Source organism: Oncorhynchus masou, chromosome 21 (assembly GCF_036934945.1).
Source record: "Oncorhynchus masou masou isolate Uvic2021 chromosome 21, UVic_Omas_1.1, whole genome shotgun sequence".
In the NCBI taxonomy this organism is placed as follows: Eukaryota; Metazoa; Chordata; class Actinopteri; order Salmoniformes; family Salmonidae; genus Oncorhynchus; species Oncorhynchus masou.
The window spans coordinates 44529348-44601436 of NC_088232.1; the positions used below are offsets into that span (position 1 = coordinate 44529348).

The following is a 72089-nucleotide window of genomic DNA, read 5'->3' on the forward strand; positions in this document are numbered from 1 at the left end:
TCAATTTATAAGACTTGTTCACAAATTATAAAAGATTCTGCCAAAGTCTCCAGTCATGTAAAATGACGTAGAATTGCATGAAATGCATTTATAAAAGGCTAAATTCTCACACTCCTCTTTTATCGCGGCACCTCCTGGTTTACAAATGAAGCACTGCCCTCACTGTGTTGTGTATGGACACATATGGGTCTATGTGATAGGCTGAGATTCCTGGGAATATGGGTCAGGCGGAGGGCCAAGTAAGCCTCAGAGGTTCAGACACAGCCTCAAGAAGCAGAGTGTCAGCGGCCACATCATCATGATGACGCAACATGAATCACATGATAATGTGGCCGGTGAGACTTTGCTTCTTGTAAGTCCCAAAACTTTAAAACGGAACTGCAAAACATTTTGGAACTGTATCAACAATCGACTAATGAAAAATACCAAAATACCCTCAAGGAAACATGCAAACAGTGAGTGGGGAAAGCTGGGGCTTTCCCATGACAAACAGGTTTGGAATGTATCTCAAATGAGGTTCGTTTGACGATTCTGTGTAAGTGTTTTTTTGTGTAGGTCAAATGACCAGCAGCAAAATAATCATTATACATATGTGGGAAACATTTCATGGTACTCAAGGGGAGGGTGAGTTGGCCTCATAAGTGGGGTGAGGTACTCACTCATGCAATCTATCAAGACCATGCTGAATCATAAGGACTTGTTGAAATGCGGGGGGCTGATCTATATCTCGAAGTATGGGTACAGTCAGTGGTGAAGGTGGGGCAGAGTTTTCAAACAATGTACAAAAAAAGGTATATTATTCCCCTCTTAATTTAGCCTATTGTTCTGACTTGGTGGTGTACATGGGGCCTGTATTAGAGAAATGTAATCATCGAATATTGTAAGAGCTTTCATTGTCTGCTTATATGCCCCCTGCATTTATCCTACGGTTCTGACTTGAGGTACAGGGAGAACATTGTAAGAATGGCCCATGTTCTGAATTCTGTCGCTGCACATTTCAAAAGTGCTGAACAAATAGTTATATTGACTACGTCCGTCCTAGCTCGCTCATTAATTTCTTAATAGAAATTACGGATGGCCTCTTATCCGCTTGTCGTTCCCTTATGCCATAGTTATTACATCTCAATTGTCAGTAGAAACCACATTTGTTTAAGAAAGTCAGCCATATCAGAAAATGTTTTTTAGAGGCAGCAAATGAGGCTGAATGAACTGTTTCGCTGCCAGACAAGGTTCTGCTGATAGCCAGGTGTAACAGTGGTAAGGTGTTGGGATTCTGCTGTTGGGACTCTACTGTTGGGACAGCTTTATGTAGGTCCTAACAGTTTGTGGGCACCTTCTGTCACCGTTATAGTGCAATTAATGTATTGTTTCGTGTTGTGTTCTGTGGTGGCTTTGCTGGCAAGCATAAAACTTTTTATTTTTGCCACAGCAAGATTTACATGTATTTGTACTGCTCTAATTACATTGCTAACCAGTTTATAATAGCAATAAGGCTCCTCCGGGGTTTATGGAAGATATACCACGGCTAAGGGCTGTATCCAGGCTTTCCGTGTTGCGTCGTGCGTAAGAACAGCCCTTAGCCGTGGTATATTGCCCACATACCTCATCCCCTCGGATCTTATTGCTTAATTGTATACTGTATAGACTCGGGAGAAATAAAGAGAGCACCTTGCGTCTCTAGCAATAATACCATTCTTTCCAGATTACTTTATTAGTGACCCAGAAGTATTTCAACGAGTGTTGTTAATCAATGACTTGTGATCGGGAATGTTTTTCTACTATGATGCTATTTTGAGAGCTCTGAACAAACGCCTAAGAACCACCCAATCATGAATGAAGACCTGTCACAGAGTCAATAGTCCTCAATATGAGTCAACACATTAGGATAGACTGAACAGCAATATATAACTGATACGGGATGTTTACTTCAATGGACTCCCTATAAATATCCCCATCAATTTTGCACAAACACGCAGACTAAAACAGAACCATCACTGATGAAAATAGAGGTGTTGACCTGCATTTGAGGTCTCACTGTCTTGACCAAACAAAGAAACATCAGACAGTCATGCTTTCACTTGGTATTCCCACAGTAGAGCGGTCCAGGGTTACAAACCCCTGGTAGCAAAACAAACACATGTTCTTGAAAAGACATTGCTCAACTTCATTGGCTCTTTGAGATATGTTCCAAAGAGCTGAAATTAAAACACAAACTTGAGATATTAATAAAATGACTGACAGGGTTACACAGGATGTAATCATTAATAACTCAAATACTGTACATACGGTATTGTTCAAACTGAACCTGAATGTGTTTTTTTTTTAGCAAATAATGACTTGCCATGGAAATAGTGGCTCAAAACAAACGTGTGAGCAACAGGTGAGACAAAGAGACTGGGGTAAAATGCAGGACATTCAGAGAAAAATGCAACCGCGTTGCTGAGCAACCATGTCTTCCCCACCCCACCAGTCTACAGCAGCAGGCCCAGTCAGTCTCTGGCACTACTTCCCTCAAGCTATTCAAGTCTGTTTTTCACTCTCTAAGGGCAGTCTATGGACCCCAGCCAAGAAAGACTTTACGTTGCCTCTCTTATCGGGCGTTCCTCCTCTACCCAGTCCTGTGCCAGACAAGAAAAAGGGAGGATGAGTGGAAGAGAGCAGATGGCCTAGTGCTCATGGGTAGCACTCTAGGCTCCGCTGGGTGTATAAAGTTTAACTAAATCTGTCCGCCTCGCCTTACGCCTCTTATCTTCATACCCAGAAATCTCAGTTAGTAGCTCCGCCCTGTCCACCCACCCACCCACTCAGCCCCAGATTTAGATTTATTTCACAGTATCCTGCTTTGGTTACAGCAGGCCAGGCCCATTCACATCCACAGCCATATAAGTCTCTCTGTCAGTCTGTCTTGTTGTCTAGGATATAATGATCCACTTCATAGGGCCAGGTGCTGTTTGTGATTATGCAATAGGTGACATGGAAGTACAGTATCCAGTCTGCTAAAGTCTGTGAGGATTCTACATTGCGTTGAGCTGGAAAAAGCCCCTCTCTTTACTTCTAATACACACATCAGTTTAGGAGCATTACACCTGTTACATTTTCACCTTTATTTAACCAGGTAGGCAAGTTGAGAACAAGTTCTCATTTACAATTGCGACCTGGCCAAGATAAAGCAAAGCAGTTCGACACATACAACAACACAGAGTTACACATGGAATAAACAAACATACAGTCAATAATACAGTAGAAAACTAAATCTATATACGATGGGAGCAAATGAGGTGAGATAAGGGAGGTAAAGGCAAAGAAAAAAAAAGGCCATGGTTGCCGAAGTAAATACAATATAGCAAGTAAAACACTGGAATGGTAGATTTGCAGTTGAAGAATGTGCAAGGAAGAGATAGAAATAATGGGGTGCAAAGGAGCTGAATAAATAAATACAGTAGGGGGAGAGGTAGTTTTTTGGGCTAAATTATAGATGGGCTATGTACAGGTGTAGTAATCTGTGAGCTGCTCTGACAGCTGGTGCTTAAAGCTAGTGAGGGAGATAAGTGTTTCCAGTTTCAGAGATTTTTGTAGTTTGTTCCAGTCATTGGCAGCAGAGAACTGGAAGGAGAGGCGGCCAAAGGAGAATTGGTTTTGGGGGTGACCAGAGAGATATACCTGCTGGAGCGAGTGCTACAGGTGGGTGCTGCTATGGTGACCGGCGAGCTGAGATAAGGGGGGACTTTACCTAGCAGGGTCTTGTAGATGACCTAGAGCCAGTGGGTTTGGCGACGAGTATGAAGCGAGGGCCAGCCAACGAGAGCGTACAGGTCACAGTGGTGGGTAGTATATGGGGCTTTGGTGACAAAACGGATGGCACTGTGATAGACTGCATCCAATTTATTTAGTAGGGTATTGGAGGCTATTTTGTAAATGACATTGCCAAAGTCGAGGATAGGTAAGATGGTCAGTTTTACAAGGGTATGTTTTTGGCAGCATGAGTGAAGGATGCTTTGTAGCGACATAGGAAGCAAATTCTAGATTTAACTTTGGATTGGAGATGTTTGATGTGAGTCTGGAAGGAGAGTTTACAGTCTAACCAGACACCTAGGTATTTGTAGTTGTCCACATATTCTAAGTCAGAACCATCCAGAGTGGTGATGTTGGACAGGCGGGCAGGTGCAGGCAGCGATCGGTTGAAGAGCATGCATTTAGTTTTACTTGTGTTTAAGAGCAGTTGGAGGCCACGGAAGGAGAGTTGTATGGCATTGAAGCTCGTCTGGAGGGTTGTTAACACTGTGTCCAAAGCAGGGCCTGAAGTATACAGAATGGTGTCATCAGCGTAGAGGTGGATCAGAGACTCACCAGCAGCAAGAGCGACATTGATGTATACAGAGAAGAGAGTTGGTCCAAGAATTGAACCCTGTGGCATCCTCATAGAGACTGCCAGGGGCTCGGACAACAGGCCCCCCCCCGATTTGATACACTGAACTCTATCAGAGAAGTAGTTGGTGAACCAGGCGAGGCAATCATTTGAGAAACAAAGGCTATCGAGTCTGCTGATGAGGATGTGGTGATTGACACACTCGAAAGCCTTGGCCAGGTCAATGATTACGGCTGCACAGTATTACCAGGGAGCCAGAACCCTCGATAGATAAACTAAATGTATTTTTTTCTTTTGAGGGTTTATCTTTGAGGGTTCTGGCTCCCTGGTAATTAGAGGACGCGCAGTCAACAATACCAACCGACATTGGCCCGCTCATTTAAGGGGAACTCCTGTACTGAATAATATCTACAGTAATGCTAATGTGACAGTGATAGTTGCCTTTGTGTGCCTATTTCTCTGCTGCACTTTCTCTAGCATAACATGTCTGAAAATAGTACCAAATATAAACCAGTCTGGTTGGTCTGGATGCACTATATCAAAGAATACCTTCCCACTATATATTTTGTGTGGACAGGCAGAGAGAGAGGCTAGGATGGCGAGTCCATTTGAGGGCATCAGTGTGTTTTCGGGGTTTGGCCGGGCGGCCACCTCTAGGAAGAGTCTTGGTGGTTCCAAACTTCTTCCATTTAAGAATGATGGAGGCCATTGTGGTCTTGGGGACCTTCAATAATGCTGAAATGTTTTGGTACTATTCCCCAGACTTGTGCCTCAACACAATCCTGTCTCGGAGCTCTGCTGACAATTTCTTTGACCTCATGGCTTGGTTTTTGCTCTGACATGCGCTGTCAACTGTGGGACGTTATAAAGACAGATGTGTACCTTTCCAAATCATGTCCAATCAATTTAATTGACCACAGGTGGACTCCAATTCAGTTGTAGAAACATCTCGAGGATGATCATTGGAAACAGGATGCCCCTGAGCTCAATTTCAAGTCTTATAGCAAAGATTCTGAATACTTATGTAAATAAGTTATTTCAGTTTTTTTGCAAGAATTTCTAAAAACCTGTTTTTACGTTGTCATTATGTGGTATTGTGTGTAGATTGATGAAGATGTTTTAAATGTTATATGATCCTTCTAAGAATAGGGCTGTAACATAACAAAAGGTGGACAAAATCAAGGGGTCTTAATACTTTCCGAAGGCACTATATAGGTACACTACGAGTCAAAGGTTTGGACACACCTACTCATTCAAGGGTTTTTCTTTATTTGACTATTTTCTACATTGTAGAATTATAGTGAAGACATCCAAACTACGAAATAACACATATGGAATCATGTAGTAACCAAAAAAGTGTTAAACAAATCAAAACATATTTTATATTTGAGATTCTTCAAAGTAGCCACCGTTTGCCTTGCCGACAGCGTTGCACACGCTTCAGATTCTTTCAACCAGCTTCATGAGATAGTCACCTGGAATTCATTTCAATTAACAGGTGTGCCCTTTAGAAAGTACATTTGTGGAATTTCTTCCCTTCTTAATGCATTTTAGCCAATCAGTTGCATTATGACAAGGTAGGCTTGGTATACAGAAGATATCCCTATTTGGTAAAAGGCCAAGTCCATATTATGGCAAGAACAGCTGAAATAAGCAAGAGAAATGAAAGTCCATCATTACTTTAAGACATGAAGGTCAGTCAATATGGAACATTTCAAGAACTTTGAAAGTTTCTCCATGTGCAGTAGCAAAAACCATCAAGCGTTATGATGAAACTGGCTCTCATGAGGACCGCCACTGGAAAGGAAGACCCAGATTTACCTCTGCTGCAGAGGATAAGTTGATTAGAGTGAACTGCCCCTCAGAGTGCAGCCCAAATAAATGCTTCACAGAGTTTAAGTAATAGACACATCTCAACATCAACTGTTCAGAGTAGACTGCGTAAATCAGGCCTTCATGGTAGAATTGCTGCAAAGAAAGCACTACTGAAGGACACCAATAATATGAAGAGACTTGCTTGGGCCAAGAAACACAAGTAATGGACATTAGACCGGTGGAAATCTGTCCTTTGGTCTTATGATTCCAAATTTGAGATTTTTGGTTCCAACCGCTGTGTCTTTGTGAGAAGCAGAGTAGTTAAAAGTATGATCTCCGCATGTGTGGTTCCCACCGTGAAGCATGGAGAAGGTGTCATAGTGTCACCAGCAAAGCACTCCCACACCATCTGTGATTTATTTTGAATTGAGGGCACACTTAACTAACATGGCTACCTCAACATTCTGCAGTGATACACCATCCCATCTGGTTTGTGCTTAGTGGGGCTATCATTTGTTTTTCAACAGGAAAATGACCCAAAACACACATCCAGGCTTTGTAAGGGCTATTTGACCAAGAAGGAAAGTGATGGAGTGCTGCATCAGATGACCTGGCCTCCACAATCACCCGATTTGGGATGAGTTGGACCACAAAGGGAAGGAAAAGCAGCCAACGATTGGTCAGCATATGTGGGAACTCCTTCAAGACTGTTGGAAAACATTCCAGGTGACTACCACATGAATCTGGTTGAGAGGATGCCAAGAGTGTGCCAAGCTGTCATCAAGGCAAAGGGTGGCTACTTTGAAGAATCTAAAATATTACATATATTTTGACATCTTTAACACTTTTTTGGTTACTACATAATTCCATATGTGTTATTTCATAGTTTTGATGTCTTCACTGTTATTCTACAATGTAGAAAATAGTAAAAAATAAAGAAAAACCCTTGAATGAGTAGGTGTATCCAAACTTTTGACTGGTACTGTATATATATATATATGTACGTACGTACGTACACACACACACACATACATACATACATACATACATGCGCATACATACATACATACATACATACATACATACATACATACATACACACATACATACATATACATACATACATACATACATACATACATACATACATACATACATACATACATACATACATACATACATACATACGTACACACATACATACGTACACACACACACACACACATGCTGAGTGTACAAAATATTAAGAACACCTTCCTGATATTGCGTTATACCCCCCCTCCCTTAGGCATGGACTCTACAAGGTGTCAAAAGCGTTTCTCAGGCATGTTGGCCCATGTTGACTTCAATGCTTCCGACGGTTGTGTGAAGTTGGCTGGATGTCCTTTGGGTGGTGGACCATTCTTGATACACACAGGAAACGGTTGCACTTCTTGGCACAAATCGGTGCGCCTGGCACCTATTACCATACCCCGTTCAAAGGCACTAATCTTTTGCCTTGCCCATTTAACCCTCTGAATGGCACACACACACAACCCATGTCTCAATTGTCTCAAGGCTTAAAAATCCTTCTTTAACCTGTCTATTCCCCTTCATCTACACTGATTAAAGTGGATCATAGCTTTCACCTGGATTCACCTGGTTTGTCTGTCATGGAACGAGCAGGTGTTCATAATGTTTTGTACACTCAATGTATACAGTATATATACTGAACAAAAATATAAATGCAACAGGCAACAATTTAAAAGATTTTACTGAGTTACAGTTCATATAAGGAAATCACTCAATTGGAGAATGCATAACTTCCTAATCTATGTATTTCACATGACTGGGAATACAGATATGCATCTGTTGGTCACAGATACAGGGGTGTGGATCAGAAAACCAGTCAGTATCTGGTGTGACCACCATTTGCCTCATGCAGCGCGACACATCTCCTTCACACAGAGTTGATCAGGCTGTTGATTGAAGCCTGTGGAGTGGCTGGGCTAAGTTGCTGGATATTGGCGGGAATTGGAACATGCTGTCGTACATGACGATCCTGAGCATCCCAAACATGCTCAATGGGTGACATGTCTGGTAAGTATGCAGGTCATGGAATAACTGGGACATTTTCAGTTCCAGGAATTGTGTACTGATCCTTGTGACATGGGGCTGTACATTATCATGCTGAAAAATGATGTCATGACGGCGGATGAATGGTACGACAACGGGCCTCAGGATCTCGGTACAGTATCTCTGTGCATTCAAATTGCCATTGATAAAATGCATATGTGTTTGTTATCCATAGCTTATGCTTGCCCATACCATAACCCGACCATGGGGCACTCTGTTCACAACGTTGACATTAGCAAACCGCTCGCTCACATGAAGCCATACACGTGGTCTGCGGTTGTGAGGCCTGTTTGGTGTCCTGCCAAATTCTCTAGAAATACATTGGAGGCGGCTTATGGTAGAGAAATTAACATTCAATTATCTGGCAACAGCTCTGGTGGACATTCTTGCAGTCAGCATGCCAATTGCATGCTCCCTCAAAACTTGAGACATCTGTGGCATTTTATTGTGTGATAAAACTGCACATTTTAGAGTGGTCTTTAATTGTCCCCAGCACAAGATGCACCTGTGTAATGATCATGCTGTTTAATCAGCTCCTTGATATTTCACACCTGTCAGGTGGATGGATTATCTTGGCAAAAGAGAAATGCTCACTCACAGGGATGTAAACAAATTTGTGCAAAAACATTTTTAGAGGAATAAGCTTTTTGTGCATATGGAAAATACCTGGGATCTTTTATTTCAGCTCATGAAAACCAACACGTTGCATGTTGCATTTATATTTTTGTTCAGTGTATATGGTAAAAAATACCCTTTTTCCCATTCTCATAATAAATATATAGACATTAAAGATACAATCCGGGATATTAACCACTTAACATATCATATGAATAAAACATTTTAAAGCATTTTGTTATTGTTGCAGGGCGTAACTTATCATGCGAAATGGATAACATAGTCGACAATATCCGGGAACAGGTTTTGGCTGGTGAGCACTACTTTTAAAACTACTGGCTGAAATTATACATAAGCACTGGAGCATCACTTTGTTACTCTGGTGCAAAGAGGAGCTGTGAAGGTACACAAGGAAAACAATGTCCCCCACATTTTTCAAATGGACACAAATGTCATGTTATCACACTATTACTGTGTCTGATATGTGTATGAAAAGAAAATCTGTCCATCTGAATGTGTTTGAGCTTCAATCACTGCCTTATTGCACTTCCTTTGGACTAATAGTCAATCACAGGAGGTTGGTGGCACCCTAACTGGGGAGAACAAGCTCATGGTATTGACTGGAGTGGAATTAGTGGAATGGTATCAAATACATTAAACGTGGTTTCCAGTTATTCGATGTCATTCCATTTGCTCTGTTCTGGCCATTATTATGAGCCGTCCTCCCCTCACCAGCCTCCTGTGGTCTGAATCCTATTCACACCATAGCTGAGTGACAGAAGGGTTGATACATTTTTATCTTATTATAATTTTTTGACATGTAATACTTATGAAGAGGCCATATGCTAAAGCAGTATGAGGGAAAATGTCTGCTCTCCATTCTATCCAGAATCCATATGACACACACATACATTACATGCTTATTCTCAAAACACACATACAGTAGCAACAAACACAGATTATATCATACTAACTGCCAGACTGTGGTAGTGTGTACATTACATACATACTAAATACTGCCAGGATGTGTAGTATCAATACAGTGAGTAAGCCAACCAGGCCAATCCATCCTCTCTATTTACAATACGCGTTTGCACTCACCTTGTGTGCGAAATATCCTAATAGATATCCTAATAGATATCCTAATTTAATAGATTAAGATCTGTCTTTAGTACTATGGCATTCCGAGGTTCGTCACTAGTTACCACAGCCACATAGTCATAGTTATGGCTAAACCCAGGCTATTTCTACAATTTCTCTTCTTTAAAATCTGATTTTAAACCTTACCTGAACCGTAACCTTAACTCTAACCAAACTGCTAACTTTATTCCTAACCCTAACCTTAAATTAAGACCAAAAAGCTGCATTTTAGTTTTCATTAATTTTACAATATAGCCAATTTGGTCTTTGTGGCGGTGGTAACTAGTGACAACCCTTTCCAAGGGGGCAGATAGAATGCAGCCTGAGGCATAAGGATAGTTGTGTTTTCACTGTCTTGTCTTGTTTGGCTTGACAATCCCCACATGAATTGGCAAGACAGACTAAACTGATCGAGGACCAGGCTAAACGATTGCATACATCTCCAGATCACTATGGCGCTAATGCCAAAAGCAATGCACTATTAGACTGATGCTTTCACTTATACCATATACAACACAAAGATACTGAGAGACACACCACACAAATAAACAAAGATTCTCAAATGACCTCAGCATACCTATAAGACATAGCTAAGAGGGCTTCTTGTCAGACTCAATTCTTAAATACAAAAGTATCAAAAAAGTATGAAAAGTCTACATCAAGCCATCAACACAATGTCATCATGGCATAAGAGCAGTGGCTTTGTAACTTGGATTAGTGACATCACAAATAAAGAAGAACATAGACTCTCAGACAGGTGGACAGTTTAAACCTGGTCCCAGATCTGTCTATGCTGTCTCGAAACAATGCAATGATCATTGGCAAGCCTAACAACAGATCTGGGACCAGGCTAGTGGACTGTAGATACGGCTAATGTCTGAGACATTCTGTCCATTTTTGGTGCCTGGGCCAATGCCATGTGTATCTGTAAACTAAGAGTCTTTACATTTACAACAACTTTACAAGCTGCCCTATCGCCACACTCTTTGCGGACTGAGCGGTGATAGTGTCAATCACTCCCAACCCCTCCCTTTGGGCCAATCAGATTTCAGTCAGGGTGAGTTTATAAATGCCCCCTAGCTCCTCCATAGAGATCTGGAAGGTGTCTTCGTTGGAATAGTGTTTGATGATGTTGTCATCCATGTTGACTAGAATCCTAACAGAGGGACAGATAGAAATGTCAGTATCACAGTAATAAAATAAAATCATTACATTTCTATGGTCAGAGTCTTATGTTGTGTAAAATACATAAAAGGCCTGATTCTTCACAAATATAACTTTTACTTGTTGTAGAATTCTTAAATCATGGTAAATAGATTTACCGTTGATGAGAACAACTTACCCTTTCTTGCATTTCTTGTAGACTTTCCCCACTTTCTGGAGCGGCACGTTGTATTTCTCAGATATCTAGAAGAAGCAGAGCAACAAAGGCTTGTAATACAGTAGTCTCTCTTTTGAAAGAAGAGAATGGAAATGAAATATACAATACACCACTCTAACAATTACTCAGGTCGAATGGCAGACATTAAACTCAATCTGAATTCAACCAGGAAAGAAAAGAGAGATGTGCGGTATCTTTGCCCACATTTTCTCCCTAGCTGTTCACACTTCCCTTCCAAAGAAACTAAGAGGCCAGGTCCAGTCCTGTCACGACTCATTTGGCCTGTTGAGAGGCCAGGTCCAGTCCTGTCATGACTCATTTGGCCTGTTGAGAGGCCAGGTCCTGTCACAACTCATTTGGCCTGTTGAGAGGCCAGGTCCAGTCCTGTCATGACTCATTTGGCCTGTTGAGAGGCCAGGTCCAGTCCTGTCACGACTTATTTGGCCTGTTGCGGAGGCGGTTGGAGACCCATGTCTAGTTTCCCCACAGCCCCTGTTGTCCCCTGCTGAGGGATGTCCTATGTCCCCTTTGTCTTAATGCACTAAGCCAGACAGACAAACCCCCTGATCAGAACCATAGCACCCCCACGTGACCCCACAGCCCCTGTTGTCCCCTGCTGAGGGATGTCCTATGTCCCCTTTGTCTTAATGCACTAAGCCAGACAGACAAACCCCCTGATCAGAACCATAGCACCCCCACGTGACGGGAAGGCTGAATGACTATATGGAGAAGCGGAGACCCTACGCATGGTAATGCCTCTGTCCCCCTTGAGCATCCTCCTTTCTCCTTCTCTTTCACTCTCTCAGTCTGTCCCTCTACTTCATTTTGAGGAAAGAGTTGAGGTCATAGCTCTCCCTCTCTCTCATGCTGAGTTGAATTAGCATCAAGCTGAGAGAGAAAGATAGTGGACATGGGTAATTGCAGGATAGAGGAGTCTTGTGTGGCAGAGTGGGCCGTGTCACAAACAGTGCCACCCACCATGTCACTGGAGGGATGCAATGGGACCAGCCTCCCATAACGGACACCATATGTCTGGCAGTGTTAATTTCCTGTTCATATTGAGTAAGAACTTACTGCTTCCACCAGCCCGTTCATTGTTGGGTTCTTCAGCATGACCGCGTCAAACACCTCCTCTGTCTCCCTACGCACGTACAGCAGAACTACACAGGAGAGAGGAGGCGTGCAATGAGACATATTGATCACACACACACACACACACACACACACACACTCACTCACTCACTCACTCACTCACTCACTCACTCACTCACTCACACACACACACACACACACACACACACACACACACACACACACACACACACACACACACACACACACACACACACACACACACACACACACACACACACACACACACACACACACACACACACACACACACACACACACACACATTAACTTGGTCATAGCAGGACACACACCCTGAATCACACAACACATTAACTTGGCAATGTCAGATATCTTTTCTGCTGAAACTAACAGTGGTGAAGCCCTTGATGTGGGTTTGGACATCTGAGCATCTCACTATGTTCCAGTCTCATGTGGCCAACACCTCACACAGCATAGTGACACATACATGCACACTGCTGCAATATAAACGCAAAATTCAACAATTTTAGCAGACGCTCTTATCCAGAGCAACTTACAGGAGCAATTAGGGTTTAGTGCCTTGCTCAAAGGTACATGGTCAGATTTTTCACCTAGTCAGGTCTGGGATTCAAACAAGTAACCTTTCGGTTACTGACCCAACGTTCTTAACTGGTAGGCTACTGAGTTACAGTTCATAAAGAAAATCAGTCAATTGAAATAAATTAATTAGGCCCTAATCTATTGATTTCACATGGGAATACAGACATGCATCTGTTGATCACAGATACCCCAGGGGCTTGGATCAGAACCAGTCTGTATCTGGTGTGACCACCATTTGCTTCATGTAGAGCAACACATCTCCTTCGCATAGAGTTGATCAGGCTGTTAATTGTGGCCTGTGTAATGTTGTCCCACTGCTCTTCAATGGCTGTGCGAAGTTGTTGGTTATCGGCGGGAACTGGAACACTGTCGTACACGTCGTACACGTCGATCCAGAGCATGCCAACAACCAAATTGCCATCTATGAAATGAAATTGTGTTCATTGCTTATGCCTGCCCATACCATAACCCCACTGCCACCATGGGTCACAACGTTGACATCAGCAAACTGCTCGCCCACACGATGCCATACATGTGGTCTGGCATCTGCCGGGTACAGTGGAAACCCGGATTCATCCGTGAAGAGCAAACTTCTACAGCGTGCCAGTGGCCACTGAAGGTGAGCATTTCTTCACTGAAGTCGGTTACGACGCTAAACTGCAGTCAGGTCAAGACCCTGGTGAGGACAACGAGAACGGAGATGAGCTTTCCTGAGACGGTTTCTGACGTCACTACAGACACCCTGGTTCGAGCCAGGCTGTATCACAACCGGCTGTGATTGGGAGTCCCATAGGACGGCGCACAATTGGCCCAGCGTCGTCTGGGTTTGGCCGGTGTAGGCCGTCGTTGTAAATAATAATTTGTTCTGAACTGACTTGCCTAGTTAAATAGGGTTACATAAAACAATAATGTACAGCCAAATTCTCAAAAATGAAGTTGAGGCGGCTTATGGTAGAGAAAACAACATCAAATTCTCTGGCAACAGCTCTGGTGGACAATCTTGAAGTCAGCATGCCAGTTGCTCCCTCAAAACAGAGACATCTGTGGCATTGGGTTGTGTGACAAAACTGCACATTTTAGAATGGCCTTTTATTGTCCCCTGTACAACGTGCACCTGTGTAATGATCATGCTGTTTAATCAGTTTCTTGATATGCCACACATGTCAGATGGATTGATTATCTTGGCAAAGGAGAAATGCTCATTAGCAGAGATGTAAACAAATTTGTGCATATGGAACATTTCTGGGATCTTTTATTTCAGCTCAGAACACATGGGATCAACACTTTACATGTTGCGTTTATATTTTTCTCCAGTATACATCTACATACTACCTCAATTAGCTCAACTACCTGGTGCCCACATTGACCTGGTACCGGTACTCCTTGTATATAGTCTCGTTGTTATTTTATCACTATTTCCTTTTTTATTATTAGCAGCAAAAGGGCTAGTAAGTCAGCATTGCATGGTAAAGCACATGTGACAAATAGAATTTGATTTGATTTGGTTCCTTGGGATAGTATGTTGTTGGTTTAACATTGGTTGTGGGAACGAAGCCATACGTTTCCTGACCAGTAAAACTTAACGTTTTTTAAATGTTCTGAAAACAGAAGTGAAAATGTTGCCTGTTCTAGGAACCTTTATCTTTAGGTTGCAGGAAGGTTCTGAGAGCGTTTTACTCTGGTTCCTTGAAAGTTTTCCTGAGAGGTTTCAATAATGCTTTGAGAACGGAAGTTATAGGTCATTTATTACAAATACTCTGAAACACAACCAAAACAAACAGCAAATGCATCCAACAAAGTTTGTTAAGTTACAAGCTTGATGTAAGCATTGCGTGCTATGAATATGGGACTAAATACTACACTTTTGACTACTTTAATACACATAAGTGAATTTGTCCCAATACTTCTGGTCCTCTAAAATGGGGGGATTATGTACAAAAAGGGATGTAATTTCTAAACGGTTCACCTGATATGGATGAAAATGCCCTCAAATTAAAGATGTCAGTCTGCACTTTAACTTCCTAATCATTGCATGATTTCAAATCCAAAGTGCTGGAGTACTGAGCCAAAACAAAAATAAATTGCTCATTGTCCCAATACTTTTGGAGATCACCCTATGTGCAATTTTCAGGGCCACTTTTTGGCATGAGGGTGCTACTATCAGAACTACTGGCTAAATTGTATAAAGAAATCCAAAAATGTGGCAATTGGCAATTAACCCCCTAAACAACAACATTCTCAGTAAGGGTTACAGAAACGTTTTACTTGCTCTGACTATGTGTTTTCTACTCTAGTTAAATGCACTACTTGTAAGTCACTTAGCATAAGAGCGTCTCTAAATGAACAAAATGTAAATGATCAACTGCAAAGCACACTGGGTTTTTTATTGGCCTAGTTTTGGGGTCGGAGTGCTTTAGAATAATACTCAGCATGCTTTGCAAGTGTTCATTTTGACATTTACCTTTAGGTCATTTAACAGAGGCTCTTATAACACTATAGTGCAATCAGACTTCTGACAACAATACAGGCTAAAAGGGGGCTGCAAAATTGTGAACCACCATAAAAAAATGGTATAGAAAAGTATTTTGAAAACAAAAAAATTACAACTCTCGAAAGTGTCTTGTTACATGGATTGTAACAGGCAAATGAAATACAAATTACAAAACAGTCAAAGGTAGTTGAAATACGTATTTCTAATGAATTGAACAGAAATACTGCCCAGCTCTCTGTGTGTGTGTGTGTGTGTTTTCCATGTGTGTTTGCATGTGTGTTCATATGCTGAAGAAGGATGAAAAACGTGTCCTTGTGTGTGAATTGTGAGAGAGGTGAGAATGAACATTGATATTGTGTTGTTCACGGTGGGAAGGGGGATACTGCTGTTGTGTTTTCAGGGGCTGGGTAAATAAGGAATTACTTGCCTCACATCTATGGGTAAGGTGTGTGTGGAGCAACGAACCGCCCTTGCTGTCTCTGCCTGGCTGGTTCCACTCTTTCCACTGGGATTCTCTGCCTCTAACCTTATTACAGGGGGCTGAGTCACTGGCTTACTGGTGCTCTTTCATGCCGTCCCTAGGAGGGGTGCGTCATTTGAGTGGGTTGAGTCATTGATGTGATCTTCCTGTCTTAGTTGGCGCCCCCCCTTGGGTTGTGCCGTGGCAGAGATCTTTGTGGGCTATACTCTGCCTTGTCTCAGGATGATAAGTTGGAGATATCCTCTAGTGGTGTGTGGGCTGTGCATTGGCAAAGTGGGTGGGGTTATATCCTTCCTGTTTGGGCCTGTCCGGGGGTATTATCGGATGGGGCCACAGTGTCTCCTGACCCCTCCTGTCTCAGCCTCCAGTATTTATGCTGCAGTATTTTATGTGTCGGCGGGCTAGGGTCAGTTTGTTATATCTGGAGTACTTCTCCTGTCTTATCAGGTGTCCTGTGTGAATTTAAGTATGCTCTCTCTAATTCTCTCTTTCTCTCTTTCTTTCTCTCTCTCTCTCGGAGGACCTGAGCCCTAGGACCATGCCTCAGGACTACCTGGCATGATGACTCCTTGCTGTCCCCAGTCCACCTGGCCGTACTGCTACTCCAGTTTCAGCTGTTCTGCCTCGGCTATGGAATCCTGACCTGTTCACCGGACATGCTACCTGTCCCAGACCTATTATTTGACCATGCTGGTCATTTATGAACATTTGAACATCTTGGCCATGTTCTGTTATAATCTCCACCTGGCACAGCCAGAAGAGGACTGGCCACCCCTCATAGCCTGGTTCCTCTCTAGGTCTCTTCCTAGGTTTTGGCCTTTCTAGGGAGTTTTTCCTAGCTTCTACACCTGCACTGCTTGCTGTTTGGGGTTTTAGGCTGGGTTTCTGTACAGCACTTTGAGATATCAGCTGATGTACGAAGGGCTATATAAATACATTTGATTTGATTTGTGTGTGATGGGGTGTTGGTGGCCTTCAAGGCAAGCCATAACACACACACTCCTCCCTCTCCATACCTAGCCCTCTCTCTGGTTTCGTGTTGGACAGTGACCTTATCAGTAGTGTATACACAGCGCATGGGCGGGGGGGGCACACACACACGTCATACCTTTCTTGGGCTTGTCCATTCTGGCCAGCTTATTGGAAGATGAACCAAACTCATCCTCGGCGTAGAGCGATCTCTTCATGCCCGAACTGCAATGAACACACACGACAGGTTGGTTTAGAGCGCTTATGCACTCACACAGACACTCACATATGCACACACACACACACACACACACACACACACACACACACACACACACACACACACACACACACACACACACACACACACACACACACACACACACACACACACACACTCCAGTTAAGCCTGTGAGGCCCTCTCCCAGAGAAATAGCAGGGAGGCCCTTACAACCCTAACAACCAACCTAACAACCACTCTAACAACCACCCTAACAGCCACCCTAACAACCACTCTAACAACCCTAACAACTATGCAATAGACCATGACACAAACAGCTCTCAGGGTCTTTCTTAGAAGTAACTGGTGTAGCTAAAGGTGGAAACTGGAAGAGCTAAATGTTGAAACTGGAAGAGCTAAAGGTGGAAACTGGAAGAGCTAAAGGTGGAAACTGGAAGAGCTAAAGGTGGAAACTGGAAGGGCTAAAGGTGGAAACTGGAAGAGCTAAAGGTGGAAACTGGAAGAGCTAAAGGTGGAAACTGGAAGAGCTAACGGTGGAAACTGGAAGAGCTAAAGGTGGAAACTGGAAGAGCTAAAGGTGGAAACTGGAAGAGCTAAAGGTGGAAACTGGAAGGGCTAAAGGTGGAAACTGGAAGGGCTAAAGGTGGAAACTGGAAGAGCTAAAGGTGGAAACTGGAAGAGCTAAAGGTGGAAACTGGAAGAGCTAAAGGTGGAAACTGGAAGAGCTAAAGGTGGAAACTGGAAGAGCTAAAGGTTGTCTCGGTCGAACAGCTACCATATGAGTGGCCATACTTTATTTACTCCAGCCCTTTTCCATCTACTTGTCCAATAAAACTAATTAGCGTGAAGTCAATGTTTCCAGGAACCCACCTTTCCTCTCCATCTTCTTGTGAGAAGGGCTGCATGGAGAAAGAGAGAGAATGGAGGGAGAAAGAGAGAGAATGGAGGGAGAAAGAGAGAGAAGAGGGAGAAAGAGAGAGAAGAGGGAGAAAGAGAGAGAAGAGGGAGAAAGAGAGAGAAGAGGGAGAAAGAGAGAGAATGGAGGGAGAAAGAGAGAGAAGAGGGAGAAAGAGAGAGAAGAGGGAGAAAGAGAGAGAAGAGGGAGAAAGAGAGAGAAGAGGGAGAAAGAGAGAGAATGGAGGGAGAAAGAGAGAGAAGAGGGAGAAAGAGAGAGAAGAGGGAGAAAGAGAGAGAAGAGGGAGAAAGAGAGAGAATGAGGGAGAAAGAGAGAGAAGAGGGAGAAAGAGAGAGAAGAGGGAGAAAGAGGGTGAAGAGGGAGAAAGAGAACAGAGAATGAGGGGAGGGAATGATATGGGTCAACGGTGAAAAAACACAGTCATACATATGAAAGAGGTCATTTGATCTAATATGGAACAGGTCTATTGAACTTTGTGGGCCGTGTCAACAATCCTAAGGGACCTCTTAAATCCAAACTGATGACAGTGTTTTGAATATGATTTAAATATGTTCCCCTCAACATGAGAGCATGCTTTCATTTATTACTGTAATAAGCAGATCAGATTCTTTTGAGTAACCCTTTCGATTCATAAATCCTAAAGGCCATTCTTGCAGCACAAGATAAGTGCAACCTGGTTAGAAGGATACATTTAATTGGCCCACTCGCCCTCTGACCTGGTTAGAAGGAAACATTTAATTGGCCCACTCGCCCTCTGACCTGGTTAGAAGGATACATTTAATTGGCCCACTTGCCTTCCAACCTGGTTTTCATACCTTCATTGATTGTCTTATCAATACTAAACACATTCACAGGTAACAGAGTGCAGTCGTGTGTTGTAACTAAGCAGTGTCCATATTTTAGGAGGAATTGTGGAATGTATAATCAATATTAGCTCTGGTCCAGGTTGTTAGTGTGTACTACTCCACTATGTAGTTAAGGAGCATGTACTAAACACCTGGACCAGGCCAAATCAATAGTCTATTCTCAGAGGAAAGTCCCCCTGCTAATCACTAACTGATAGGAGGGCTAGAGATTTACTGGGTTGCCATTTTATGCCAGTCGTGTGTCAAAATAAACGTTTTCCTTCCAGGCTTTATCAGAATAGTAAACAGTAAAGGTTTATTTTCAGCCCAGTCCACCCTGCATGTCAGCAACGCCATGTGGCCCAGAAACCAGAGAACTCAGTCAGCTCAGCTGGGTCATGTTCATTATGCACCAAATGGACTGAAACAGGGAGGGACTACCTGGACTTGTCCAATGTGAAACACTCATGTTAGTTTTCAGTAGCAATAATATTTTCAAATACGCAAACCTCATGAACGGAACCTGGTGCCACTGTGGCCAACAGGGGGCAGTCAAAGTTCACTTTCTACAGAGCCACAGGGATGAATTAAAACAACTGTCTGCCCATCTTCCAGGTCGAGGAAAAATGTTTCACTCTAGGCTTCCAGCAACCACCCTGAGGGCCATGTGATATCACACTGCTAAGCCAAGGAGGGTTCAGAGTCCAGGGGTGGCTAGGAGCACTGCTAATGCCAGGAAGAGGTGTGTCGTTGGGGAATGGAGAGAGAGACCTGACATACCACACGTAGACAGACGTGTGCTACACTCCCCTCTGTCTCCTGTCCCCTTCGCATCAAGCCAAGTCACAAGTGCAACAGGTGCAGTCTACTCTAGACATACTGCATTAGGTGCCGTATTAAGAAACCACTGGGCTTCCATAATCAATGATATTGAAATGATGAGATATGCACGCATATGAGAGTGATTCCAAACATGTTTGGATTCGTTGAAGCACTGTGTAAGATCATTTGACTCACACACCTAGAAACCTTTGGATCTATCCCAAGGCCATCTCCACCTATCAGATGGCACTGGAACCTCCCAGGTTATATAACCAACCCCCGATCCCATGATATTACATGATTACAGTATCCTGTCAAATTGGCAGGTCTACACTGTATGTTTTAGTCACCTTGACCTGCACCTTGTCCTGACTAGGAGTTGAGACTGTTTACCAGCCAGGAAACACATAAGGTGTGACCAAGGTAGCCTGGTGGTTAGAGTGTTGGACTAGTAACTGAAAGGTTGAAAGATCAAATCCCAGAGCTGACAAGGTAAAAATCTGTTGTTCTGCCCCTGAACAGGCAGTTAACCCACTGTTCCTAGGCTGTTGTTGAAAAAATGATTTGTTCTTAACTGACTAGCCAAGGTAAAAAAAATAAATAAATGTAGAGTTCCAAAATAAACTATTCTGTCAATTCAACCAGGATTTCTGGAATTTTTGGGAACATTTCTGAAATGTCTTAACACTGATCCCTCATAACGCACTGGACATCAATGGTGTTCAGGGCTTAGACTTCAAACACTAGGGCTTGGTCTCTAATTCATCTATTAACAATAGGCAAAAGCCCCTACACCCTAAAGTAAGATTGCCTTAAGGGATATCCACTATGTAAAGAACTCCTGGTATTTAGTGAAGGACTGCCAGAATGAGTGGCTCTTTAGAAGTCTGAAAGAGACCCGGAGAGGATGGACTGGACTCTTTGGTAGTCAGAGGCTGGTTGAAGTTTCATTTAAATGCCCTTTGATAAGGTTTTTATGATTGAATCAGCACCAAGTATGGTATATTATCTTAATAGATATAACTACTATGTCATCTAAATGTATGGCTGTTGTTAACCACTTGTGCAAATATACACTACTGTTCAAAAGTTTGGGGTCACTTAGAAATGTCCTTGTTTTTTAAATATATATTTTTTTGTCCATTAAAATAGCATCACATTGATTAGAAATACAGTGTAGACATTGTTGATGTTGTAAATGACTATTGTAGCTGGAAACGGCAGATTTTTATTTGTATTTTTTATGGAATATCTACATAGGTGTACAGGGGCCCATTATCAGCAACCATCACTCCTGTGTTCCAATGGAATATTGTGCAAGGGAGTAGTACACAGCGTTGTACGAGATCTTCAGTTTCTTGGCAATTTCTTGCATGGAATAGCCTTCATTCTTCAGAACAAGAATAGACTGACAAGTTTCAGAAGAAAGTTCTTTGTTTCTGGCCATTCTGAGCCTATAATCAAACCCACAAATGCTGATGCTCCAGATACTCAAATAGTCTAAAGAAGGCCCGTTTTATTGCTTCTTTAATCAGAAAACAGTTTTAAGCTGTGCTAACATAATTGCGGAAGGGTTTTCTAATGATCAGTTAGCCTTTTAAAATGATCAACCTAAATTAGCTAACACAACCTGCCATTGGAACACAGGAGTGATGGTTGCTGATAATGGGTCTCTGTACGCCTATGTAGATATTCCATTAAAAATCTGCCATTTCCAGCTACAATAGTCATTGACGGCATAAACAATGTCAACACTGTATTTCTGATCAATTTGATGTTATTTTAATGGACAAACAATGTGCTTTTCTTTCAAAAACAAGGACATTTCTAAGTGACTAAACTTTTGAAAGGTAGTGTACATAGATAAAAACAATGAATTGATTTTATTTTTTTTACATTTTTGCGGAATGCATTCAAAAAAGGGTTGGGGTTTATCATTTTGTTCCAATGAATCTGATAACAGCCTTATCACCACAACTACACTATACTAGGAAAAGCAAACTGTGTTTTTATATCAGTTTGAATGTCACAGGTACCGTTGATTAACATGATTTATGTGGTAGCTATACTCTGCATAACCCTGTCTTCCGTGACCTGGCCCAGAATGCTGACCCTTAGACACAGATCTAGGATCAGCTTACCCTCCCCAAGTCCTAACCTTAACCTTTAGCGGGTCAAATGAAAAACTGACCACTTGTCAGTGTTTAGGGGCTAGGTACTCACATGGCGCTGGAAGATGGAGAAGTGGATGTCAGGGATAAAGAGAACCGGCTGGGTCTCAAAGTCAGACATCATCTTAAAGGTTGTGACATCATTACGCTTCTGAAGGAAAGGAACTTTAACGTCCACATCTATGGAGGGGCAAAAATGACAAATAATGAGATTAGTTGATGTGCATCATTGCAAGATAGACGTGTGTGTGTGTGTGTTCACAAAAAATATAGCACCAAATGTGCGCGTACACACATGCTTTGACTGTGTGTGTGTGTGTGTGTGTGTGTGTGTGTGTGTGTGTGTGTGTGTGTGTGTGGGGGGGGGGAACTCACATGATCCCAGACTGGTGTTGAGGTCGGTGCTCTTGCCCTTCCTACGGGACTGCTTCTTCTCCTCGTCTCTGATCTTCCTCTCAGCTCCCTTGTCACAGAACACCTTGATCTGGCAGAAGGCCCGGTGGATGGGCTTGTTGCTGCGGTTGTTGTAGCTGTAGGTGTCTATCTGCAGGTTCAGGGGCAGGCCTTTCACACCCTTCTGGGAAGAGAAGTCTGTGCTCAGACAGTTGACCGAGATGAAGATCTGAGGAGGAGGAAGAGGAGAAGGAAAATGAGGAAGAGGATGATGAAGGCGGAAGAGGAGGAGCAAGATTTATGACTTTGCTTTTCAAATTTTGTTTGTGGAGTAATTCAGGTACATTAAAACTGTGCATAGCAACACATAACATGCGAATTGTAATTACATAGGAGGTGGTTCCTGACTGGCTCATAGGAGGATGGGGGCGGACAGAAGGGAGGAGGAGGAGGGGGAGTTTGATACATTAACAAAAGAGATGTGTTCCATTGCCTCTATGTTAAACATTAGAGTGATTGTGCACAGTGTATGGTATCTTACACTTCAGGCATATACCGTGTTTATATATTTTGGATACAGAATATAGGCACTGCATCTCAATGTAGGAGGTGTTACTATAGTCCTTGGTTCGTATCCAGGCTGTATCACATCCGGCTGTGATTGGGAGTCCCATAGGGCGGCGCACAATTGGCCCAGCATCGTCCGGGTTTGGCCGGGGTAGGTCGTCGTTGTAAATAATAATTTGTTCTTAACTGACTTGCCTAGTTAAATGAAGGTTAGATTTAAAAAACATAGATTTTTGAAATAAAATAATAATAATAATGCAAATGGGTAAAATGTTAATTCCATTCTTTGTCATTAACTAATGTTCCATACACAGTAAATTATATAATAGTTATTCAAGAGCATTCCCACTGAATGCTCAGGCGCAAATGATTGGTCTGGTTCCTTGTTATGTACATGCTGTCTTCACTGAACTGGTGTGTGTCTCCCTCTTTTGGCAGAGAGTGGTAATTACATGTTGACTCTTAGTTCTACTGCCAACCATTAAAACAAGATTGCGGAAAGCTATTTCAATAGATTGCTTTCTAGAGAAATAACTATTTCAATATGCTTACTTAACATATAACCACTATGCTGAAAAACCTTTACTGCAAGTTGCACAGATTTGATGTCGTTAGACTGAACTGTTAATATTTTGGAATAGCCACCTTGTAACTATTTAGTATCTCGTTTTTGCAGTTCATAAGCAGAATGTAACTAGTTTTCTAAATTAGATCCTTGGTTTAATCAAATAGCCTGCTGGTGTCAAGAAACTATGTTGCTAACTTCATGTAAAGTCATGTATGGTGCAACATAGTTTCACCAGCTACGTATGTAAGTATGTTGCATTTCAACGTTTTTGCAATTGCTCATCTTCCGTAAAGATGATCTCATCATATAATGCTCTATTCTCATGATCATTGCAGAGTGTTTTGTCAAGAAGCCCAAAGCGCGTCAACATTTGAGAAAGGCTGCTCCTACTCTGCCTTGTTTCATTTCCTTGCTTCATTTCCTCCTTCTGAGTAAACTGTGTGTGCCTAAGTTATTAAATCATCAGGGGACACAGCGAGGGAAGGTAAAGCATCTTGCACACACACACACACACACACACACACACACACACACACACACACACACACACACACACACACACACACACACACACACACACACACACACACACACACACACACACACACACACACACACAAAACCATCCTTGTGACACCTTACACCTGACTCATCCGTGGTTCTAACAAACAGACAGTGCATAGACACAGGTGATTATACACAGTACAAACACAAGGATGGAAGTCCTCGGTCCTATGGACACAGGCCTCAGGTCATGAGATGAGAAGATCCACACTCTGGTTATATGTATGCGTATGTGTGTGTGTGTGTGTGTGTGTGTGTGTGTGTGTGTGTGTGTGTGTGTGTGTGTGTGTGTGTGTGTGTGTGTGTGTGTGTGTGTGTGTGTGTCTGTGTGTCTGTGTGTCTGTGTGTGTCCCTCAGTGAAAACCAAAGAGCAAGGAGATGGAAGGGATAGATGAACTGTCTAGCTGTTAGTCTGTTTGTGCATCCCAGGCTAACAGTACAACAGTCAACAGTAGCAGTGTCATCGCACCCCATGAACATAAAGCGCAGGCTAAAGCGTCTGTGAGATTGTCTGTTGACGCCATCCCTCACAACCCAACAAACTGGTCAGGGACGGTGGATTATGTCTGTCACCTCGTACCCGGTCGGACGGGATTCCATCGCGAGCTGTCAAATCCAGTTCTGCCCCCCTGCCGCGTTTCCTCATTCCAACTCCCATTGTTAGGCAGTAGGCAAGTCCTAGATCCTTAGGCCTCCCTTGTACGTGCATCACTTTAGCTCAGCAATTGGTGTGACGTAGAACGAGTTCATAATGGGGCCTCGACGGCAGACAAACACCTACACATGTACCTATTCACTATGGTCTCTAAGCAACCAAAGGACCCAAAACACTGGGAAAACTCCACTTACTCCCCAGGGGCCAATAAATGTCTTTATTTTTCGATCAAAACTCGAAGAACCACTTTCCATAAAAGGCATTTAGAAGAAAACAAAGGACAAAGCGTGTGACGATCGCTTGCTGACAAATTGGTTTGCATCACCTGACACCTTTTCTGTGATGGCCAAAACACATCCTAACCTTCAGAGCAAGGGAAGGCAGTCTATTTTTGGAAGAATCTTCAGTCACATTTACACAGAATGTTGATGAGGAAGTTGTGATCAGATGACCCGAATCCTCCAGAAACACTTGGCATCATCACGTGTTCTAGGGATAAACAACTATCTTTCCATCTCTCTTCACCTTTTCTCTTTGATTCCTCATACCAAAAGGTATGTTTCCTATACCTCACCTTGGCCTCCTCATTGATGTCCCAGGTGAAGGAGATGGCGTTGTAGGAGATCTCCTCAATGTTGCTGATTGTGTTGAAGCTCTCTTTGTAGTCAGCTGGGAACCATGGAACACATAATGGACTGTTAGTACAGTTAGCATTGACATAAGACATTCAATGAAGAGAGGGTGCTAAGATAAGGGCGGCGGTGGCTACGTTATGAAACTAAGTATGGAGAGGTGGAAGGCTATTTTATTAGTATTATTATTATCATTATTAGGACTGGGCTGAATTAAAGGTTTTAGGAGCCTTGCATAAGAATGAAGTGAAGGTCAGTAGCTTGTATCAGATACAACCATTGAGAATGTGCTCCCACCCTGGTGAGGTCTCATCCCACATCTTAGATGTTTGATAAACAAACAAGCTTTTTGTCCTCAAAAGGTGCGGCTTAAAAAGCTTGCTCCGTGGTATTGGTCTCGTAGTCTTGCGTTGCTGTACTATGAGTCTAATCCTTCAGAAAACGTTTTCACTATGCCATTTTTCGGAAATTGAGGCACTTGCCTCCAAACTTTAGGTTCTGACCAATCCCATCAAAGTCCCTTATTAGGCCTATACCCCTATGCCAGAAACCACACTGTTTTAGTAGGGCACCTCTACGTTGCTGACTGACTACTTTAATCGAAAGCAAGCAGGTTGTCTCAATGGTCACCTTTCGCCCACAGTCCTTCCATCAAAGTCAGACTGCAAGTGAGACAATACACTTTTCTCTGTCAAGCAGAACTAAGTTCTCCTTTCACAGTATGTGCGTGCAGAGTAAGATTGATCAGTCTACCTCCAGAGAATTAGGCTGCTGTATTGTCCCGACAGGGAGCCACCATAGAGCTCAGTTGACACAGGTATCATTAGCAAATAGGCAGTGGTGGAAAAAGTACCCAATTGTCATACTTAAGTGAAAGTATAGATACCTTAATAGAAAACGATTCAAGCAAAAGTCACCCAGTAAAATACTACTTGAGTAAAAGTCTAAAAGTATTTGGTTTTAAAAATACTTACGTTTCAAATGTAAATGTAATTGCTACAATATACTTAAGTATCAAAAGTAAAAGTATAAATAATTTCAAATTCTTTATACTAAACAAACCAGACAGCACATTTTACGGAGAGTCAGGGGCACACTCCAACACTCACACATCATTTACAAACTAAGCATTTGTGTTTAGAGAGTCTGCCAGATCAGAGGCAGTAGGGATGACTAGGGATGTTTTCTTGATAAGTTCATGAATTTGACAATTGTTTTGTGTGCTAAGCATTCCAAATGTAACGAGTACTTTTGGGTGTCAGGGAAAATGTATGGAGTAAAAAGTACATTAATTCATTTAGGAATGTGGTGAAGTAAATGTAAATAGGAGGACAACTGGCCTTGTCTCATATCCACTCAAATTATCATCCTCCTTCATCCAATCATGTGTATTGTTCTAAAGAGGTTTGTTAAGGTTCAACCAATCAGATCCAGGATAATTTTTCCCTTTTAGAATAAGAGTATATCGACAAGAGGGACGTGATTATCCTAGATCTCCTACTAAGTTATTTATTTAAGGTGGCATAGAGGTTTTGGCTCATTGGGTGGGTCTGTCTGCCTGGCTCCTTGGCTAGCTGGCTGCTTCTCCTTCTAGGTCATGAGAGTTGAGCTGAGACAGAGACAGCATGTGACACGGGGGAGGAGATGGAGGGTGACTGTTGCACAACAACTCAGGGACTAACAGTGACTTGTGACAGCGCAGGATGGTATGGTAAGAAGAGTGTCAGGTAAATATGATGAAATGTATTCGGAACCATTCAGGCAGAACTTCTGGTGACTTTATGTGACATAAAAACTATGGCCTGATTTAATAAGCGTTTGTAATGTGAAGTTTGCACCTGTTATTTCCCCAGAGGTAATAAAACATTTAAGCTTCATGAGCAATCTTAAAGGGTAAATCAATTCGTGTTTTAGCCAGTTTTTTGTCTTTCCTCGCTTTAGATAATAACAGTTGAAAACTTGTACTAACTTGTGCTTTGCACCATAAACTAGGCTTCATGTCTTGGTGTAGCATCTTCTTCAAGAGTTTGTGAGGACGAGTGTTCCATGTAGGTTTCAGTAGCATAGGCTCTTACCAATATCAAGACACCTCTGTTTGGCTGTGTGCTGTCTGGAGTGCCAGTACTTCCAGTGCTTCAGCTGGTCGTCTCTGCACTTCTCCTCTCCGAACACCACCATCACCACACTCTGAAATGGTGCACACAACCCCAAGGCCATCAATCATGCTAGCTTAACTGACACATTCCACTTAACAAGTTCCTACTTGTTAGTACATTAGCTACTATTAGCATAATAGCTACCAACTAGCCTAAGATTTCTCTGTTTATTCTGTCAAAAAATGTATCTTTAACATGGGAGAGCTAGCCAAATTATATGCACATATTTAGTTACAGACAAGGACAAATCTAAACGTTTTCTGTTATTGACCATGAACTACTGTAGAACAACTAACGAGCTTGGTGGTGTGGTCTTACCCTGACTTTGCTAATGGGGTGCCGCAGCTTGCTGTTGTCCATCTCCCTGAGGCTGATGGGGTAGAACTGGCCCTTGTTCAGGTACGTCATGGTACCGTCACCTGTCTTCTGACGCAGCGACTTGGATGCATCCAGGGTGTACTCAAAATGATTCCTAATCAGGAAATAAATATTAGTGACAAAACCACAGTACATTTGTGGTGACCCACATTTGTATTTTACTTTAGGGAAAGAGTAGCCTGAAATCCAGACCTGCTTTGTGCTGACATTCCACTCCTTGTACTCCGTGTCATATGTTTGGCACAAAACAGGCCTGGATTTCAGGCTAGGGAAAGAGAAGGCCTAGAGATGGAAAAAGTGATGTATCTAGTATTCAGCTGATGTTTATCTGGTATCTATCTTTATTCTAAACAATCTAGATGTGTTTTCAGTATTTATGAAAATACCGTATGCAAATATTGATTATCTATATTTTCCACATCTGAAATACATTGCAAATGTCACCCCTTGAATAAGACCACCCTCATCAGTCCCTTCCCATTGGTTCCTGGTAGTGTCACTGACCCCCTGATAACATTACGTTTGGCATTGTAGCTTTTAAACTGAGGGAATCTGCTGACTGAATGAGGTTATTCTCCTATCAGGGGGTGAATGGCGGGGTGCGAGCGACAGCGGGCAGGCGCCGGGCTGGAGGGCTTACCCCGGCACGGTGTCAAACACGCTGTATTCCTCTGTCGAGATGGAGGCCATGCGTAACTGGAGATCCCCTGGGAAGGAGAACACCTGTGGCACACAAAGAGGACAGAGAAGTGGGGAGAGAGGGTCTGGATTTAGACAAGCATCCATGACAAGGGTTGTAGCTAGCGCTCTCAGGGGTTACAGGGAGTATAGGGAGCCCTCTCTCTCTCTCTCTCTCTTAGTGTTTATTACACTTTCTCTCTCTCTCTCTCTCTCTCTCTCTCTCTCTTGCTCTCTCTCACTGAAGTGGAAAACCCCCACTTCCCATCCTACCCTCCCTCTCTCCTTCCCTCTCTCCTTCCCTCTCTCCTTCCCTCACTCCTTCCTCTTCTCCCTGTGTGAAGGGGGTTGTGTTGGGTTATCCCTTTCCAAGGTAATCCCCCTCCAGGTTAAATGGAGAGAGAGGAGAGATAAAGGCCTGGGCTATTGAAGGGGGGAAATAGTACAGCACTTTATTGTGTGGGCCAGACAATGGCATAATAACACACTGGTCTGCTATTTTGGAATGTTCAAATAAAAACAGGGAGGGCTGAGACCCACTGTTGTAAGCTCCAGAGGCTCAGGTGAAAGGGTTATTGTCTGACTGGAGAGAGAGATCTGAGAGGGGGGGTGTGGAGGAGGGTGGTGAGGGTTTTAGACTAGAGAAGAGGCTATTGGATTCCTGTTGTTGTGTCCACACCTCTTGGGAACCATCCTTGTAGGTCTCTGGGAAGGTGGAGTCGGGGGTACGGGGCTGGGTGCTTGGGCTGAACTGGCTGTGTGTGAGCTGCCTGGCGAACTCTGCCGTGTGGCTGTCGGACTCGGCACAGTGGAAGCTGTGGGAGGGCACCTCCATCTTGACGTTGGGGTAGTTGGGGGCGATGGAGACTGTGACAGTGGTGTCCGGGGAGGGGAAAATGACCCCTCTCTTGTTGTCCTGGCCAGTTAGCTGGTTGGGCAGCAGGATGTTGATGGGGCCCTTCAGGAACTGGATCCTGCTCTCCACTGACGCCACGGAAGCTTCCTGCAGGGGGGCCATCAAGTGCCTGAAGAAAAACAAAAAACACGGCAGGTAAAATGTCAGTTTATGATGAAATATCACAAGGACCAAACCAACGGTGAGGTGAGGTGAGGTGTGGTGAGGTGAGGTGAGGTGAGGTGTGGTAAGGTGAGGTGAGGTGTGGTGTGGCAAGTTGAGGTAAGGTGTAGTGAGGTGTGGTGAGGTGAGGTGTGGTGTGGTGAGGTGAGGTGAGGTGTAGTGAGGTGTGGTGAGGTGAGGTGTGGTGTGGCAAGGTGAGGTGTGGTAAGGTAAGGTGTAGTGAGGTGTGGTGAGGTGAGGTGTGGTGTGGCAAGGTGAGGTAAGGTGTAGTGAGGTGAGGTGTGGTAAGGTAAGTTGTAGTGAGGTGTGGTGAGGTGAGGTGAGGTGTGGTAAGGTAAGGTAAGGTGTAGTGAGGTGTGGTGAGGTGAGGTGTGGTAAGGTAAGTTGTAGTGGGGTGTGGTGAGGTGAGGTGAGGTGTGGTAAGGTAAGGTAAGGTGTAGTGAGGTGTGGTGAGGTGAGGTGTGGTGTGGCAAGGTGAGGTAAGGTGTAGTGAGGTGAGATGTGGTGTGGCAAGGTGAGGTAAGGTAAGGTGCGTGGAGGACCTGTATTCCTCTCACTTCTAAATTCCTAGTAGTTCCTATATATATGCACACATGCGCACACAGCACATTTGCCCTCCCCAGTGGTTTGTAAATGGATGTTCTACCTACATGGACCTTTTGTTGGGATCCACATCAGAGCCCATTGACTCTGTCTTGGTCTGGGATATTGTTCTCTTCTCTCTGGGCACCTGCATGGGAAGGTAAACACAGCCGCTGTGAGTCTGACCACATCCAATAGAATCATGTCTACATAGGCAACACTACTAGTTTTTGCTGTTTCACAGATGCAAGAAGTAAAGCTACTTCATTCAATTAGTTTCTCCAACGCTGTCGATCTATATGGCTCGGATTGTTGTGGAACAGTGTCGCATCACCTGTGAGTGAACATGGCTCCTGTATCAGTAATAACTGTGGGTGAACATGGCTCCTGTATCAGTAATAACTGTGGGTGAACATGGCTCCTGTATCAGTAATAACTGTGGGTGAACATGGCTCCTGTATCAGTAATAACTGTGGGTGAAACTGTATCAGAGTGAACATGGCTCCTGTATCAGTAACTGTGGGTGAAACTCATCAGATGAACATCTCCTGTATCAGTAATTTTAGCTCCTATATCAGTAATAACTCATCAGATTCTTGTTTTTTTAGGCCACCTTGTAATAGTCATACCAGCCTGTAGTCGACCAGCCTGGGTCCTGTGTTATCTTGTAGCAGGCATACCAGCCTGTAGTCGACCAGCCTGGGTCCTGTGTTACCTTGTAGCAGGCATACCAGCCTGTAGTCGACCAGCCTGGGTCCTGTGTTACCTTGTAATAGTCATACCAGCCTGTAGTCGACCAGCCTGGGTCCTGTACACGTACCAGCCTGTATTTGACCAGCCTGGGTCCTGTGTTATCTTGTAGCAGGCATACCAGCCTGTAGTCGACCAGCCTGGGTCCTGTGTTACCTTGTAGTAGTCATACAAGCCTGTAGTCGACCAGCCTGGGTCCTGTGTTACCTTGTAGTTAGCATACCAGCCTGTAGTCGACCAGCCTGGGTCCTGTGTTACCTTGTAGTAGTCGTAGAGCACGCCCAGGGCAGCGGCGCTGTCCTCGTCCCCGTTGATGCTCATCATTGCCTTGGTGGCGGCCGTCAGGGGGTTCTCCAGGAACGACTTCCACGCCTCGTCTTCGTTGGTGTAGGGCCGACGCTGACCGTAGCTGGGCTCATTCTGCAACAACAGGACCGGCCTCTTACTGGGGAGGGGGAGAAAGAGAAGGGAGAAGAGACGGAGAAGGGAGAAAAGAGAGAGAGAGAGAGAAAGAGACATGTTAGCAGGAGTGCAGTGACACATTTCTTGAAGGAAAGTAACATGTGCTCGCTAGATAAAGTGTATGTCAAAACCAGGAGCTGCATAATTATAAGCTACACACAAAAGACGGACTGAGTTATAAATATTTAGTTAATATGGTCCTGTTTCTCTAACTGGTTCACTTCAGATTCAGACAGGGAGTCACTCACATCAGATGGATAGGCCAGACTAACAGCACGTAAATCAACAGACAGTCAGAGCAACAATCACTGCATTGTTCACAACCGACGAACAGGTTGGAGATATCAACAACGTCACTCTTTATCTTCCTGACTTGTTGTACAAGAAAGTCGATTGTGCAACACATCTCAGCTACCTGTGAGTGAAAAGATGCTCTACTGCTCTAACTGTCTGCTGTTAAGTGTTTCCTATTGGTTACTTGTCTGCTGTTAAGTGTTTCGTATTGGTTACTTGTCTGCTGTTAAGTGTTTCCTATTGGTTATCTGTCTGCTGTTAAGCGTTTCCTATTGGTTATCTGTCTGCTGTTAAGCGTTTCCTATTGGTTACCTGTCTGCTGTTAAGCGTTTCCTAATGGTTACCTGTCTGCTGTTAAGTGTTTCCTATTGGTTATCTGTCTGCTGTTGGTTATTGGTTACCTGTCTGCTGTTAAGTGTTTCCTATTGGTTACCTGTCTGCTGTTAAGCGTTTTCTAATGGTTACCTGTCTGCTGTTAAGTGTTTCCTATTGGTTATCTGTCTGCTGTTAAGTGTTTCCTATTGGTTACTTGTCTGCTGTTAAGTGTTTCCTATTGGTTACCTGTCTGCTGTTAAGCGTTTCCTATTGGTTACCTGTCTGCTGTTAAGTGTTTCCTATTGGTTATCTGTCTGCTGTTAAGTGTTTCCTATTGGTTACTTGTCTGCTGTTAAGTGTTTCCTATTGGTTATCTGTCTGCTGTTCAGCGTTTCCTAATGGTTATCTGTCTGCTGTTAAGCGTTTCCTATTGGTTACCTGTCTGCTGTTAAGTGTTTCCTATTGGTTACCTGTCTACTGGTGTTTCCTATTGGCTACCTATTGGTTACCTGTATGCTGTTAAGTGTTTCCCATTGGTTACCTGTCTGTTGTCTCCAGGGAGGGATCTAGTACAACATTCCAGAGTTTATATGACTGGGTTGTTGTTTTATTTTTAAAGAACCTGTTTGGAACAATCATCGTCATCATCATAATCATAGGCCCTTAACTGACTCAATGCCAAAGAGAATCAGTCATCCTCTCTGTACTGTATCAGACAGTCAGTCAGTCATGGTCGATTACCTACCTTGAGAACATAGGAGTGAGCACATACAGGATTGGTGATTCTATGTATTAGAGAAAGGGGCCATTATTACAATAACAACAGTTTTGGTACCTATAATTCATTTTTACCAAGATATATTGCATAGAATGTGAGAGGGTGTTACATAGCCCACAAGCCCTACATTATTGAACAATTAGATTGTATTATTTCAGTGATTTGACTGTAGGCTTACATGCACGGTGTAATTCTATGTTATATACATGTGTATGATGATCACAAAAATATTGTTTTAATAAATAGTTTGCCTTTGTTTTTAACTGAATTATTTTGCAGTCACAAACAGAACCTTTGAGATTTAATTTTTAGCACAATATTTAAAGTGCAAACAATGATGACATCTTAGACATAAAGACACGCCTTATTTGTTTAATTCCTTAAATCTACTCTCTTAAATGAACAAACAAAATGCTATAGAGGCTAGTGTGTGATAAGAGACATATACATTTTCTGTCCTCAATTCACACAAAAGCGTCTCCAGAGTGGCAAAAACAGAATGTAAGGATGGTTTCCAAGCTATAGTTGCTACAGCAGATTATTTTTTTCGGAATGGTCAAGGCAAACGTATTATTAGTAATCCAATATCTAATTGTTTCATTCACAAAATGTCAAATTGGGGCGTTAGGGATTTGCAACCCGATAGATCCGTTATTCACCGCACCCCCCCGCCCCCCAAGAAAAATTGGATGATATGTAATCCACTGTAAAACAAAAGAGGATAGCTAAAAGTTTTCAATGTGGAAAAAAGCATTAAATTGGATACTGAACAAAAACAGCCTAAATTGTTTTCCTGAAAGGTTGAAGAGAGAGAAACCCATTTGCCTCACACCGTATTTTGATATCACGTGAAACAGGCTGGCCTATGCAGTAAGGTCTGTATTAAACGTTTTAAAATTATGAGATTAAGAAAAAAAAACGAAAAAGCCCGTCTTTATCATTGTATAATTTTTCTTTAACAGGGGCCTATTTGTGAATATTATAATCCATTTTCTTAATACAACATTTTCGTATTGACTATCTCAATCAATTAAATAATTATGTCAACATGAATTATTCGTCCAGTGACTGTGTCTACAATACAACGGAGAAAATCTTGCTTACATTGTTCCTCTGACTAAAGGGGCCAACGCCTAAAAGGTGTACGATTTCACCGGAGTCAACAGTCTCCTTGTCATTGCCCTCAAAAACGGACAAAATACATTCACACATTATCACTCTGGAGCAAAGATAAAAATCCTACAAAAAAGTATGATATTCTTTCGATTCAAGTACCATGTTCGAATAGATATGCCATTACAACCATGGATTAGGGCATTAAATAATGCATGTCAAACCTCAACTAGGAAAATAATATGGGGGGGGGGTTAAGACGAATATCTTCGACAAAACAAAATAAAGTCTAACCACATAACTGTGAGCCAAATCAAATCATGAACCGCCCATCAATAACACACGGGTTGGCAGAACGTTACTCGGATCAGGCCCCTGAACGAGCACGACAGGTGGCGAGATATACACCTGTGCTGTGCAGGCTGGAACCCGACCAGAGAAACAGCGCTTGTAGCTATGAACCCCAAACGGCGCTCACACGGATCCTAAACACGATAAATAGAGATTGAATCACTAAGCACAATAAATAAGGAGATTGAATCATACTCGTTTTGCCTGGCAGGAAAAAAGTTCACTTTCCCACAGTCCAGGAAACTCCGTTAGAACCCAACAGCGCGGGTAAACCACCTAAAAAAATATCCATTGGTCATTTTGCACCAAAGTTCAATAAACTGTTAGAGCTCAACACGTTGGTTCTGCTGGACTTGCAGTGGTGACTAAAAACACTTACTTGTCATGATCCTGTGACATCTCGGTTGGTGGAACTGGACTTTCTAGTTGGTACTGTAAATCCGATCGGTCTACTTTCACCAGAAAAACTCAAGCACGATGAGGGCCACGGCAAAGGTGTCTCTGAACGAACGGGTTTTGTCGGCTTTTCTCGCTTTTGGAGTGTAGAGTGAGAATATGTGGCCGGTTTTACCTGTGACAGGGCATGGGATTGGATTAGGCTTCAACGAGGTAAGGGGCGGAGCCCAATAGTCAATAACATGTGTTAGTACTTTGTGTTGGTCTACCTGTGGGCTTGGTTAGAAGCCAGAGCATGAGCCAATGAGGATGACAGTGACATGGGACTGTGACAGAATGAAGGGTAACCTAATGTCGCAGGCGTAAATAATCGTCTCACACTCAGTGGCGACTTTTGTATGTAAATCTTGGTGGGGCAAACTAAAAAAAAAGTTTTAAAATGGTTTATTATATTTCAAAGTAAGTAAATGTTTAATAATTGTGTAGTTCTAGACAGTGGCGATTTTAGCATGTAAACCTTGGTGGGGCAAAAAAACTAAAAAAGTGGGACGCATGCCAGCAAAGCCACTACACAACACAACACTAAACAATACATGAAATGCACTATACCACTGCTACACCTGGCTATCAGCGGAGCCACGTCTCGCAGCGAAACAATTCATTCAGCCTCGATTACTGCCTTTTTAAAACACATAGCTGATATGGCTGACTTTCTTAAACAAATGTGGTTTCTACTGACAATTGAGATGTACAAACTATGGCATAAGGGAATGATGAGCGGATAAGAGGCATTCTGTAAATTCGATTACGACATTAATGAGCGAGCTAAAACAGATGTAGTCAATATAACTATGTGTTCAGCACTTTTGAAATGTACAGCGACAGAATGCAGAACATGGGCTGCTCTTAAAGTATTTCCCTGTACACCAAGTCAGAACCGTTATATAAATAAATGAGGCATATAAGCAGACAATGAAAGCTCTTACAATATTAGATTATGACATTTCTCAAAAACAGGTTATTGACTCCATGTGCACCACCAAGTCAGAACAGTAACATTAGGCAAAATTACGAGGTGAAAATATACCAAATTATTAGGGTGAGGCACATGGGCTACTAACTGCTTACTACATACAACATACACTTAGTATTACTTTCTTAGCTACTGTATACATGTCTCCCTGGCATATTGCATAGTTTATGTAGCAGCATATAAGACATTTTTGGGCTCACCTTTTTGTGATGTGCTCACTTGAACAGGAAGTTGGCGCAGCGGTCCTTCGTGGGCAAATTTTGTCATCAAAGAAAGAGAAAGGATTTACAATTCCAAGTTGGATGACCGTTCAAAATGTATTTTGAGCTCACTTATTCCCGATTTCCCAGTTGCAATTGCTTGCAGTTAGCCACTGTCACCGATTCTATCCAAACCACTCATTGTTGAATTTGCGATTTCCAACTTGTTGTGTAATGTTTATGACCAATGGCCGATGTGCACCGATAGGGTTTATCGATCATTTCTCTTCACATGACAAGGATTAAAAAGGATTTCCCAGTATATTGTTCACTTGATTCATGATGATGACTGATCAGTCCTTTCAATGCTACTTTGCATATCATGGGATTTGAGTTATTTTATCTGTGGCCAATGACCTTGAGACTTCTTGGAAGTGCACTTGTAGTATAACTCTATGCAGGACCCAAAGGGACGAAATTTTGGATGTCTACCCTTACTAAGGACTTAAACAAGGCGATGACGTAGTGTCCCATGAGTGACAGAACACTGCATAGTCACGGCGCAATGCTCCTATTTTCTGCTGGCTTGCCCCACAACCACAGAAAGCACTGAGCTAGGTTGAAACACCTGCCTTGAGCAAGGCACTTATCTTGTGTAACTCACTCTGGATAAGACTGTCTGTTAAATAACAAAAATGTCAAATATAAGACAAGCAACATGATTGCCAGCAATTCTAATTTGTATGTGCTTTGCATAAACTAGAATCATTAGTTGCTACATCGCTGAAATTTTGGGATTTATAAATTAATAATATGCACTAATTTATTCTTGAAGAATATAACTTAGGCCTACTATGGGCGGTATATCATTGGATCTGATTCATTTGATTCAATGCAATACTATCTTTGAGGACTGCAACCATAGAAATACAATGTATTTTTGCCTAGTAAAAGCTATTGCCAACTATGGTTATCTATGGTTATTTTGCTGACTGTCACACTATAGGCTTATTATTGATTTCATACAGAAACATTTTTTTTGCAAATGCAACTGGGGCCATGAAATAATTATTAGTGTACTCATTTTGAATACACCTGTTGCACTTTGTGTGACCATACAAGTCTGTGTGCGACCAGGCACAGTAAAAATATTTGTTTGCAAATGCAAAATGTAAATAATAATTAGGCTACTCATTTTGAATACACCTGTTGCACTTTGTGTGACCATAAAAGTCTATGTGTGACCAGGCACAGTAAAATAATTTGGTTGCAAAAATGACTGGCTTGTCCTAGACCATAGAAGGCCCTTCACCATAGACATAAATATAACAACTATTGTGATGCATAATTACCATGGTAATTTGGAAGGTTCAGTCAATTGGTTATGGTAGCAGTCATTCTATAGATTCAAAATGGGCCTATATACGTTTGCATTAAGACAGCTGAATCTGACACAGTAAACGTGCCATTTCAAAAACAAAAACCGGGAAAATGAACAAATATACGAAACACAGCAGAATATAAAGTGGGCAGCGACATGTAAGAGGGCGATGCCCTTCTTTTGATTCTAAAACTCATCACTGGTTCTCTAGCAGAAGGTTAGTTGGCCCTCTTTCATGTTACTAGGTTGCTACATTGCTATATGTTTTAATTTATAAAGCCTTTTTACAACAAGTCCCACTGTACCTAAAAGACACAGGAGTTACCACACCCGGTCTCAGGGATGGTTAATCCAGGAACATTTCTCTACGGAGTTAGGTAAATCAGTTTTTAGTTTTCCTGCACCCTATTTGTGGAACAATCTCCAAAATTCTCTTAGACTTTAAATGTGATGTTTTGGTGCTTCTAGGTCAGTTCAGACAGCTGACTGAGGACCTTACTACTGATGAATGTGTTTTTATGACCTTGCTTTTCTTTTGTATTTATATTGATGTCTGTATTTTCTGTAAGGTATGTCATTTAGGCCTCATCTGTAACAGCAGCTGAGAGCCTCACTGTATTAGAATATAGATGATTTACCATTAATAATGGTTGGATCTTGAAATGATCCTCTATCAACTAATAGCCTATTTAATTTATATTCCCTTGTCTGTTAATGTTGTGCAATATTATAGCTATAGTGATTGGACCAAGAATTTTTTATTTGACCTTTATTTAACCAGGCAAGTCAGTTAAGAACAAATTCTTATTTTCAATGACAGCCTAGGCACAGTGAGGTAACTCCCTGTTCAGGGGCAGAATGACAGTTTTGTACCTTGTCAGCTCAGGGATTTGAACTTGCAACCTTCCAGTAACTAGTCCAATGCTCTAACCACTAGGCTACCCTGCCACCCCAAATGATGGACTTATACTGTAAATGAGCGCAAACTAAATCATTATGGTGCAATTCATCTGACTTGACTGTTGATGATTGAATGTGTCAATGTTTTAAATATAAAATTGTTTCAATGTATTTATTGGTAAGGAATAGATAGGCATACAATTATTCATTATTTAAAATTGTATATGTATGTCCCTAACCGATTAGGCTATTATCTACTTATTTATTATTAACTCAACTGCCGAAAACTCTTATAAAACATCTAATAATAAAAAGTCAAAGTCATAACAGTTTTATTTGAAAGCCCATCTATTATTGAAGCAGACTTTAACACTAACAGGGGTCCGTCTGGAGAACCGGAACGGAGCAGTTAGGTCAGGTATGTTACCCGGCCAGTCTAACCCCTCCGGCGTACTATGAATGACTTTCATATGGCTGGAGGGGTGCGGGAGTGATGTCATCATGAGATAAATTGTGACACAATAATGACAGAATTGTTTCAACTATTGTCTTCAGTGAGGTCATAGTAGCATTGGCAGGATGACGCAATAGTGATATTTTTGATATAGCAAATGTAAATAGCATTCCGTTTCTTAGGCCTCCTCAATGAAACCTGGTAGAAGTAATCACTCAGGGCTTTATTTAATAATACTTTGGAATGTCAAGTCAATGAGCATTATGTGTACAAAAGACAAAACAGTGGAATATAAAGTGGCCAGTCTGATGTAAGAGAATTATACACTTCTTTTGAGCCTAAAATTATGAAAATCTGCACAAAGTTGTAGGAGGACTTAGAATGCTTAGCATATTATAATAGGCTAAGGATAAATGGAGCATGGGTATGACAAAATAAATGTCTTTACTGCTCTAATTATGTTGGTAAACAGTGTATAATAGCGATAAGGTGCCTTGGGAGTTTGTGATATATGGCCAATATACCACGGCTAAGGGCTGTATCCAGCCACTCCGCGTTGTGTTGTGCGTAAGAACAGCCCTTGCCGTGGTATATTGGCCATATACCACACCTCCTCTGACTTTATTGCTTAAACATACAGTACCAGTCAAAAGTTTGGACATCTACTCATTCAAGAGTGTTTCTTTATTTTTACTACATTGGAGAATAATAGTGAGGACATGAAAACCATGAAATACCACATATGGAATCATGTAGTAACCAAAAAAGTGTTAAACAAATCAAAATATTTTTTAGATTTTAGATTCTTCGAAATAGCACCCTTTGCCTTGATGACAGCTTTGCACACCCTTGGCATTCTCTCCAGCAGCATTATGAGGTAGTCACCTGGAATGCATTTCAATTAACAGGTGGGCCTTGTTAAAAGTTCATTTGTGGAATTTATTTCATTTTTAATGCGTTTGAGCCAATCAGTTGCATTGTGACAAGGTAGGGTTGGTATACAGAGGAGAGCCTTATTTGGTAAAAGTCCAAGTGCATGCAGTTGGCTCCATGCAGTATGGCATTTACATGGACCACTAATCTTTAATACTCAGCTTTAACGCAGATCAAATTAAAAAGAAACACACAGGGGGAAAATAAACAGCAGTTCTGAGTCTGAGGAGCTTTGGAGATGCTATCAGCAAGATGCAAAGTTTATCAAAACGTGCTGATAGAGGCAACCCCCCACACACACATGCACACACACACACCCACACACCAACACCCACAAGCACACACACGTCCTGTTTTATTGTTGATCTATCCCGTTGGAAGGGCACCTGGCCTGCTTCTCCTGAGAGACGTGTTTTTGTTTGCACTCGGGACATGCAGAGCCAGAGGGTAGGGATACAGGCAGGGAGGGAGTTGGGAGTACTCGCCATGCAGCCAGGTCTGGAGATTAGGCCGGAAATACACTGGGTGTTGACTAAATAGTATAGCATGTAGACTAGACTGGAAGTACGTATGCAGCAAATAGGCAGGACAAACCCATGGGATCAACCTATAGGACTCTTCAAGAGAGTATGGTTACCTATAAGGTGATCTTACCTTGCAACATTATATTTGAAATATAGAATCCGACTATTACCCTACTGTTTCCAACACCAATGAAGACCAACGCCAATGAAGAATGATTTCGATGACATAGCCTAAATTCCGTTGAGCATCAGACACAATGCTTTCATTAGAACTTCGGCCCTGAGTTTTCCCCAAAATGACATTACTGTGGTGAGGAACAACTCACATCTCCCTGAATATTGCTTAGTATATAGTACTACTAGTTACTATGCTATAACCAGGAAGTGACAGAGAGTGTTCAACTGGTTGGCTCTTTCTTTTCAAGACTTTCAAATAGTTTCCAATGACTAAGTCTTGGCAAGCTTTGATAAAGCATGCTTTGAACAAAACAACTGAACCATCAGGATGTATGATGCCATCTTGTTTGGTGAAGAGAGACACGTGGTGAGCTACAAGGCTCTTTTTCTGTTACCTATAGTAATACATCATGTATGTTGAACATACAGACCAAATCAAAATCACCAGATCTGTGGCTGATTACTTGTTTATGACCACTAACAAATCAACCTGATAGTAATTTCTGTATTATATTACCATGCATTCTAAAAGAGCTCTAAATACTGAGGATAACTTACAATCCATTCAAAGCTTCAACAAGGAACATAAAGTTATGTTTAAAACATAAAGCATTGACATAGGTTATAAGCTTTCAGTGTCTCATTGGGAATTGTCTGGACTTGAGTCTGTCTAAGCAACAAAGCTCACTCAGTGTGGTCTTTGTGAAATCAGCAATAACATCAGCTCCTCAAGCATTTGTCTGTGGTTTCCAACAGGTTAGCAACTCTTCGTGATCACCAGATCTCTAACTGTTCCAAACTGTCTATATATTTAGTGGGTTTGGAATAATATGTCTGTTTTGTGCTGGCAAAGCCTCTTATCCTGTTCACTCTCACATCCCCTTGTCCGTTGGTTCATCCTGGAATCCCTGACAGTTGGTACTAACAGCCTGCTCTACACTCCAGGCACTCTCCAACTAACCAGGATCTCATGAAAATGACATGCAAATGAATCCTCTTATCCAGGCTTGTTAGCGCATGTCTCAGCTGAGCCTTATTCCGTGGTGAATTATGTTATGTTGTCCCACGCACATGATTGTGGATGTCACTTTTCTTGTAATACCTTGATGAAACTAAGTAAACATGAATATGAGTATTTAATGGAGTTTCTTACATTGTACATTTGAGTCATTTAGCAGACGCTCTATCCAAAGCAACTTACAGTTACTGCATTCATCTGAAGATAGCTAAGTGGGACAACCACATATCACAGGCATAGAAAATGCTTATTTCCAAGTGCAAGTGCTGGTGAAGTGGGGTTTTTCGAGGTGAGGAGGAGATACTGTTTGAAGAGGTATCCTTTATATCCTATTTGAACCAAGCAACGGTATGCCTATTTGAAAGGTTACAATCAGACCAGTAGTCTTCATAGAAACAGTCAGGCGAGGTAAAGATGACAAAGTAGTAAGGTAAAGATGACAAATTAAAACACCCTCTTCCAAAAATGACTTTTTTGTTAACATACTTTATTCTTAAGACAAACACACACAAATAATGGCACATGGTATGTCTCCAATAGCCTGAAGACTATTGGGTAGCCGATAATAGATAGGAAAGGCATAAAGGAACGCCAAGCACATGCAGTTAGAATTAGATAAAACACAGGGAGGGAACACATGCACGTTGAATTAGATAAAACACAGGGTGGAAACACATGCACGTTGAATTAGATAAAACACAGGGTGGAAACACATGCATGTAGAATTAGATAAAACACAGGGTGGAAACACATGCATGTAGAATTAGATAAAACACAGGGTGGAAACACATGCACGTAGAATTAGATAAAACACAGGGTGGAAACACATGCATGTAGAATTAGATAAAACACAGGGTGGAAACACATGCACGTAGAATTAGATAAAACACAGGGTGGAAACACATGCATGTAGAATTAGATAAAACACGGTGGAAACACATGCATGTAGAATTAGATAAAACACGGTGGAAACACATGCATGTAGAATTAGATAAAACACAGGGTGGAAACACATGCACGTAGAATTAGATAAAACACAGGGTGGAAACACATGCACGTAGAATTAGATAAAACACAGGGTGGAAACACATGCATGTAGAATTAGATAAAACACAGGGAGGAAACACATGCACGTATAATGCACGTATAATTAGATAAAACACAGGGTGGAAACACATGCACGTAGAATTAGATAAAACACAGGGTGGAAACACATGCACGTATAATGTACGATAATTAGATAAAACACAGGGTGGAAACACATGCACGTAGAATTAGATAAAACACAGGGTGGAAACACATGCACGTATAATGCACGTATAATTAGATAAAACACAGGGTGGAAACACATGCACGTAGAATTAGATAAAACACAGGGTGGAAACACATGCAGGTAGAATTAGATAAAACACAGGGAGGAAACACATGCAGGTATAATTAGATAAAACACAGGGTGGAAACACATGCACGTAGAATTAGATAATACACAGGGTCGAAACACATGCACGTATAATTGGATAAAACACAGGGAGGAAACACATGCACGTAGAATTAGATAAAACACAGGGAGGAAACACATGCATGTAGAATTAGATAAAACACAGTGAGGAAACACATGCACGTATAATTAGATAAAACACAGGGAGGAAACACATGCACGTTGAATTAGATAAAACACAGGGAGGAAACACATACATGTAGAATTAGATAAAACACAGTGAGGAAACACATTAAGGTATAATTAGATAAAACACAGGGAGGAAACACATGCAGGTATAATTAGATAAAACACAGGGAGGAAACACATGCAGGTATAATTAGATAAAACACAGGGTGGAAACACATGCACGTATAATTGGATAAAACACAGGGTGGAAACACATGCACGTAGAATTAGATAAAACACAGGGTGGAAACACATTAAGGTATAATTAGATAAAACACAGGGAGGAAACACATGCAGGTATAATTAGATAAAACACAGGGTGGAAACACATTCAGGTATAATTAGATAAAACACAGGGTGGAAACACATGCACGTTGAATTAGATAAAACACAGGGAGGAAACACATGCACGTAGAATTAGATAAAACACAGGGTGGAAACACATGCAGGTAGAATTAGATAAAACACAGGGTGGAAACACATGCACGTATAATTAGATAAAACACAGGGTAGAAACACATGCATGTAGAATTAGATAAAACACAGGGTGGAAACACATGCACGTAGAATTAGATAAAACACAGGGTGGAAACACATGCACGTAGAATTAGATAAAACACTGGGTGGAAACACATGCATGTAGAATTAGATAAAACACAGGGTGGAATCACATGCACGTTGAATTAGATAAAACACAGGAAACACATGCATGTAGAATTAGATAATTAGATAAAACACAGGGAGGAAACACATGCAGGTATAATTAGATAAAACACAGGGTGGAAACACATGCACGTTGAATTAGATAAAACAATTAGTATAATTAGATAAAACACAGGGAGGAAACACATGCAGGTATAATTAGATAAAACACAGGGTGGAAACACATGCACGTTGAATTAGATAAAACACAGGGTGGAAACACATGCATGTAGAATTAGATAAAACACAGGGTGGAAACACATGCACGTAGAATTAGATAAAACACAGGGAGGAAACACATGCAGGTATAATTAGATAAAACACAGGGTGGAAACACTTGCAGGTATAATTAGATAAAACACAGGGTGGAAACACATGCACGTATAATTAGATAAAACACAGGGTGGAAACACATGCACGAAACACATGCAGGTATAATTAGATAAAACACAGGGTGGAAACACATGCACAGGGAGGTAGAATTAGATAAAACACAGGGAGGAAACACATGCAGGTATAATTAGATAAAACACAGGGTGGAAACACATGCACGTTGAATTAGATAAAACACAGGGTGGAAACACATGCAGGTATAATTAGATAAAACACAGGGAGGAAACACATGCAGGTATAATTAGATAAAACACAGGGTGGAAACACATGCAGGTATAATTAGATAAAACACAGGGAGGAAACACATGCAGGTATAATTAGTTAAAACACAGGGAGGAAACACATGCAGGTATAATTAGATAAAACACAGGGTGGAAACACATGCAGTTATAATTAGATAAAACACAGGGTGGAAACACATGCAGGTATAATTAGATAAAACACAGGGAGGAAACACATGCAGGTATAATTAGATAAAACACAGGGTGGAAACACATGCAGGTATAATTAGATAAAACACAGGGTGGAAACACATGCACGTTGAATTAGATAAAACACAGGGTGGAAACACATGCACGTATAATTAGATAAAACACAGGGTGGAAACACATGCACGTAGAATTAGATAAAACACAGGGAGGAAACACATGCACGTATAATTAGATAAAACACAGGGTGGAAACACATGCACGTATAATTAGATAAAACACAGGGTGGAAACACATGCACGTATAATTAGATAAAACACAGGGTGGAAACACATGCAGGTAGAATTAGATAAAACACAGGGTGGAAACACATGCACGTTGAATTAGATAAAACACAGGGTGGAGACACATGCACGTAGAATTAGATAAAACACAGGGTGGAAACACATGCATGTAGAATTAGATAAAACACAGGGTGGAAACACATGCACGTATAATTAGATAGAACACAGGGAGGAAACACATGCATGTAGAATTAGATAAAACACAGGGTGGAAACACATGCAGGTAGAATTACATAAAACACAGGGTGGAAACACATGCACGTTGAATTAGATAAAACACAGGGAGGAAACACATGCATGTAGAATTAGATAAAACACAGGGAGGAAAAGCTGTTCAAGTGAACCATATTAGTCATCTATGCACAATATCCCCATACACGACTGCATGTTTTGCCAGGGAGACATAACACAGAGAGTTGCAGCATACAAACATGATGACTACGCCAGGGCACATGGATCAGGATGAGTTGAGGAGGTGTTTTGCTGAGGCTCCGTTTACACTGTTCTCTATGCTTACAGTGCAAATACTGGGTGACAAGCCTGTATACTAACCCCACCACCATCATCACCCACCCCAGACCAGCTCTTCACTGTACCCTGTGTGGAAGCTAACGTGGCACTCAACTGACTAAAAGGACGTTACCAACCTCTATGGAGTCATCTTAAATCTGGCACAGATCCCATAGGACCAGTATGATATTGTGATGGTTATGTTGATCAGAATCCTGTTGGAAGGGCCGTTTACCAAGACTTTATAACGTTATGGTTCAGAGTGCCGGTCCACACCACCAATGGATTACATTGTTTGTTCAGGGACTAGACTCTTAGGGAAAAAAGGTGCTATCTAGAACCTAAAAGGGATCTCCGGCTGTTCCCATAGGAGAACCCTTTGAAGAATTATTTTTGGTTGCAAAGCAGGTAGAACCTTTTTGAGATCCATGTAGAACCCTATCCATAGAGGGTTCTACATGGAACCCAAAAGGGTTCTATCTGGAACCAAAAGGGTTCTCCTATGTGGACAACCGAAGATACCTTTTGGAACCATTTTTTTTACAAGAACGTAGTCGGCTAAACAATACTATGAGAAAGTAAACTCATCAAATATTGACACATGCAGGATTTTACACAATATAATCAAACTGTGAAAGTCTGTTATGTACAGTGACAACAGTAACTCTATTTAAGTTAGCTACAGTCCAGTTAACCATAGGTCATTACAATATAAACATACGTATGTTTGGGATACTATTACAGCAGTACTTGTATTTGACTTGTCTGTGCCTAGTCCTACCCAAAAATATAAATTCATGACTGTAAATCGCTTTGGATAAAAGTGTCAGCTAAATGGCATTTACTGTATAATTATTATATATTACATACAACAACTTTCAGCATGTGAGATTAACTTTGAAAGACAAAGCATCCAAACAGTTAGAGGGTGAGATAGGACATATCACAACACTCTTGTAAGACATCACAGTAAAATGGAGGTATGTATCGCAGAAGGAAATTTCAAAATGCCGTTATACTGTGAAAGATGGGTTAATCTGTGGACATGGGGGGATTGGAGTTATACTGTGAAAGATGGGTTAATCCATGGACATGGGAGGGCTGCAGTTATACTGTGAAAGATGGGTTAATCTGTGGACATGGGGGGATTGGAGTTATACTGGGAAAGATGGGTTAATCTGTGGACATGGGAGGGCTGGAGTTATACTGGAAATCCGTGGATGGGTTAGTTATCTGTGAAAGTGGTTAACATGGGAGGGCTGGAGTTATACTGTGAAAGATGGGTTAATCTGTGGACATGGGAGGGCTGGAGTTATACTGGGAAAGATGGGTTAATCTGTGGACATGGGAGGGCTGGAGTTATACTGTGAAAGATGGGTTAATCTGTGGACATGGGAGGGCTGGAGTTATACTGTGAAAGATGGGTTAATCTGTGGACATGGGAGGGCTGGAGTTATACTGGGAAAGATGGGTTAATCTGTGGACATGGGAGGGATTGGAGTTATACTGTGAAAGATGGGTTAATCTGTGGACATGGGATGGGTTAATCTGTGGACATGGGAGGGGAGTTATACTGTGAAAGATGGGTTAATCTGTGGACATGGGAGGGCTGGAGTTATACTGTGAAAGATGGGTTAATCTGTGGACATGGGGGGATTGGAGTTATACTGGGAAAGATGGGTTAATCTGTGGACATGGGAGGGCTGGAGTTATACTGGGAAAGATGGGTTAATCTGTGGACATGGGGGGATTGGAGTTATACTGGGAAAGATGGGTTAATCTGTGGACACCGGAGGGTTGGCGTTAAGATCACAATTAATGGTGGATTGGCCGCTGTTGGGTAAAATCCAGCACTTGCAGAAAGTGGAAAATAGGAATATATGTATAATTATTTAACTACATGTACCAATGATGTGAGCGAAATAGCTGTAAGTAGCAGTAGAATTATTGTTGTCCGTTAGTTTACCTCAATCAGGCTAGGGATGGTAGGGTATGAGCGGAAAAGTATATAGAAAATATTATATATACACTATACATAAAAAAGTATGTGGACACCCCTTCAAATTAGTGGATTCGACTATTTCAGTCACACCCGTTGCTAACAGGTGTATAAAATCAAGAACACAGCCATGCAATCTCCATAGACAAACATTGGCAGTAGAATGGCCTTACTGAAGATCTCAGTGACTTTCAATGTGGCACCGTCACCGTCAGTTTTTTAAATGTCTGCCCTGCTAGAGCTGCCCCGGTCAACTGTAAGTGCTGTTATTGTGAAGTGGAAACATCTAGGAGCAACAACGGTTCAGTGAAGTGGTAGGCCGCACAAACTCACAGAACGGGACCGCCGAGTGCTGAAGCACGTACCGGGTAAAAATTGCCTGTCCTCGGTTGCAACACTTACTACAGTGTTCCAAACTACATCTGGAAGCAATGTCAGCATAATAACTGTTCGTCGGGAGCTTCATGAATTGGGTTTCCATTGCCAAGCAGCTGCACATAAGCCTAGGATCATCATGCGCAATGCCCAGCGTCAGCTGGAGTGATGTAAAGCTCGCCGCCATTTGACTCTGGAGCTGTGGAAACACGTTCTCTGGAGTGATGAATCACACTTCACCATCTGGTAGTCCGACGGACAAATCTGGGATTGACGGATGCCAGGAGAACGCTACCTGTCCCAATGCATAGTGCCAACTGTAAAGTTCGGTGGGGAAGGAATAATGGTCTGAGGCTGTTTTTTCATGGTTCGGGATAGGCCCATTTGGTCATGTAGTATATATATGCAGTACCAGACAAAAGTTTGGGCACACCTTTATTTTTACTATTTTCTACATTGTAGAATAATAGTGAACGCATCAAAACTATGAAATTACACCTATGGAATCATGTAGTAACCAAAAAAGTGTTAAACAAATCAAAACATATTTTATGTTTGTGTAGCCACCCTTAGCCTTGATGACAGCTTTGCGCACTTGTGACTTTCTCTCAACAAGCTTCACGAGGTAGTCACCTGGATTGCATAACAATTAACAGGTGGGCCTTGTTAAAAGATCATTTGTGTAATTTAATTCCTTCTTAATGCATTTGAGACTATCAGTTGTGTTTTTAACAAGGTAGAGGTGGTATACAGAAGATGAACCTGCTTGGTAAAATACCAAGTCCATGCTATGTAAAGAACAGCTCAAATAAGCAAAGAGAAACGACAGTCCATCATTACTTTAAGACATAAAGGTCAGTCAATACGGAACATTTCAAGAACTTTGAAAGTGTCTTCAAGTGCAGTCGCAAAAACCATCAAGCGCTTTGATGAAACTGGCTCATGAGGACAAAGGAAAGGAAGACCTCGAGTTACCTCTGCTGCAGAGAATAAGTTCATTAGAGTTACCAGCCTCAGAAATTGCAGCCCAAATAAATGCTTCACAGAGTTCAAGTAACATACACATCTCAACATCAACTGTTCAGAGGAGACTGTGTGAATCAGGTCTTCATGGTTGATTGCTGCAAAGAAACCACTACTAAAGGACACCAATAAGAAGAAAAGACGTGCTTGGACCAAGAAACACGAGCAATGGACATTAGACCCGTGGAAATCTGTTCTATGATGTGATGAGTCCAAATTTGAGATTTTGGTTCCAACTGCCATGTCTTTGTGAGACAACGAGTAGGTGAACGGATGATGTCTGCATGTGTGGTTGCCACCGTAAAGCATGGAGGAGGAGGTGTGATGGTGGGGGTGTGCTTTGCTAGTGACACGGTCTGTGATTTATTTAGAATTCAAGGCACACTTCACCAGCATGGCTACCCCAGCATTCTGCAGCGATACGCCATCCCATCTGGTTTGCACTTAGTGGGACTATCATTTTTTTCAACAGGAAAATGACCCATCACACCTCCAGGCTTTCTACGGGCTATTTGACCAAGAAGGAGAGTGATGGAGTGCTGCATCAGATGATCTGGCCTCCACAATCATCCAACCTCACTCACTTTAGATGATTTGGGATGAGTTGGACTGCAAAGTGAAAGAAAAGCAGCCAACAAGTGCTCAGCATATGTGGGAACTCCTTCAAGACTGTTGGAAAATCATTCCAGGTGAAGCTGGTCGAGAGAATGCCAAGAGTGTGCAAGGCTGTCATCAAGGAAAAGGGTGGTTACTTCAAAGAATCTAACATCACAAATATATTTTGATTTGTTCAACACTTTTTTGGTTACTACATGATTCCATATGTGTTATTTCATAGTTTTGAGGTCTTCACTATTATTCTACAATGTAGAAAATAGTAAAAATAAAGAAACACCCTTGAATGAGTAGATGTGTACAAACTTATGACTGGTACTGTATACGTACTGTATATATTAATACAAAAATGCTTTACTGAGGTGAGATTTGAGTTAGGGAATGTTTGTGTTCGGGGAAGTTTGTGTTAGGGAATGTTTGTGTAAGGTAATGTTTGTGTAAGGTAATGTTTGTGTAAGGGAATGTTTGTGTTAGGGAATGTTTGTGTAAGGTAATGTTTGTGTTAGGGAATGTTTGTGTTAGGGAATGTTTGTGTAGGGTAATGTTTGTGTTAAGGGAATGTTTGTGTTAGGGAATGTTTGTGTAAGGTAATGTTTGTGTTAGGGAATGTTTGTGTTGTGGGGAAGTTTGTGTTAGGGAAGGTTTGTGTAGGGTAATGTTTGTGTTAGGGAATGTTTGTGTAATGTTTGTGTAATGTTTGTGTAGGGAATGTTTGTGTAATGTTTGTGTTAGGGAAGGTAATGTTTGTGTAAGGTAATGTTTGTGTTAGGGAATGTTTGTGTTAGGGAATGTTTGTGTCAGGGAATGTTTGTGGGAATGTTTGTGTTAGGGAATGTTTGTGTAATGTTTGTGTTAGGGAATGTTTGTTTGTTAGGGAAAGGGAAGGGAATGTTTGTGTTAGGGAAGGGAATGTTTGTGTTTGTGTTGTTTTAGGGAATGTTTGTGTTGTTTGTGTTAGGGAATGTTTGTGTTAGGGAATGTTTGTGTAAGGTAATGTTTGTGTTAGGGAATGTTTGTGTTAGGGAATGTTTGTGTTAGGGAATGTTTGTGTTAGGGAATGTTTGTGTTAGGGAATGTTTGTGTTAGGGAATGTTTGTGTAAGGTAATGTTTGTGTTAGGGAATGTTTGTGTTAGGGAATGTTTGTGTAAGGTAATGTTTGTGTTAGGGAATGTTTGTGTTAGGGAATGTTTGTGTTAGGGAATGTTTGTGTTAGGGAATGTTTGTGTTAATGTTTGGAAGGTTTGTGTAATGTTTGGTTAGGGAATGTTTGTGTAAGGTAATGTTTGTGTAAGGTAATGTTTGTGTTAGGGAATGTTTGTGTTAGGGAATGTTTGTGTTAGGGAATGTTTGTGTAAGGTAATGTTTGTGTTAGGGAATGTTTGTGTCAGGGAAGGTTTGTGTTAGGGAATGTTTGTGTTAGGGAATGTTTGTGTTCGGGGAAGTTTGTGTCAGGTAAGCGTGGGAGGCCACCAAACACGTTCACCCTGTCTCGTCCGGTTAGCCCTCTTTTTCACACCAATCACGTTTTGTCAAATACATTTGTGTGTGTGTGCTGTGCATGTATTTGTGAGGAAACCTGAAATTATCTTAGAGGAAGTCATTCTCTTACTTTTGACTGTGATTGGCCTGGGATTCCAATCTCCAACTGTTGGTGTAGGTGTTGCAACATTTCTCTTTTGCTTTCAGAGAGTCCTATGCACATTCACTCTGTGACTGTTTTCTCAGAAACCATTTTAAGAACCATTGAAGCTTGTTTAGTTTACAGCTGAAACATAAGACATTTGAACAACGTCGAACCAATTAATGAAGTCTGATATGTCTGCAATCAACATGTTTCCTGCTTCCAAAGTTACTTTACAGACTTTGCCTCTGCTTTACATCCACTTTCATTGTGGGGCTCACAAGCCAATCAAATCAAGAAGAGAACCATTCCCAGATCTACAAGTCTCAATGGGAATCACACTTTGGTCAGTCAGTCAGTCAACACCACAGAGTCTGGGCTGAGGTGAATGAAAGGGAACAGCAGCAGAAGCCGACAAGGAGAGAGATATTTTGTTGTTGTTGTTGCCAGAAGCAGTCCTTATTCATTTCACTGAGAGGGTGTGATAGAAAATGGGGACTTTGGTAGTTCCCCGTCCCACAATGTACCCCCCCAATACCATTAACCCCAATACCATTAACCCCACACACACACACACACTGGAGGCCTGATCACAGCTGCATGTTTGTACTTCCTTGTTCGTTTGCATGCGTGTATGTGTGAGCGTGTGAGCGTGTCTGGAGAGTGTGTGCGTGAGTGTGTCTGGAGAGGGGCGGGATGCAGGAGAGAGAGAACACACTAGATCCAGTCAGCATAGGCTCTCTGGGCAGGTAGGAACAAGCCTAGCTAAGTTTCTGTTGTACCACAGCCAAACTCAGCAGGTTGATTACTGTCATCTACACACAGAGAGAAAGGAACCACTACAGCTCTCCAAAAGTTATCTATCCTTTTCTCTCTGTCTATTGCCTCCCATTTGGGTGTAACACAGTGAAGAAAGCAACTGTCAAAAGGGCAGAGAGCTAAATCACATCCTCATTAAGGGCTTTTATAGAGGCCCTAACCACTCATCCCTTAACATAATAGTGTGGTTTAGACCGAGTGAGGACGAGGTGTCACTTGGTTCTCAACAGACTAAATGTTTCAGTGAAGTCAGGTGTTATCCCGTACATAACTATCAACAGCCCATGTCTCATGGCATTATGACAGTTTGGGATTTTTTTCCACAATCCCTGGGAATTCTAAGACGAGGCAGAATTACAAGGAAGAATTCCTAAGATGAGACATAGCCTTGTCCATATTGCATCATCATTTCCCCCATCCTCTGAAAAACTAGGAACTAGACTAGAGTCCATGGAACAAGGAAGAACCCCAGGCCCTAATAATGAACCAGGAAGATGACCTTTGACCTTTCATATTGATTGTGTTTAGACAAACGAACAACTTCTGTGACTTTTTGATGACTTATCAAGTTCAACTGCTTTCTTTTTTCTCCTCCCATCGAGCGCATCCCCATTCTCATCTCTGTAGTGGAGCAGGTCTGAGAGCTTCCATTTCCTTGGTGTCCTCATCACCAACAAACTACCATGGTCCAAACACACCAAGACAGTCATGAAGAGGACACGACAATGATTATTCCTCCTCAGGAGACTGAAAAGACTTGGCATGGGTCTTCGCATCCTCAAACATTTCTACAGTTGCACCATCGAGAGCATCCTGACTGGTTGCATCACAGCCAGGTATGGCAACTGCTCAGCCTCAGACCGCAAGACACTACAGAGTGTAGTGCGTACTGGGTTGTGTTCGGCGAATGTGACAAATAAAATGTGATTCGATTTTTTTTATTTTGATTTAATAATATGTTTTACTGTTCCTGCACTGTCATCTAATTAACTCCTGTCAAACTGGCCTGAAATCTCTCTGGTATATAGGACCTTTATAAGGGATTAGATTTAATGCCACCGCCATGTTGTGCTAATCTGAAGTGGAAAAAGTTTGGATAGAAATGTCAGGACAACGCATTCACTTAGCACGAGGCAACAGACAGAGAGAAACATGAGTATGACTTGAACATGAGCCAGGCCTCTAACCCTGCAGGGCTGATGCAGACATAAGGGTGTGTTACAGATGGTTACAGTGGATTGTGTGTGTGTGTGTGTGTTTGTGCGCGTGTGTGCGTGCAAACACTTAACTAATGAACTCAACAAACCTATCTTTGTTAGAATGCTATAATGACATTCTCATTAACAGTCAAATCGCCCTTCAGTGGCCTCATGGGTGGAATGTTATTAATGTTTTAAATAATTAACAAACATAATAAAAATAGAAAAACCGCCAAAAATCTGGTGTTTCTATATTTCAGTCTTCTGTGATGTCTGTAAAGTGTAATATTGGAATACAAACTCAAAATGTAATACATTTCAACTCTATATCTGACTCAGTACAGTTGTCTTCTTGTTTTTAAGTCCATAACCATGTCTGGGAGGTGTATACTTTTGTTTCAAAGTAACCAGGTAGGCTAGCTTTGTTTAAGACTACGAAGAAACACTCCGTTTGGCCCTGATTTAGCCCGCTGCAGTAAAATGTTATTAATGAGTGTCTCTATTCTTGGATTAGAGTCTGTTATTAACAGAGCTGCACCTGTAATACCTGTAGTAGGTTAACCCTGACAGACAGCTAGGCTTCGTCCCATCCCTGGCTGGAGCAGATAGAAATCCCTGCACTTCACAAAGGTAGAGGTTAGTCCAACTGCCACCAATTCCAAGTGAAGTGCTATCTTCATTCAGTGGTCTTCAACTCCCGGTACATGGACTGGTATTGGTCCCTGGAATGTTACTGACTGGATGGTTAACTTTTGTAGATTAAGCCAGTTCCAAGTGCCAATTCTAAATCGGTGGTCCCCAAACTAGGAGTCCTATAACAATAGGGGAATTCCACGTAATAGTGCTTGACCCCTTAAAAAATGTATTAATTGATTAATCCAATGACCAGATGAGATAACAAGTGAACTGCAGTTGAGTAGTCTATAGACCAATGTATATATACTACAGATTGAAAGGAACAAGCCTAATAGAGGAGTAGTGACATACGATGGACACCAGGGGTTGTAGTTGCATAATCTGTGTAAAAGGATATGCAACAAGAAGAAAAAGATGTGTTAGGTTTGGGCTGATGTACAGTACATCTACATGCATTCATCTCCTGTACATGTCCATGTTCTCTTCACCTATTTTCATAAGCTTCTCCTCAGGAAATGTTTTATCTTATCTTTATTTACTCTTTATTGTAGTTTTGAGAGAAAAATTAAACAAAATTAATTAAGAGATGATCAATCGACGACAATCTAATCATTGAAAATATCGTTGATACAAATTCAAATAAAGCACCATATCATGTTAACAAAAATAAATTCATTTTTGTATTTGACTAAAATACTATACACAATCAAAATGATTAGATATTATTAATATATACTTTTTTTCTATTGTATTATTGACTGTATGTTTGTTAAATTCCATGTGTGAGTCTGTGTTGTTGTTTATGTTGCACTGCTTTGCTTTATCTTGGCCAGGTCACAGTTATAAATGAGAACTTGTTCTCAACTGGCCTACCTGTTTAAATAAAGGTGAAAAATAAAAATAAAATGAATGAAACTTAAATTGCGTCGTAACTAATCATGGAGGGGATTTTCATGTCAAACAGAATATGATGTGACTACGGGATAGGCCTTATTCACATCTTAATGTTCTAACATAGACAGCTAGTGCAGGTAAACAATACATTGACATATCAGTTAATATCAGCACACATGATGATGACAATGTGATTGCATTGTTCTTCTCACTATCCCAAATCATGTGTAGGTGTGAATCATTTGTTTTATCTACAGGTCACACTTTACGAAGGTTTTTGCATTGGTTTCAACATCTTATCACGTTAGAACATTTTAACAATGTAAAATGAACGTTGTTAAATTATTAATGGACGCAGTGTTAATAAGGTGAATTGGCAATAGATTTCACTCAATATGCAAACTACAGACCAAGTGTATCATTGAACACAGACATCATTGGCCATGCTCATCAATGCCTCATACTCCAACATGTTTCAGTGGAAGCCAAGTGTTAGGCAAACGAAGGGGTCCAGTTCAACCAGAAGGCTTTTCATTATTGGACAGGATTGTCAATGACTTAATGTGCCTTCACTGCCCTCTCAAGAATCACCTTCCCTTTCTCCATTTCAAGTTTATTGCAGACTTTCTGTTGCAGAAGTCTGTCCAATAGACTTTCGAGCACAGGTATTGACACTCCATCTACAAAATCTGTCCTCACAGAACGCAGATCTTCTGCTGAAACCATCTGATTGGTCTCAGCCTGTTCCCCTCCCATCAAAACAGCACCTGGAAGTTGGGGGGGTTAAAAAAGACATTCAGCTGTGTATAATACAGTTATCTACGCAAACTAAATCAAGCACAGCTCAAGTATTTCACATATGTGTTTGACCTAGGTCCGAATAAACGCTGTGCCAAACCAGTATTTACGTTAGGTGTGCAGCAGCGAACCCTTCTACAATTCCACCACCAGCTAATTCACATTACAGATACTGTTAGATTTAGAGACCCTCTGCTCAAATACAGGCATTGAGGTCCAAAACCCTGCTGGATCGCATCCTTCCCATTGAATCAGGGATTCATTCAGATATTAGACACCTCAACCATATTCAGTTGGGCATTCAGTTGCACATTTATTTATTTTTAATGGAGTTTACCTACTACCGCCTGAGTGAAATAATATAATAATTGTATGGCTTTACCTTGCAGAAGGACACATCCTGCCCACACCTCATCTCCATCAGCCCCTTTCAGGCCATTTCCTGCCTAAACGAAGGCCAAGTATAAAAAAATATAAAAAATATTTAGTTATTTTTGCAGACTTCTTTAGGTAAGCACAACAGTTCTAAAATACATGACAAGACATGTTCTGGTTAGCGCATGGATTTGGACTGTACCTCATTGAGGGGCACATTCGATGGCAGGACGATTACATTCAGACCTGACTGAGGATGGCCGAATGATTGGAGAGGAAGGGTATAAACATGCTGACCAGGCCCCACAAGGAGAGGTCTGTGATGTTCACCACTACGTGTGTGTCAGTCACCCTCAGTGGTGGTAAAACCTCCACACTGTCACCAGTAACATGGGCCACAGACAGGGAATCAAGACCCTCTCCTGCAAAACAAATATATCTTACTCATCCACTGTTGTATTGGCTGTTGTATTGGTCATCATGATGATAGTTGTGAGTGGTGTGTAACTCACCAGAGAGAATCTCACAGTGTGGGAGATGTAGCTGCAGACAGACCCCTGAAGACACTCAAAACTGAACAGCAGTCCTGCAGGAGTCTGGCCTGTGGAGTGCAGGAGATTCTCATCCCATTGGACAGTTCTGTACAGCACTTCTCCCTCCCTCTTCATCAGAAACACCAGCCCTGTCAAACTGCACTGGAACAGACCTGCATGGGAGCACTGGAGCCTGGAGGGCACAAGACAATAATCACACATACAACATTAATAGTCACAATATATGCTATCAGAAATACATTCTCACAAGTGTCTATAAATTCTGTTGACATTTCAGGTGTCAATTTTGTCACAACAGCAAGGGTCCTGAAAGCAGAAAGAACACATGATAAAATCAGCAAGTGTTCTTGAAAAATATACTATAACTTATTCATTGATTTAGGATTTGGGTATGTTGCTGGATGTACACAACTGAAGGATGTGGACTTGACATTAGATACCATTTCAAGTCGGAAAACTTCTGACAAACTTACATTTTGAAGTGAACTATCACTTTAAGTATTTAGTATTCTACAATATTCAAACTGTCAATATTGTGATTCTTTAACAATCCTTCTTTAATCCATGTTTAATTACTACCACAGTAATATGGTCACTATGATCTGCTTACCTCTGATGTGGAAGTAGAGCTGTGGATAGATTCAGAGTCTTCTGTCTATGTTCAGTGAGCAAGGTTAGGTTAGTGAGATGGAGATTTAGTGTATTCATTGTTGTACACATAGTATCAAACTGACATTTTGACATGGTAGGGTGGGAGCTGAATATTTACAGCTTGTTACTTCCTCAATAGATATGATTATGACATTATTTTCAGGGGAGAATCAGAGCCTGTGCCTATCTCATGCAATCCCAGCAGTAAGTCATTCGAGGCCTTATTGGTGTAAACGTAAACTGGCCTACAGATACTGATCCTAATAACAGGGAGGCGTCTTCAGAGGTTCCCAGAGACTGGTTGTGAGATATGCCATGTCTAGTCGCTACGGAACATAACAAAAACATCACGACAAGGGAATTATTCAACTAAGCAGTGGTTTATGAGTCTGCACAAGAGGTTGTGGCAAAAACAAAATCAATTTCCAAAGTACAGTATTTGTTATGTGCTATGAACTATGAATTACTGTCTCATTGTCATAATCGTGTGTATAGGTGGCAGGGAAGTCAGGCGCAGGATAATTCAACTTGGTAAAATTGAGTAATTTAATAAAACAAAACATAACCCCAAAACCATAGATACAAATGAAACAAATTGGGCACGAGGACCCGTCGCGCATCAAATACAAACAACACTAATGAGGCGTAATTGGTGTGTAAAACAGTGTTTGTGTTTACACTTCATTAGATGTTGATTGTGTTAGACTACCAGAAATTAAATAGGTGTTTCACTATAGAGATCAACCCTGACAATTCTGATCAATGATTTCTAGGTTTAATATCTTATTTATTATTATTTGAAAACAAAGGAAATGAATACAGAGATAATCAAATCAATTACAATCTAATAATCATAAATATATTTTTTGATACAAGTTCAATAATCCCCCCTATTTTTTCAAAATAGTCATCAGTATTTTACTTAATTGCTGTGTACAGTCAAAATGATAGCTATTGTTATTAAAATATCAATCATATCAAATCATTATCATGGAGGTGATTATCATGTCATGGAATGTGTGACTGCACGGTATTGGCACTAGTTTACGTTACATGTTATAGTGGAATGAGAAGTCGACTGTCCAGTACAATAAAATGAGATGGTTTGTGGCTCTATATTAAAATACTGTATGTCATCAAGCACAGAAAGAACATAAAATCAAATACAGACAAAACAAAAATAGAAAAAGTGCAATTCATCTGTGAATTTATAATGATTCAACTTGACACTATATACACTATTCACACTCTAACCTGAAATCCAACATGTTGGGCTTATTGAAGAAAACCTCAATATACAATGTATTGGGCTATGTTGAATGATAGAGAAGTGATCAGCCTAATACGCTAATTCCAAAAATAATCTAAATAGATTTAGCTCAAAATGCAAACTACAGACCAATTGTATCATTGAACACAGACGTCATTGGCCATGCTCATCAATGCCTCATACTCCAACATGTTTCAGTGGAAGCCAAGTGTTTTGCAGAAGAAGGGGTCCAGTTCAATCAGAAGGCTTTCCATTATTAAACATGAAACGTCTCATTTCCTCAGCACCATGTCAATGACTTCCCGGGCCTTCTCTGCCCTCTCAGGGATCACTTTTACTGTCTCCATTTCATGGTTATTAATCACTTTTTGTTGCAGAAGTCCATCCAGCAGATCGTCAACAACCGACTTTGACACACGATCCACAAAGTCCTTTCGTACAGAATGCAGTTGCTTCTCTGCAGGATCACTGTGACTGTTCTCAGCCTGATCCCTTCCCACTAACACAGCACCTGAGAGTCGGGAAAACAAAGACATGAACCTCTGTATACAATTATTTATGCTGTGCAACACCAGTGTTTACGAGCACGGTGCACTAGGAGAAAATCCCTTCTAACATCACTAATCCAAACACATCACAGATGAGTCCACAGTAAGGTGGGAATGGTGGTTGGATGGGATTAAAGAAAACAGATATACATATACAGACCTTGAGGTCCCAAACACAGCTGGATTTCATCATTCATCTTAGAACTAATTTAGATATCGGGCACCTTTACCATGTTCAGTTGAGTTTGTTTGCTAAATGTTATTTTTGTACTGGAAAACAAAAAATGAGTCTTCCTTATTGGACAAGTTCAAGTTTCCAAGTATGTTTTGTCCTGTTGTGCCCACTGAACACAATGTTAGAGAAATCTCAATGGTAGCCAACCAGTGAGAAAAGACGAACCAGCAGTACTGTGGACATTGTGGCTCAGGTATTTTAAGGTTTTAATTTAAACAATAATTGTATAGTTTTACCTGGCAGAAGGACACGTCCTGCCCACACCTCATCTCCATCAGCCCCTCTTTCCAGAAGTCTCAGCTCTACATGTTCTGTGTCCGGGTTCAGGAACACCTGAAAGGTGGGGTGGTAGTTTGGACCATAGTCCCAGTAAATCTGAATACGCTGAAACACAAAGTGACAGATTAGACTACATTGTAAATTATACTTGTGCTGTTATCAAACCTTTTCCTTGTATATCAGACACACCACAATGATGAACAACTAAAAAGCAGCGTGTGACCGTCCTATCGCTTGGTGTCGCTGCTGTGTTAAAACGTATTCTACTCAAATGCACTCAGACATCGTTGCTCTGGTGTGTTTCCTATATTAGGAGAGGAGCAATAACCACTAACAGAGTTGTATAGAACTGTGGTTCTCAAACTTTTTAGAGTCCCGTACCCCTTCAAACATTCAACCTCCAGCTGCGTACCCCCTCTAGCACCAGGGTCAGCTCACTCTGAAATGTTGTTTTTTTGCCATCATTGTAAGCCTGCCACACACACACACACACACACACACACACACACTATACAATACATTTATTAAACGTAAGAATGAGTGTGAGCTTTTGTCACAACCCGAAATGTGGGAAGTGACAAAGAGCTCTTGTAGAACTAGGGCACAAATAATAATATAATGCTATATATTGCAAAGGGCATCAGTGTCTTTACAGTACGATTTACCAAGGCAGGATACTCTGATCGCAGCCCAATCCAGAAATCTGGCAGTGGCTTCTGATTAAATTACATTTTCACAGAACCGCTTGTTGCAATTTCGATGAGGCTCTTTTGTTCAGATATCGGTAAGTGGACTAGAGGCAGGGCATGAAAGGGACAACGAATCCAGTTGTTTGTCTTCCGTTTCGGGAAAGGACCTGCGTAATTGTGCACCTAACTCACCCAGGTGCTTCGCTGTATCACATTTGACATCATCCGTAAGCTTGAGTTAATTTGCACACAAAAAAATCATACAATGATGGAAAGACCTGTGTGTTGTTCTTGTTAATGCAGACCGAGAAGAGCTCCAACTTCTTAATCATAGCCTCAATTTTGTCCCGCAAATTGAATATAGTTGCAGAGAATCCCTGTAATCCTAGATTCAGATCATTCATGTGAGAAAAAACATCACCCAGATAGGCCTGTCATTTGAAAAACTCGTCATCATGCAAGCGGTCAGACAAGTGAAAATTATGGTCAGTAAAGAAAAGTGTCAATACTTTGCCCCTTGATAACCAGTGCACCTCTGTATGTTGTAAAAGTGTTACACGGTTGCTGCCTATATCATTGCATAGTGCAGAAAATATATGAGAGTTCAGGGGCCTTGCTTTAACAAAGTTAACCATTTTCACTGTAGTGTCCAAAACATCTTTCAAGCTGCCAGGCATTCCTTTGGCAGCAAGAGCCTCTCAGTGGGTGCTGCAGTGACCCAAGTGGCTTCGGGAGCAACTGCTTGCACGCGCCTTACCACTCCACTATGTGTCCTGTCATGGCTTTGCGCCATGAGTACAGACACCTAAGTCCATTTGATGCCACAAAGCTGTTCAGTATTTAAAAAAGGGGCCTCCCGGGTGGCTCAGTGGTTAAGGGCGCTGTACTGCAACGCCAGCTGTGCCACCAGAGAGTCTGGGTTCACGCCCAGGCTCTGTCGCGAGGGTTTGGCCGGTAGGGAAATCCTTGTCTCATCGTGCACCAGCAACTCCTGTGGCGGGCAGGGCGCAGTGCGCTCCAACCAAGGTTGCCAGGTGCACGGTGTTTCCCCCGACACATTGGTGCAGCTGTCTTCAGGTTTGGATGTTGCTGTGTTAAGAAGCAGTGCGTCTTGGTTGGGTTGTATCAGAGGACGCATGACTTTCAACCTTTGTCTCTCCTGAGCCCGTACGGGAGGTGTAGCAAGGAGACAAGATAGTAGCTACTAAAAACAATTGATACCATGAAAAAGGGGGAAAAAAATTCAAATAAAATAAAAAAATATATAAATATACAGTGCCTTGCGAAAGTATTCGGCCCCCTTGAAATTTGCGACTTTTTGCCACATTTCAGGCTTCAAACATAAAGATATAAAACTGTATTTTTTTGTGAAGAATCAACAACAAGTGGGACACAATCATGAAGTGGAACGACATTTATTGGATATTTCAAACTTTTTTAACAAATCAAAAACTGAAAAATTGGGCGTGCAAAATTATTCAGCCCCTTTACTTTCAGTGCAGCAAACTCTCTCCAGAAGTTCAGTGAGGATCTCTGAATGATCCAATGTTGACCTAAATGACTGATGATGATAAATACTATCCACCTGTGTGTAATCAAGTCTCCGTATAAATGCACCTGCACTGTGATAGTCTCAGAGGTCCGTTAAAAGCGCAGAGAGCATCATGAAGAACAAGGAACACACCAGGCAGGTCCGAGATACTGTTGTGAAGAAGTTTAAAGTCGGATTTGGATACAAAAAGATTTCCCAAGCTTTAAACATCCCAAGGAGCACTGTGCAAGCTATAATATTGAAATGGAAGGAGTATCAGACCACTGCAAATCTACCAAGACCTGGCCGTCCCTCTAAACTTTCAGCTCATACAAGGAGAAGACTGATCAGAGATGCAGCCAAGAGGCCCATGATCACTCTGGATGAACTGCAGAGATCTACAGCTGAGGTGGGAGACTCTGTCCATAGGACAACAATCAGTTGTATATTGCACAAATCTGGCCTTTATGGAAGAGTGGCAAGAAGAAAGCCATTTCTTAAAGATATCCATAAAAAGTGTCATTTAAAGTTTGCCACAAGCCACCTGGGAGACACACTAAACATGTGGAAGAAGGTGCTCTGGTCAGATGAAACCAAAATTGAACTTTTTGGCAACAATGCAAAACGTTATGTTTGGCGTAAAAGCAACACAGCTCATCACTCTGAACACACCATCCCCACTGTCAAACATGGTGGTGGCAGCATCATGGTTTGGGCCTGCTTTTCTTCAGCAGGGACAGGGAAGATGGTTAAAATTGATGGGAAGATGGATGGATCCAAATACAGGACCATTCTGGAAGAAAACCTGATGGAGTCTGCAAAAGACCTGAGACTGGGACGGAGATTTTTCTTCCAACAAGACAATGATCCAAAATAAAGCAAAATCTACAATGGAATGGTTCAAAAATAAACATATCCAGGTGTTAGAATGGCCAAGTCAAAGTCCAGACCTGAATCCAATCGAGAATCTGTGAAAAAACTGAAAACTGCTGTTCACAAATGCTCTCAATCCAACCTCACTGAGCTCGAGCTGTTTTGCAAGGAGGAATGGGAAAAAAATTCAGTCTCTAGATGTGCAAAACTGATAGAGACATACCCCAAGCGACTTACAGCTGTAATCGCAGCAAAAGGTGGCGCTACAAATTATTAACTTAAGGGGGCTGAATAATTTTGCACGCCCAATTTTTCAGTTTTTGATTTGTTAAAAAATGTTTGAAATATCCAATAAATGTTGTTCCACTTCATGATTGTGTCCCACTTGTTGTTGATTCTTCACAAAAAAAATACAGTTTTATATCTTTATGTTTGTAGCCTGAAATGTGGCAAAAGGTCGCAAAGTTCAAGGGGGCCGAATACTTTCGCAAGGCACTGTACATATGAGATGAGTATGTAAACAAAGTGGCATAGCTAAAGTGGCTAGTGATACATGTATTACATAAGGATGCAGTCGATGATATAGAGTACAGTATATACGTATGCATATGAGATGAATAATGTAGGGTAAGTAACATTATATAAGGTAGCATTGTTTAAAGTGGCTAGTGATATATTTACATCATTTCCCATCAATTCCCATTATTAAAGTGGCTGGAGTTGAGTCAGTGTGTTGGCAGCAGCCACTCAATGTTAGTGGTGGCTGTTTAACAGTCTGATGGCCTTGAGATGGAAGCTGTTTTTCAGTCTCTCGGTCCCAGGTTTGATGCACCTGTACTGACCTCGCCTTCTGGATGATAGCGGGGTGAACAGGCAGTGGCTCGGGTGATTGATGTCCTTGATGATCTTTAGTCTGTCTTTAGTCTGGGTAGTCACTTGATTAGATGTTCAGGAGTCTTATGGCTTGGGGTTAGAATCTGTTTAGAAGCCTCTTCGACCTAGACTTTGTGCTCCGGTACACCGCTTGCAATGGGATAGCAGAGAGAACAGTCTATGACTAGGGTGGCTGGAATCTTTGACCATTTTTAGGGCCTTCCTCTGACACCGCCTGGTATAGAGGTCCTGGATGGCAGGGAGCTCTCCTCCCTATAGGCTGTCTCATCGTTGTCGGTAATCAGGCCTACCACTATAGTGTCATCTTTTTTTTTAAATGTATTTAACCAGGTAGGCTAGGTGAGAACAAGTTCTCATTTGCAACTGCGACCTGGCCAAGAAAAAGCAAAGCAGTTCGACACATACAACAACACAGAGTTACACATGGAATAAACAAACATACAATCAATAATACAGTAGAAAAATCTATATACAGCATGTGCAAATGAGGTAGGATAAGAGAGGTAAGGCAATAAATAGGCCATGGTGGCGAAGTAATTACAATATAGCAATTAAACACTGGAATGGTAGAATGTGCAGAAGATGAATGTGCAAGTTGAGATACTTGAGTGATTTTTGCAGTTCGTTCCAGTCATTGGCAGCAGAGAACTGGCAGGAGAGGCGGCCAAAGGAAGAATTGGCTTTGGGGGTGACCAGTGAGATATACCTGATGGAGCGCATGCTGTGGGTGGGTGCTGCTATGGTGACCAGTGAGCTGAGATTATGCAGAGACTTGTAAATGACCTGGAGCCAGTGGGTTTAGCGGCGAGTATGAAGCGAGGGCCAGCCAACGAGAGCGTACAGGTCGCAGTGGTGGGTAGTATATGGGGCTTTGGTGACAAAATGGATGGCACTGTGATAGACTGCATCCAGTTTGCTGAGTAGAATGGTGGAGGCTATTTTATAAATGACATCGCTGAATCAAGGATCAGTAGGATAGTCAGTTTAATGACGATATGTTTGGCAGCATGAGTGAAGGAGGCTTTGTTGAGAAATAGGAAGCCAATTCTAGATTTCATTTTGGATTGGAGATGCTTAATGTGAGTCTGGGGAAGGAGATTTTACAGTCTAACCAGACACCTAGGTATTTGTAGTTGTCAGAACCGTCCAGAGTAATGATGCTTTACGGGCGGGCAGGTGCGGGCAGCGATCGGTTGAAGGGCATGCATTTCGTTTTACTTGCATTTAAGAGCAGCTGGAGGCCACGGAAGGAGAGTTGTATGGCATTGAAGCTCATCTGGAGGTTAGTTAACACAGTGTCCAAAGAAGGGCCAGAGATATATAGAATGGTGTCGTCTGCGTAGAGGTGGATCAAAGAATCACCAGTAGCAAGAGCGACATAATTGATGTATGCAGAGAAGAGAATTGGCCCGAGAATTGAACCCTGTGGCACCCCCATAGAGACTGCCAGGGGTCCGGACAAAAGGCCCTCCGATTTGACACACTGAACTCTATCAGAGAAGTAGTTGGTGAACCAGGCGAGGCAATCATTTGAGAAACCAAGGCTGTTGAGTCTGCCAATAAGAATGTTGTGATTGACAGAGTCGAAAGCCTTAGCCAGGTCGATGAATACGGCTGCACAGTAATGTCTCTTATCGATGGCTGTTATGATATCGTTTAGGACCTTGAGCATGGCTGAGGTGCACCCATGACCAGCTCTGAAACCAGATTGCATAGCAGAGAAGGTACGGTGGGATTGGAAATGGTCGGTAATCTGTTAGTTAACTTGGCTTTCGAAGACCTTTGAAAGTTAGTGTAGGATAGATTTAGGTCTGTAGCAGTTTGGGTCTAGAGTGTCTCCCCCTTTGAAGAGCGGGATGACCATGGCAGCTTTTCAATCTATGGGAATCTCAGACTATACGAAAGAGATGTTGAACAGGCTAGTAATAGGGGTTGCAACAATTTCGGCAGATAATTTTAGAAAGAGAGGGTCCAGATTGTCTTAGCCCGACTGATTATCGGGGTCCAGATTTTGCAGCTCTTTCAGAACATCAGCTATCTGGATTTGGGTGAAGGAGAAGTGGGGGAGGTTTTGGCGAGTTGCTGTGGGTGGAGCGCAGGGCTGTTGACCGGGGTATGGGTAGCCAGGTGGAAAGCATGACCAGCCGTAGAAAACTGCTTATTGAAATCCTCAATTATAATGGATTTATTGGTGGTGACACTGTTTCCTAGATCTTACAAATTCATAGAAGCATCACTGCTTTAAGCTTCACGACTGACATTTGGACCAGCGATGTTAGCCCCATGAGCATGCTGAGTCTGACAGCACAGTGGGTCGACCAGGATTTTGTACTAAGGAAAGCCATATTGCATGCTCAAGAATATGCTGGTTCTCAAACCGCTGCTGCCATTTCAATTGAGAACATGTTTGAAATCCCCAAGAACAAAGTACACGCTGCGCTACGTGATAATGCACGTAACTCTTTTGAGTGTTAAGTTATGTTTTCTTACTAGATAATATGCGTGTGGAAATGTTACATGTACTGTAGTTAATATAAGTAGACATGCACTCATAATTGACTGTAGCACATATAAAGCGAGTTACCGGTGGCTGAAATCACAATCATCGCAGGTCGAATGAGTGATGAATTTCCAAATTAATTTTGCCCTGCAAGTGTAAACACGTCAGACGTCATGGTACGTCATCAGATGTGTCCACTTAATTTGAAGGCTGAGGGGAGAGGGTGTGTCTTTTAAGTGTATGGAATGCAGCCGAGTTCTCGGGAGACGGAGTGGTGTCACACCTTTCTCCCATCCCTAGGAAACACAACAGATTAAACGAATTGTTTTCCCCAACTGATGATCATGATTAGTTGATTATTGAAGTCAGGTGTGTTAGCTGGGGCTGGGGCAAAAATGTTACACCAATCAGGCCCCTGAGCATAGCTGAGGGGAGGACGGCTCAAAATAATAGCCATGACGGAGCGAATGGAATGGCATCAGAAAGGTTTGACCAGCATCAGGCCAGCACTGACCAGCATAGACCAGCATGCACCAGCTAGAAATGTATGCTGGTCTTTTTTTAATCTGGGAAGCTTCTCTGACTGCCCCCATCTAGGAAGCAAGAGCTATCTTCCTACCTGATGGGCCCTCCCGCATGCCTTTGCAGTTTATATCAACAATGTGTTCTGTCCATCTGGTTTCATCGTCTCTGAATGGGGAATAAGTTAGGAAACCTCATCATCTTCAGAAACAGTGAGAGGTTGCACCTCACTCTTGTTACCGGGTCACACAGCAAACTGTTGTCTGCTTCCACATTTTACACATGGCCCTTCTTTGACTTATATTTTGCCATGTGTTTCTGTACTAAACACATAAAGCATCTTCCCATCTTCTTCAGTTTCTCTTTGCATGATTTGTATAAGTTGCAAAAAAAAGGCATTTCTTGCCTTACTGCACAAGCTGGACATCATTCACAAGTGATAAAACATCCTTCACAAGTGATAAAACATCCTTCACAAGTGATAAAACATCCTTCACAAGTGATAAAACATCCTTATGCTAATATCGTCACCCATCAGACTATTCTTAATTTAATGTTGTCTTTATATACACTACCGGTCAAAAGTTTTAGATCACCTACTCATCCCCCGATGGTTTTGGATGAGTCGGACTGTAGAGTGAAGGAAAAACAGCCAACCAGTGCTCAGCATATGTGGGAACTTTTTCAAGACGGTTGGAAAAGGATTCCAAGTGAAGCTGAATGCCAAGAGTGTGCAAAGCGGTCATCAATGTGGCTATTTGAAGAATCTCAAATATAAAATATGTTTTGATTTGTTCAACATTTGATGCCATGTGTGTTATTTCATAGTTTTGATGTCTTCACTACTATTCTATAATGTACAAAATAGTAAAAAATAAAGAAAAAACCTTGACTGAGTAGGTGTTCTAAAACTTTTGACTGGTAGAGTATACTAAGTAATATATTTGTGAAATTAGTTTGGATATAGAATGGACCATTTTCATGCACCTGTTTCCGAACAGGGGTGTGGTGAAAAATACATGTCATCTCTGCACTTAAATAGCGAATGAGGGACGCTTTTCCCGTGGTTGATTTTCATGCCAGGCAGGGAGGCTCTACTAATGTTGTAAAGCGAAGCTGTGTGCTTAATATTTAAAACAAGTTGAGAAATAAATACAGTAGACCTAGCCTATAGAAAGCTGATGAGGTCCTCCAATTTTTATTAGAGGTCATCAAACTTTGTTTTCTCACACAATTATGTAGTCTATAGAAATGGGCTCTCATTAAGTTTTTGATTAGATTTTCGATTAGATTTCCATTGATGTCAGAGGGATTAGAGGGACAATAGAGTGATTGAGTACCAGGCAGTTAGCAAGTTTGGTAGGCTACTAATGAGCAGCATCAGAGAAGCCTAATTACCGTGACTAAACGGTCACATGGAATTTGACTGCCATTATGATTCGTGACCGCCGGTGTGGCGGTAATAAGGTCACTGTAACAGCCCTACTCTCTCCCTACTCTGAACATCCCTCTGTAGGAAACTAACTATCTCAGACACTTTCCATTCATTATCTACTCTCCTTTGACGATTATAGTCAAGAGCTACTTTATGTCCTCTAGAATCATCTGCAGTAAGATTGGGCATAGTCGGCATCCGTGTGTCTCTACACCCAGTGATCCCAAGCTCTTAATCTGGATTTCCCATTCATCATTTGATGAGTACAAAATAAATACAAATATTTATGTTTACATTATATTTACATTTACATTTAAGTCATTTAGCAGACGCTCTTATCCAGAGCGACTTACAAATTGGTGAATTCACCTTCTGACATCCAGTGGAACAGCCACTTACAATAGTGCATCTAAATCATTTAAGGGGGGGGGGTGAGAAGGATTACTTATCCTATCCTAGGTATTCCTTGAAGAGGGTGGGTTTCAGGTGTCTCCGGAAGGTGGTGATTGACTCTGCTGTCCTGGCGTCGTGAGGGAGTTTGTTCCACCATTGGGGGGCCAGAGCAGCGAACAGTTTTGACTGGGCTGAGCGGGAACTGTACTTCCTCAGTGGTAGGGAGGCGAGCAGGCCAGAGGTGGATGAACGCAGTGCCCTTGTTTGGGTGTAGGGCCTGATCAGAGCCTGGAGGTACTGCGGTGCCGTTCCCCTCACAGCTCCGTAGGCAAGCACCATGGTCTTGTAGCGGATGCGAGCTTCAACTGGAAGCCAGTGGAGAGAGCGGAGGAGCGGGGTGACGTGAGAGAACTTGGGAAGGTTGAACACCAGACGGGCTGCGGCGTTCTGGATGAGTTGTAGGGTTTAATGGCACAGGCAGGAGCCCAGCCAACAGCGAGTTGCAGTAATCCAGACGGGAGATGACAAGTGCCTGGATTAGGACCTGCGCCGCTTCCTGTGTGAGGCAGGGTCGTACTCTGCGGATGTTGTAGAGCATGAACCTACAGGAACGGGCCACCGCCATGATGTTGGTTGAGAACGACAGGGTGTTGTCCAGGATCACGCCAAGGTTCTTAGCGCTCTGGGAGGAGGACACAATGGAGTTGTCAACCGTGATGGCGAGATCATGGAACGGGCAGTCCTTCCCCGGGAGGAAGAGCAGCTCCGTCTTGCTGAGGTTCAGCTTGAGGTGGTGATCCGTCATCCACACTGATATGTCTGCCAGACATGCAGAGATGCGATTCGCCACCTGGTCATCAGAAGGGGAAAGGAGAAGATTAATTTTGTGTCTGTTTAATTTGTAGATTTTACCTGGCGGTGTGTGTAATCCACTGGCAGCCATTTTTGCATCTCTTTCTCTCCTTCTGCATCCCTCCAGCCAGGAACTGTCATTTACTCCTGAAGCTGAAGTAGGATAGGAAAATTATTTATTTTTATTTTTTCTCATGTCAAAAACACCCTTCTGATAAGATACAGTAGGTGTCCAGTACATCCTCATGAGGACACAGTGGTTTATCAAACAGAAAGAGCCTATAGATTTGACCTGCTGCCTGTCAGCATGTGACAGAAAAGAAGGCATAGCCTGCATATGACACAAGGCTGGGTGCTGAGAGTCTATCTGAAGGGTAAATGGCGCCACCTGGCTGTCTTACAGACTGGAACGTAAGACTCAAGGGGCCTAATAAGGTTCTTCTGTTAGTCCAACTTCCTGTTGTTGCACAGTACCCTAGTCAGTTCTTATCATAGTCTTACTTTGATAAACATAAGTTGTCTTATCTTAAATTTCCCTCTCATCATTATTAATCAAACACTGAGTAATTTAAAGTTGAGAAACATTTTCATAGCCTGAAAACACTAACTATGGGAGCGATAGCTCTCTACGTAGAGTGAACATAATATAGTTGTCACATACTGGACTAGCGGACTAATGCCTACAATTAATTGTATAAAATATATTTGATTGTTTATGATAAAAAATAATTGTCCTACTGGTTCCCAACAAATACTAAATAAAAACTCTAAAAAGACAAAGAATACATGACATACTGTCTCTACAGACATTCTACAAAACGAGTAAGTGAAAGTAAAATAGATGTGGAACAGCATTTACCTCTGTGGCCCCTCCCATCCAACTCTATGACACAATCCCCTACAGGAAGACCTGGCTTCAGACTGCTTTCATTACAATCAGTGTTGTTGTTGTAGAAATTATTTTAGGTAGGCGCAAAACTGGCTCCATACTTCCATTCATTTTTTAAAACTCAGGAAATACTATACATGCTCTCTCTGCCTTTGGTTTCACATCATGACATGTTCACTACAGGGAGGAGAGTTGATGCATACACATCCATCAACAATCATCTGAATTTATTTAAATACTTGTTTTCAATAAACAATTATTTTTAAACCAGATTGTTTATCTACAACATGACACAGTGCTAATGGACTCTGTACATCTCAGAAACAAACTAAAGAAGGCAGACAACCAAGACATAAGACAACAATCACATTGTTCATGTGGATCTTTCATAGAAAGAATACAGTCGGGCTGCTTTACCAGAAAATTCAGCAGTGCTTTAACAAACTTGAAACAAATCTTGTGACAATAAAGCAATGGGAAAAGCAGGGGAGCAACTTTCCCTGGGGACCGGAAGGGGGGATGACCCCCATTCTTGAAATGTTTGTCCCCCCAGTTGAATCATTCCATTGGGCTACAAAAAGCGTCATCGGTGTGCTTTAGGACCAGGCAGTTTGGTGGTTTCAGACGGCTGGATTTAGGAGCAGGCAGTTTGGTGGTTTCAGACGGCTGGATTTAGGAGCAGGCAGTTTGGTGGTTTCAGACGGCTGGATTTAGGACCAGGCAGTTTGGTGGTTTCAGACGGCTGGATTTAGGAGCAGGCAGTTTGGTGGTTTCAGACGGCTGGATTTAGGAGCAGGCAGTTTGGTGGTTTCAGACGGCTGGATTTCAGTTTGGTGGTTTCAGACGGCTGGATTTAGGACCAGGCAGTTTGGTGGTTTCAGACGGCTGGATTTAGGAGCAGGCAGTTTGGTGGTTTCAGACGGCTGGATTTAGGAGCAGGCAGTTTGGTGGTTTCAGGACAGGCAGTTTGGTGGTTTGGATTTAGGACGGCAGGCAGTTTGGTGGTTTCAGACGGCTGGATTTAGGACCAGGCAGTTTGGTGGTTTCAGACGGCTGGATTTAGGAGCAGGCAGTTTGGTGGTTTCAGACGGCTGGATTTAGGAGGCAGGTTTAGGAGCAGGCAGACGGCTGGATTTAGGAGCAGGAAGTTTGGTGGTTTCAGACGGCTGGATTTAGGAGCAGGCAGTTTGGTGGTTCCAGACGGCTGGATTTAGGACCAGGCAGTTTGGTGGTTTCAGACACCACAGAGCGTGAGAACAAAGGCAGCTGTTGTCTGTGTGTTGTGCTTTTTCTCTGAGTTGTAAAAGCAAGTGGAGCAAAAACGGTGTACTCTTAACTGACTGATATAGCTGGCAAGGTAACTGCATTTTAATTTAACCGAAAAAAAAGTATTTATTGCCGGTGCTGAGCTAGTAGTGTAACTGACATGTAACTTTAGCTAGTGTTTCATCTCCTCTCTACTGAAGTTCTGTCTGAAGTGAATGAACTAGCTAGCTAGTAGCTACCACAGCCAGTTCAGCTCTAGCCTCCAGCTATCTGTCATGTAGCAGTGGCTTACAGCTGTTGTGTGTATGAAAATGTTTTGTAGCCTTTTATTTGTTCCGTTTCAACAGCAGTAAATGAACTTGACTTGTTTTCTCCAGTTGATGTACCATTAGAGCTAGCCAAAAGTTGGCTGATGCTAGATATCATTTTTTGCCCCAATCACAGTCAGTACATCAATGTAACGTTATTGATCTGATAGTTCCCTGACTAATTCCTGACTTTTTACACTGAAACTGTATGAACAACTCTACAGGCTTCAATGTCATGATGCACAGTACACAACACTATACTCAACATGTCTTAGCAGGATCAGATGGTGACAGGTGTCCCTGCAGGGTCATACAGCCAGGGAAGACCAGTCAATGGAGCTCAGATTTATTTTGCAGTATATTATAACAATAAGTTAATAGATACAAAATTCCATCTTGAGTTGATGGGTAGGCTACAGTATGGGAATAATGGTCATTTCAATAATTTAACACTTGATTCTATTCTTGGAAAATATAATGTATAAATTTACACCAAGGAAATTCTTCATCATGCCTCATCTGAGCAGGATCAGATGGTGACAGGGGTCTCAGCAGGGTCAGGCAACCAGGGAAGAGCAGTCTGTGGCGGCA

The 72089-nt window shown here is 41.9% G+C and overlaps 1 protein-coding gene across 2 annotated transcripts; it reads right to left on the reverse strand.

Annotated features, from left to right (window-relative positions):
- Positions 1-8950: 8950 nt before the first annotated feature.
- LOC135508397 (grainyhead-like protein 1 homolog) lies at positions 8951-34981 on the reverse strand. Of its 2 annotated transcripts, none has more exons than XM_064928551.1 (15): positions 34775-34981; positions 31341-31527; positions 30401-30480; positions 29352-29697; positions 28635-28717; positions 27935-28088; positions 27536-27647; positions 25403-25497; positions 22457-22703; positions 22134-22261; positions 18198-18226; positions 17226-17311; positions 12507-12592; positions 11394-11458; positions 8951-11207 (listed from the first exon to the last, which is right to left on the reverse strand). In XM_064928551.1, the coding sequence occupies exons 1-15, from the start codon at positions 34792-34794 to the stop codon at positions 11093-11095; spliced, it is 1833 nt and encodes a 610-aa protein (XP_064784623.1). In that variant the 5' UTR covers positions 34795-34981; the 3' UTR covers positions 8951-11092. The 2 variants fall into 2 exon arrangements, with proteins under 2 accessions (XP_064784623.1, XP_064784624.1); XM_064928552.1 differs by lacking the exon at positions 34775-34981 and adding an exon at positions 34591-34757.
- Positions 34982-72089: the final 37108 nt, after the last annotated feature.

Coding starts and splice junctions, on each gene's coding strand:
- LOC135508397 (XM_064928551.1), bottom strand. CDS start 34,794: ATGTCACAGGATCATGACAA. Junction 28,718..29,351: donor ACAAGGATGGTTCCCAAGAG/GTGTGGACACAA, acceptor TGTGTGCCACAG/GTGTTCTCCTTCCCAGGGGA. Junction 22,262..22,456: donor CAACACCAGTCTGGGATCAT/GTGAGTTCCCCC, acceptor GCCCCTCCATAG/ATGTGGACGTTAAAGTTCCT.